This window comes from Protopterus annectens, chromosome 3.part0 (genome assembly GCF_019279795.1).
Source record: "Protopterus annectens isolate FY-2018-M chromosome 3.part0, PAN1.0, whole genome shotgun sequence".
Lineage (NCBI taxonomy): Eukaryota > Metazoa > Chordata > Ceratodontiformes > Protopteridae > Protopterus > Protopterus annectens.
The window spans coordinates 417,714,538-417,786,626 of record NC_056731.1 but is presented as its reverse complement, the minus strand read 5'-3'; positions in this window follow the sequence as shown (position 1 = coordinate 417,786,626).

The window sequence follows — 72,089 nt, the reverse complement described above, 5'->3', positions numbered from 1 at the left end:
CAGAGATTATGGGGCTGATAATTGGCCAGAGGGTTATTTCAAGGTGACTGACATCAGCATGAGTGCTAACATGGACTATGTGAAGTGCAGTGTGTGTGTGAAAAGGCCATAAACCATTCCTCTGGGAACACACACACAACACTCAGTCACACACAACTTTACATTTGACAGGACTGGGTACACAAATGCTAGATGAATACTGATTTGTACTATCATGTTACACAGTTATCACAAGCACCACAGACACTATAGGGTTGGGGGCTACCAAAAGCAAATGTCTACAGTGATTGACATCTTCACATCATGTGATATTGGCCAATTGGATGTGTGGTGGTTGGGACAGGACTCATGATGGCAATCTCTTTGTCACTGTCTGCCTCTTTTTTCCCCACATCTCTTGTGTGCGTATGTTTGACCTATTATAGTGTGTTGGCCTTGGATATGTGTGGGCATTGCTATCCAATGTGCGTGCAAAGCATGAATGGTGTGCAGTGTGTGTGTGTGTGTGTGTGTGTGTGTGTGTGTGTGTGTGTGTGTGTGTGTGTGTGTGTGTGTGCACAAACATCTGTGACTGACAGATATGTATAGTCCACTGTTGTTATCAGACATGGGCTTCATTTCTCTATTTTGTTGTCAAACATGGGCCTCATTTCTCTAAGTGTAGGAGCATGCCTAGTATAACCTTCTGTATTGAGTGTGTGAATCCATTCCAGGTAGGTTTCACTCCAGTGCAGGATTTTGTGTTCTACACCTACAGCTAGCAACCTGTTTCTTCCGGATATCTGTAGATAGGCTGACAATATGGAGTCTCAATGGGCATCAGATAGTGGGATACTGTAACTATTGCTGTCTGTGCTGCTTGTGTTAGTAGAGATATTCAGACATGTACTGTTTTACACTGTGATGTATTATGTCATCAATTACCAACAGATATACTTATTTGCTCACAGTTATTTCCAGGGAAATACAAGATGAATGAAGCTGTAGCCAGTATTGTGGTCTGCAGCCTACATATTCTTGCACACTCATGCCATTCTGGAGGGGTAGCTGCAGACACTTGCTGATGGATCTGTGTAAATGGTCCAGCACCTTGGTACTGTGGTGGCTGATGATCCCCTGCTTGTACATTTATCAACATAACAGAATGGCCATATCCTGCTGTGGCCATACCTTTCAGTTGTATAAATTCACCCAGGTTACCCAGAGGCAGGGCTCATATATCTGGTCAGTTCTCCTTCACATTGTGGTTTACAAGTGGGTTTGTTACCACCTTTTACTGGGTTTGCAGCCAAGGGTAGTATGGGCATACATCAGAGTTTCAGACTTTGCACACTCCATGACATCCATGCTTCTACACCCCCCACTCTGTTATTCTATCCTATTCCTAACATTATGCGAGTGATATCTGTAAAGTATTCCTTTAGTTGTCCCTTCATCCCAGCGTTATTTAGGGGTTGATTCACAATTCATACAGTAGGACATGGTGGGCATGCTACTGGGATTTATCGACATGGCCTTGCATTTGTGTTCTGTGGACTGTGTTATGTTATTTGGGACTCCATGAGATAACATACATTAGCAGTACAGATGAGGCACAGGCCTTTGACAGAGGACTGTATGGCATTTGGTAGTGAAGCAGGCCATCTGTAGCAGGCCAGTGCATTCTGTCACTCCTACAGTCCCAAGCTGCAAACCACTGGATTTCCCTGGGGTGACAGGGTAAGTGTGGGAGGTGTTAATGGCAATATTTCCTGTCCATATTAATCCATTGGTCTGGATGCTGGCAGGGTGTTGCTTACAGCTAGGGAGTAGGGACACACCTGCATAGGACACCTCTTCAGCATGCTGCATTCTGTGGGTATTCCCATACAGAAGTGGGGATCATGCTGTACTCATTCCCAACAGCAGGGATATGAACTGTGATAAACCTGTGGATGATGGTGGGGTGAGCTGAGTGCATGTGTGATATGGAGGCTTTTTGCAGCTGACTCTCGGATATACCTGGGACATTCCCCTTATGCTGCCTTATGCGGAGACATAGGCATTTTCTCATTACTTCATAACTATGCCTTTTGTGGTCTCCCAGTGATTGGCCAGAATACATCAGTATTTCATATTACACAGACAACTAATGTGCTGCTAACCTGTATGCACAATTCTAAAGGTATGTGCAGTTGACAGTTACATTTTATGTACTCTGTCTAGGGTACTTCCACCTGTGTACTGTGTGTATGTCTGGGCCCACATTCATGGCATGTCTTTCAGATGGTGACAGATATTGACATCAGAACAGTGAGTATGGATGACTGCTGAATTGGGTCTTGCTGAGATGCATTGTGGTTGGCACTGCAGTTGTCTGAACATGGCCCTGTCATCGACAGTACTGGCCATAGCCACGGAGACACAACCCTCCATGCCTACATGCTGACCACTTCCACACAATATACAACAAACAACAACCTAACAAACAGACCCCTGCATATTGTACACATGCAACAATCTATCACGTAAATTGGGCCAGCTCAGGTAATCTGTGCTCCACTGTTATTAAACCCACACGTACATGTTACTGCATTTCTACATAGGATTATGGGGGGGCACACCTGACAACTGTAAACATTTGCTATGACTGTACTGGTATTTCAGGCAATCTGTTGGCTTCCATTTCATTTTGTATTCTGACCTATCATGCAGACTAGAGGCATATAAGTAGAGTACAGATCTTAGGTTTTATTGACCTACATTTCAATTTTAGACTTCATACCCTGCAGAACTAACACACAACTGCCTGACCTGTTGTAGTCTGTCTGTGTAGGTCTGGAGGGGGGCTGTTACCCATTGCCATTAATTGGAGGCCTTAGCACAGCCTTTCCTTATGGTCATCTACACCTGTCCTGCTGGTTGAGGCTGTTGTTGGGTATGTGAACCTCACTAACATGCATGTGTGTGTCCTATGGGCACACATTTGGGCCACATGTACTGCAGTGGGATTTGTCACCTTGTCTAGTACTGCCTACTTTGTTGACACCAATATTTGTAATGGATTCCATGCTGCTCATATAGGTGTCCACTATCTGCTGCCATCCCATTCAGACACCCGATTCACTTGCATGCTCACTTCCATACCATAGCTATGACTAGCAGAACATACTACTCCATTCAGCAATTGATAGGAAGAGTGAGTATTTGTGGCAGTGCCAGTACTGAGGATGGTGCTGGAGGGCTGACTATGTCAGATGCAAATAGTACATACCCTATACATGGTAAAGCACAGGTAGTGTCATGTTTAACATTCCTTTTACTGTATGTGCGAGTCAGAGAGAGGTGTCATTCCCTGGGTTCCTACTGTGTCAGTGTATGTGCTATGTGTTGCCACTTTGACAAAGCCTGGGCATACTTGGCATGCCTCCTTCTTCCTACATGGGCAGGCTCAGGTTGTTCCTCCTCAGATTCACTCTGTGCCTGTGCTAGCCGTGGCAATGGTGGGGGGCTGTGTGGCCCTACCCTGTGCTGTTCCTGCTGCAGCTGTTTCCACAGGATCATATTGTGTAGCACTGCACATACAATGAAAATCTGTGTACATGTAGCTGGAGAGTACTGCAAAGCTCCACCGGACATGTCCAGGCACTGGAACCGTGAGTTGAGCATCGTAAACACATGGTCTATTATGATTCTCATTTATGCATGTGCCTCATTATGGAGTTCTTGGTCGGGAGTGTGTGCATTTCTGATGGGTGTCATCAGCCACAGCTCCAGTGCGTAACCAGCATCCCCCACTAGGTGGCCATATGGGATGCCTCCACTGGTAAATCTCTGGTACAGCTGTGTCATATGCCAGATGTGGGAGTTGTGATAGCTTACAGGGTTGCCAACACACACATTCATTATAATGCCCTGGACATCGCACTCAACCTGGCAGTTGATGGAGGGGAAGCCCTTGCGGTTTATGTAGACCCTACCCCACTCACCAGGTGGTGCTTTGATGTGTATGTGTGTGCAGTCTATAGCACCCACTACCTCAGGGTATTCTGCTATTTGGTGGAAGAGACACATATTGCTGGTCAACGCCTCATGGGTGTTGAGGAAATATATGTGCTTACTAGCATGTGCTGACATGGCATCCAAGATGCTGGATGCTGATGTCTGTAAGATCCCCATGATATCCCCAGTTGGCCTTTGGAAGGTACCTGTGGCTAGTATTCTAAAGCCTACACATACCTTGGTATCCACTGGGATGGGTTCCCCTCTGTTGGTTCATGTGTGAGGCATGGCTGGCACAGCTCAAGAATTTGCTGTAGTTTGTCCCTGTCCATCCTATAGTGCTCCACTATCTCCAGCTCATGTAGCCCCTGGTAGGTTACCCTGGGTCTGTACACTCTTCTCCTTCTCTTCACTGTGGGTTGGTTGTCAACATTCTAATCCTCACCACCCTCAGCCTCTTCCACATATTGATGTATGAGAGTGAAGCAGCCCCTATCATTTTGTTAGTTTTGTCTGGTAACATTTCTCCATCTGTGTACACCAGTGGTGTAGAGTTTGTGGGAAAAAACAGAGGGAAAGTTGTTTGCATAGTTTATAGTAGTGTGCTGAGCTGGGCTGCTGATTCTGATACATTTCACCTGCCAGCTATGCTAGTTCTCCTTGACTGCCTTCCTACTGCTGTTTTCCTTCCCATTACCTTCCTGTTTAAGTCCCAAGGTGTGCCGCGCATACCCAGTGCTCAGATGTGAACAGAGCTGCTATTTCCTGTTTTTTTTTTTAAACCCGGTGCACGGCGCGCACACCCATTTAGGCAATGTAAACACTGTTAGGCAGCCCCAGACACACACCCTTCCTTAGCTGTGCTTAGCTAAGGGCAAACACAGGCCACAGAGCTCCAATAAACTTATAGCATGCATGACACACCCCCTTATGAAGTCAGCTACCTCTTAGGCTTGCACCATGGTGTTACTGCACTTACACGGTTGGGTGCTAGCTAACACTGAGGGGAAATCTGTGATTCAGTATCAATCCCCTCATTTGCATAAAACTGACTGCTAATGCATGGTTACAAGACTGACACTCAGCCTTCCCCCTTAGCAACCACTATTCAATGGTATTGTTGTCTTCTGCATGCCATTGACTATTATGGCAGAATGCTGATTTTGGTTTAAAAGCTTATTTCCAGCTTTTTTTTTTTTTTATTTTCAGGCCGATCCCATTTGCACACCACTGCCCTACACTTAAATGGCCAAAATCAGCCAAAAAAAATTACCATGCCAATGGCCATATATTTGGTCATTGGCATGCCTACTACATTGAATATATGCTTTCTTTGGAGCTGTCATGCCTCCATTTTGTAATTTGCAAAAATGTATTTGGTTAGTAACCGAATACATTTCTGCAGGCTACACTATTCCTGCACAGACACCTGCATGCTTCCTGGATCACTAATTCACCTCATTTGCATGTTTTTCACCTGCAAATGGGTAATTAGCATACAGGAGCTATGTCCATCCAGGAATAGTGTTCGAGCACTTGTGCACATCTGGGAGCTCATTCCAGGATTGCTCCTCGGACATATTATATGCAGCAGCTCTTGCACTATTCCTGCTCATCATGCAGAGCTTGCGTCCTAGAAAAAGTGTTTCTTACACAGTTTTTTGCAGTTTTAAAAACTGGATTTGAAGATATGTATTTGAAAATAATTTTATCACACAGTATTACTATTATTACAGAACCAAACCATGTACTTTAATTTAGCCCCAGACAAAATTGGTCAGGATACCTAATATTTTCATGAAGTAGCTGTGCTGTTCCACCAAGAGACAGAACAAGCATTTTAGGATGCTGTGACAAGGCTATTATAGTTTTGTTTGTAGTGGAGGAGTGCATACATTTTGTACCTATCACAAGCTCAAAGATATAGGGGGTAATTCAATAAACCCTACATGGAGTGATTCTCCATGTAGGAGTAGTGGTTAGGCTTGAACACAGAACATTGCCACCAAGCGATCCAGGAAACAATGCTCGGGGCAGGGACAAACTTCCTTACACTGTGCAGACTGTGCAGACACAGAGGTGTACGCAGAATGCAAATCATCTCATCTGTTAGTAAAAATGATGCAAATGAGGTGATTTTGCAATTCTGGAAGCATAAGGGCACCCGTGTAGATGCCAAGTAAGCCTCCAAAATGTACACGGTTAGAAACTGTGTACCAGAGGATAAAAATTAAATAGGGGCTTTAGCAGCCCAAATAAAAGTTGTTATATTGTCTAGTAGGCATGCAAATGGTCAAAACTATGGCCAGTGAGTTAAAAAAGTAGTGCAATACATTAAAAATTAAACTTTTTTTAGTACATATGCCATGATTAAGCTGTGTACAGTGACACGCAAACATGCTATTTAGCAAAAAAAAATAAATAAAAAGTGTAAAATATGAAATTTACAGCTATGCAAAGTTATGGCATTATAGTAGCCAGCATGCAGAGTCATACATTGGCAGGTTATAGTGGTTGCTAAGGACATAGGCCCTGGTATAGTGCAGTATCCAGGGTATACACAGGTGTAAATGAGCCAAGTTTATTGAACAGCAAAATGGGCCACCATGTCCACAGGTACAAACTGTGTAAGGGCTAGAACCATGGTAGTGTAGGCAGAAGAGACAGCTGAAATGAAAAGGAGGTGTGTCACAGTATGTGTAAGCAGATTGGGGCTTAGTGGCACCTGTTTGCATTCAGCTAAGCACAGCTAAGTAGGGGTGGTGTGTCTGAGGCTGCTAAACTGTGCTTAGCCTTGTGGTGCATGTTTTAGCTAGTTAAAGAAAAGCTAAGCATGACTGTGTACAGGGGAGGGCCCTTTCTGCTCAGCAATGTTTACATTAGCTCCGTGGGTTTGTGCAGAGCACTGCGGGGCTTAGCAGTTGAAGAAATGAAAAAAAAGGGGGGAAAAGCCTGTAAAAGCCAATCAAGCATAAATGACTGATAAGCCCTGTTCCACTGACACTGGCCCATTCAAAACCCTTAATAATATAACTGGCAGGTGGAATATATCATAGTCAGCCAATCACACAGGCTGCATCTGCAGCACACCAGTATAAAATATGTAGACAGCCTTCAATCTGATTTTTTCCACATACTCTGCACCAGTGGAATACACACTTGGGAATTTTAACAGATAAAATGATAGTGGCTGCTGTTGCTCTATTACATCTGTATGCACTACAGGTTGAGGTCACTGATGATGATGATGATGATGATGATATTGACAATAGGCCCAGACTGAGGAGGAGAAGAGTGTTCAGACCCAGGGTAATCTTTCAGGGGCTACATGAGCTGGAGATAGTTGAGCACTACATGGTAGACAGGGACATACTACAGCAACTCACTGAGCTCTGTCAGCCTCACCTCAGACCAAGAGCCAACAGAGGGGAACCCATCCCAGTGGAAACAAAGGTATGTGTAGCCTTAAGATTACTAGCTACAGGTACTTTCCAAAGACCTACTGGGGACATCACGGGGATCTTACAGGCATCCGCATCCAGGGTACCCACCACTTCCTGGATATCATGCCAACACATGCCAGTGAGCACATTTATTTCCCCAACACTCCTGAGGAGAGGACAAGAAATATGCATCTCTTCCACAGTGTAACACATTACTCAGAGGTACTGGGTACCATAGACTACACTCATGTGTGCATCAAAGCATCACCCGGTGATGAGGGTAGAGTCTACATCAACCACAAGGGCTATTACTCCATCAACTGCCGGGTCATGTGCAATGCCCAGGGCATTATCATCAATGTGTCTGCTAGCAGCCCTAACAGTTATCACAACTCACACATCTGGCATGCATCACAGTTGTACCAGGCATTTGTCAGGGAGGACATCCCAAACAGCTATCTAGTGGGGGATTCTGGTTACACACTGGAACCGTGGGTGATGACATCCATCAGAAATGCACACACACCAACTGAAGAACTTCATAATGAGGCACATGCACAAACTAGGAACATCGTAGAGCATGTGTTTGGGCTGCTTAAGTCATGTTTCCGCTGACTTGACATATATGGTGGAACTCTGCAGTACTGTCCAGCCACATGTGCACACATGTTCATAGTATCTGCCATGCTACACAATATGATCCTGCAGAAACAGCTGTGGCAGGAAAATCACAGGGAAAGGACACACAGCCCCCCACCATTGCCAAGGTCCCCACAGGCATAGGGAGGCTCAGAGGAGGACCCCCAGAGCCTGTACCTGTAGGCAGATGTAGGCATGCCCAGTACACCCTGGTCTTAGCAAAGAGGCAACACATAACACATACACTGACACCCTAGGGACCCAAGGACTGACACCTTACTCTGACTCACATGCACACAGTAAAATGGATGCCAGTCACATCACATTACCTATATGTTGCCATGTATAGGTTGTGTACTGCGTGCATCTGACAGAGTCAGCCCTGAAACACTGTCCTCTCAACTGCTGCTGACACAAGGTAAGTCACTCTTCTTAACAATAAATGAACGGGGTAGTAGACTGTGGTAGCATATGTATGGTATTGCTGTATGTATGCATGGGAATGGAGTGGGTTACCAAGATAGTAGCAGACAAAGGATAGCTATGTGGGACAACAGGAACTCTCTCCCAAATACTGGCTTTCTCACAATATACAGTAGACCCCAAGGTGGCAAAACTCACTGCAGTATGTGTGAGTGGCTAACAAACAATGGGGTCACGGGTCACATGCAAGGATGTCAATGATGGAGTCCCATACATACCTCTCAAACTCTTACAGGAAGTCATCTATACAAGGCCATCGAGAAATGTGTAGCAAAGGCCCAGAAATAGGGACAGTTATGTAATATTGCTCTTACAAACTTAGAAAGTTATAACGGGTCTTGCAGTAGCATTAATTCTCTGAAGGGTAATAAGTCTGAAATTCAAATGTCTGTCATTACTTTCTAACTTTAGTCTTTAATGATTTGCCAGTGTTGTCCCAGACAACCACAATATTATGAAAAATGGACTCAAAATATGAAGCAAACATCTGAACAGTCTGTGAAAATGTGTACAGTTGAGAAGTATGCCCCCTCACCCCAACACACCTGTGTTCCCAGAGAACTGCTGTAACATTTATGTTTGTAAGGTAATAGCAGCAGACCACATATTCCCAGGGCTGTCACAATCAACTTGATAACTTGTTCCATTTACAGAATATGCAGGGGTCAATGTGCTATGTATGTGGGTGGTTAATAGTGTCAGGAAGTAAATAGCAGTTACTGGTGGCTGTTGTAAAGTACTGATCTAAGTACAGTACTGTGGTTGACAGGGTCCATGATTTGAGACTAGCCATGCCAACTATTTTGCATGTCAGCAAAACCTATGGTAGGAGTTGTACACACTGTCCAGAAGTCAATATTTGTTACTGCAGGAAAGCTGGACAATGGAGGGATGGGGGACACACATATGGGCAGTACAAAGCTCTGAGTAGCCTACAAAGTGCCTAGTAGAACAGCAGGTTGTGACAAGTCAGTCTAGTGCCAGGATAAAAAGGCTGCCATGTTACTGTGTCAGTGCTGACAACAAGTCAGTGGGCACCATCCATACCCTTGGAATGACAGGGTGTCACAGAATGTCCACACATATGCCTCATATATGTGTTCTGCTTGTCATAACATTGCAATTGCCTGGCAAACTATTTGCAAACCAATAAAGGTTGATGTGAAAACATCAATGACAGACAGTTAAGATGCAGGTGTCATACCCATAAGAAAATGCAAGCTAATACAAAACCATTCTACCAACTGTCTACATTTGGAAGAGCAATATTAAGACCTTGTCCCCATGTCTGTGACTATGTCTTTTATATATGGGCCTATCCAGATGTCTGTCTGTAAGGGTTTGAGAGCTATGGCCAATATGTAGCCTTATAATAACAGTGCAACACAAACCATCCGAGGACCACAGCAGATGCATGGGGCACAATGATTGACAACCTGCTAAACAGGTACAGTCAGAGGTGTGAAGTCTGTAACTCTGTTTGTAATGTTATGAAGTATACCCCACTCACACCATAACTACAAATACATAACAGCAGCAACTGTGGACAAAGCCTGTGACTGGACTGCAGAAGGACAAAGGGACACATATAAGGGGAAGGGGAACCACTGGCCAGACAAATGTAGAATGTGCACATTAGAACAATTTGTGCAGTGACATAGATTCCCTGCAGTGCATGGAGTCAGTAAAAAATCTCTGTCAGTGGTTCCTCACATTACTCTATACTGATCTGCCACTGACATACCAGGAAGTCACACTGCCATGTAGAATATACCACACATATTATGGAAAACTTTTCTCAGTCCAATGCACTCTTTACCCACCCCAGGATATGACTCAGTTAATAAGGATAGCACACAGCCAGGAGAGCCCTCAGCCAGTATATCACTAAGATGCTGGACCATTTACACAGGTTCATCAGCCAATCAGCTGTAGCACACAGAATCCTAGACTGGAGTACAGGTAGCTCTGGAATGGAGTCCCACTGTTATTATTGAAGGTCATACTGGGCATGTCTCTACATTTACAGAATTACAGCCCATGTCTAAACCCACATCTTACTATAGAACTGTGTTGTCCATATATGCCTTTGCATACAGACAGCTATGTTCATAGGTTCATAGGTTGGTACTAGGCTATCGGCCCTGGGGCCTATACAAGCCTAGCCAAAACAATTCCCTGGCTATTTCTTCACACACAATTTACTTCTCTGGACCCCTGTCTAGCAGGGCGACTGACATGATCCCCGGATGAATTTCCATTCTCCCATCCAATCATCAAGGTTCATTTTGAAGAGGGCCAAAGAGGTGCTCTGCTTGACATGTATGGGCAGTCTATTCCAGAGTCTGGGGAGTCTCTGGGTCAGGAATCTGTCCCTCTAGCATGTTTTATTTATTGTGATGACAAGATTTAAATCCCTGGAGCATGTGGCTTTGAGGGATTGGGATTGCTTTATGTGTAGCATGTCCAACAACTATGAGCTGGACATGGCCTTGTATGTTAAGCAGAGATCACCTCAGAGTAGACGATATGCGACAGAGTATAGCTGGAGTTTTTTAAGGAGGTCAGCATAGGGCACCTGCTTTAGACCTGTGATTCTTTTAGTGAGGTATTTCTGCGGCTTTTCCAGTTGTTGCAGATGTCTTGAGAGGTACATACTAAATGGGGCATTGTATTCTATAATGGGTCTCCTTTTTTCTGGATTAAAAGCCCTTAGTGATCAGGTGTGGCAGACTCCACATAGAAGGATTTCCTGACTGTTGTGGCAATGTGGTTATTGAAGGTGAGACCACTGTCCACCTGTGTCCCTAAGTCTCTTAACACACTTTCGGTGTTTAGTGTACTGCCACCTATGTGGTAATTCATGGGTACATGTTTTTTCCCAAAGGGGATAACTATACATTTCTTGGCATTGAGCTTGAGCCCATGGCTCTGGCACCAAGCATATGTTTCTGTAAGGCCCTTTTGTAGAGTATCCACATAATTTGGGGATTCAATAATGACTCCCAGTCTACAGTCATCTGTGAACTTTGTTAGCCAGAGTCCCTTAGTGTTGGCCTGTACTTCAGAGAAGTAGATGCCAAATAAGAGAAGTCCCAGGACTGAACCCTGAGGTACTCCACTTGTCTGGAGCTGGATTTTGAGTCAGCTACTTTTGCAGTGTGGGTTCTGTCAGTAAGAGAGTTGGCAACCCATTGAGTGGCATAGGGATTAATGCCCAGCTTAGTAAGTTTATCTATGATTCCAGAGTGGGGGAAGGTGTCAAAGGCCTTGGCAAGGTCCAGATAGGCTGTGTGGACTGCCTTACCCTCGTCCATGGCTCTGGAGACTGATTTGAAGAAGTCAGTCAGGTTCAGGAGACAAGATCGTCCCTTCACGAACCCTAACTGGGTGGGGTCCAGTATTTTAAGGTTGCCAGTGTCTTTGTTTATAAGTTCCATGATAATACATTCATGACCTTGCAGATCAGGCTCATCAGACTGATGGGGCGGTAGTTCCCGGGATCCAAGGTGGATCCCCCCTTGTGGAGTGGGATAACTGTAGCTGTGCACCATTCAGTGGGCACAAAGCCTGAGGTTAGGGTATGATTAAACATGACAATTAGGTGAGGTGCCAGTTTATTTTGTAGTTCATGTAGTACACTGCCCGGGATGTCATTTGGTCCCATGGATGCTTTATTCTTAACTTTGGAGAGTGTGTTCTTTACCTGTGTGGTCGTTATTACCGGAATTTGGCAATCTTCTGGTATTGAGGTGGGCCATTTAGGGGGTGAGATGGGGGTGAAGCTGGCACTGAATCGATCTGCCAGGATATTGGAAATATCCTTGGGATCAGTATATTTAATGCCATTCTGTTGTAGCTCAGAGCAGATCTGAGCATTGCCATTTAGATTCTTGACATAGTTATAGAATGCCTTGTGGTTGTCCTTGGAATCTTTGGCAATTTTATTCTCGTAACTAGCTTTGGAGAATTTTATGAGGGATCTTAGATTCTTACTAAGGCTGGTAAGGGAGTTTTTTGCATCCTGGGATTTTCCTCTTTTCTGCAACAGAAACTTGTTGAACAACTTATCTGTCTCTCCCCATCCCTATCAGACAGGATTGCCCTCATCTATCTGTATGTGGCACTTATAAGAAAAAAAAAAAAAAAAAATAATAAAAATGTTTTTTAAATTTTAAATTAACATTTACATACACACAATACACATGCTTTTAGAATAAATAACTATATATACAAGTGTAGGATGACTTACATTTTTTATATATATATTTTTCAGGCATGTATATTATTTTTTTTACACCACCATAGCTAGGCTTATGTAGTATGTATTAACTTTGTAAAAGTAAATCAATGAAGCAAACATAGGCAGAAGTTGGTGGTGCAGGGTTTGGTTTTCAACTCAAACTAAATTAATTAAGTGTCAATTATTGTTTAATGTGTTTTAGTATATATTAGTGGTACTATGTCACCAATCTGATGAAGCAGTTTCCCTTTTGGGACGAAACCTTGGTGATTTGGTGATTTTGGTGCTTTAACTATTTTGGAGTGTTTACTGTTGGAATAAACCTGCTTTTATCTTTTTAACATTTGGATATCGTTGGATATACGTTCATTCAGATTTAGTACTATCCAGTACAATTCTTGGTTCTCAGTTGGTTCTAAATTGAGGACGGTACACCAGCTGCTGACATCATGGGTATGCTCCAACGCATTCATGAACAGTTGGGTGAGCACACAGTTCAAATACAAAATTGATGGAAAGGGGAAATTTGAGCATTCCCGAGCATTTACCAGTTTCAGGCAGCAGTTTGGGTCTGCCTTTAACACAATGTACACCAAATTGTATTTTTAAAAAACTGTGAGGACAGGCACTAGTGAGAATGGTGATTTGGACTGTGCAGACAAGGGTAAAACTAACACCATTCGATTTAAAACACACAGTTACTGCAATTTAAGGCAAAATGGAAAGAAAATCAATATGAGTTCCAACAAGACAGTGTTCCTATGTTGAAAAGGAAAAATGTGCAAGTAAGAACTTTAACAGAATCAATGGCCATTTTGAGAAAAAATTATTCAAGTTAAAGAGAACATATATTGAAAATAGTTATCTTAAAAGGAACGAGAATTAAGGATGGTACCTAAAGGGCCTCTGTTCTGCTGTTACCCCAATGGATGTGACAACAATCGGATATGTTACATGATTTACACCAACTATTTGATGAAACTGGTATAAAAATATTGGGGTTAATGATAAAACATAACAACAAAAAGTAGACCAACTGCTAATGAACTTGATGATTTAAACACCAACATAACTCAAGACCTGTTGTTTGTGCACCATTATGATGATTATGTCCATTTAATTGCAGACATTGACAAAAGCTGTGAGGCTATTTACAACAAAAACTATCCAAAATACAACGAGACATTCAAGTGTATAAGGAAGAATATCCATCCGTTTTCCAAAACAAGGAAACAGTCAGGGTTACTGATCCAGATAATCCACTTAGGCACCAGAGGAGGAGACGCCATGATGTGCGGATAATTACCTGACAACAACTACTGTCACAATATGAGGAGGAAATGAGGAGGAGAGGAGAGGGCCTAGGGAATGCCCTGCGAACCAACCACGAGGATCAGGAAGCAGTTTGATGAAGCAGTTTGATGGGCGCCGAGTTGCCAAGCGAAAACATGCTACAAAACTGTTAACCGGAAGTAAACACGCTTTTGAGATTGACATCGTCATAAAGATTGATATCACCACAAAGGATTAGCTCGCAGGTGAAATTACATCTGTGATTACACCTAGTAGTACGCTGACAAAGGTAAACGCATCTTCCAAAACTTTTACTACCCACGCATGCGCCGCACATCTAAATGAAGTTGAATTACAAAAAAGACAATATATGTAAGTAATGCCAGTAGAACGCTTTCTGTGTTGGACATAAACAATGATGTATTTAACGCTGTAGCACATAATACAGCAAATTTGTTGATGATCGATTGTAAATGGGGAAGGTAGGGGTTACATCATAATGAAACAATGAAGTTAATATTCCTTTTCAACTATAATAACAATGATATGCGTAGACAGTATGGAAATAAATCTAATGTTACAATTGATGGAATATTACTTAGAATCTAGCTTGCATTGAATTTAAGTATACCATACATTTTCCATCCCAATTTGCACGAAAAGACACCTAACAGTGACAATACAGGCCTGACACTTATAAGCAGACCAAGAATTGGTTTAATTCTGACATTACGTAACAACAGGACTAATTAGTACACAGTACACAATTGAGGTAGATAGGTCACACAGATGCAGAGAGTATATGAATTTCTATGAGGATTATCACAGGGGGGGACATTATTTCAACTATCACAGTCATTGTGAAGGCATTTTAAGTAATCCTAAATATAACAAATACAAAGAATGATTTTAAAGTGTACAATTATTCTAATATTGAACTTACAACAAATATGCTGATTTTTGTCAAAAAAGGATTTAACTTTCTGCCAAGTAGAGTAGGGGAATATTGTTGTTGATTCATTAATAGATCTAAAACCTTTACTCGAAAATGAACCCGTTGAATGCCGAGTTGGACTTAATTGACAATAGTCATGGAATGGATGATAGAATATTAAAAAATCCAGCCTTTTTAACCCTGTTATGAATCCAGATGTGGCAATGTTTGAACATATTTGTAAGTGTGAATATAGGGAACATTACAGACATAGAGCAAGTAGGCAACTTATTAATCTCACAAATATGAGTATATTTATATTAAAGTTTATTGGTAACAAGTATACGTAATGAACAGATATGGGCAATGGGGGGTGGGTGGCTAATAAGCAAGATTAAAGTATGCATCATGATATTCATGTTGTTAGAAGAGAATAGAAGAATTATAGTGAAGTCATTATCGATATCAGAAGATAGGATCAGAAGATGATGACATATGATTCCACAGATTACTTTAAGTGAGTATGAGTCTCATGCAGAATCAATTATCCTGTTAGGCGCTATATTGAATACCAAAAATCCATCTTTTGGAATACATAAAATCCATAAAAGACCAATTCGTTGATGAAACGAGTAAAGTGAGTTTTATTAGCCAATTTTTGACCATAAATTAAAGAAGGGCCTTGAAGTTACACCACATTTAGTTAAAGACTCGTACACCACATTTAGCTAAAGACTCGTGGCATTTTTAGAAACCATTAAACATTGGACATACCAAAAGTTTTATTTTTAAACTATATAGATGCTTGTAATTTATTTTAGTGTGATTCCACATGATGTGGGGCTAGAAGTGGCTGGAAGAACAGCTTTATGTTACTGGGGTCTGCTACTTAACAAGATGAAGTTAACATAAGTGTCAGGCTAATGGAACTAGTATTAAAAAAACAATTTCCTATATTTGATGGTCTTTTACTTTAAACAACTTTACATGTAGCCATGGGGCAGCTTGTGCCCCCATCTACCACTATATCATGGCCTATTGGGAAAGCAGAGTATGTACAATAAAAGTGAATAATATAGTCCATACATTTTGGGATATACCAAAAAGTTATTTTGTATAACCATAGATGTCGTAATTTATTTTAGTGTGATTCCTGCATGATGTGGGGTTAGAAATATTAAAGAAACAGTTTTATGTTACTGGGGTCTACTTAACAAGATGAAGTTACAACAGCTAATGGCTAATGGAACTAGTATAAAAAATAAATATTTATATTTTGATGGTCTTTACTTTGAAACAATCCTCATGATGTGTGAGCCATGGGGGCAGCTCTATGCCCCATCTATGCCAAATTATATCATGGCCTATTGGGAAAGAGAGTATGTACACAAAAGTGAATATAGTCCATACATAAATGTATACATGTTGACTTTTTGGATGACATTTTATTGTTTTGACAGGAAACAAACCATTATTAGACAACTTTATAGAACACATCAACAATACCGGGTAGGAAGTGGAAGTTCACACACTCAACCAATAATTTCGAGAAGATAGATTTTTGATGTTAGCTTTAATATATGAAGAGAAAGAACATAGAGGAAATCAACTATATATAGAAAACCCACCTTCAAACCGCATTTACATTACGATAGTTGGCACCCCCAAACTCATCGTAGCTAAGCTTCATAGTTAAAGGGCAGATGGTCCTAGAATTTTAATGGTTAGTGATACTGTGGACTTTGGAGAAATCCTAATTGTGATTCTCTGTAATAGGAATGTTTCTCAATAGAGGGTACCCAAACAGGCTATGTGAAGACCCGAAAAGGAAATTGTTTTAAAAAAGGAAACAACAACAAGATATGGTTCCAATTATATATTCGATCGACCATATGGATATTCTACCCACCATAGGGATATACAATACATTTGGTACGACACCATGTTATATATTTGAAGGTACAAATGAAGAATAATTGAGTTCATAGTCAATATTGTTATGAAATATTGGGATATTTTTCACAAAACACAAGGGAGGAACAAAGGCTTTTTTACTTCTTGGTAAATTTCTATATAGAAAGGATTGGTCATTGAAAGATATTTTGAAAGGTATACGACAGCAATAACATTAGTAATAAAACCAAAGGTAACTATAACAAAAAAAGATGCACTACATGTAAAACATATTTGGACAACGGACAAAAATTTTTTTAACAACTGTGACATTGTACTAATTTGTCATTTTGATTGTTTTACTATTCTATGTGTGTATTTATTAGGGTCAACAATGCAGGGCATTCTATGTTGGAAAAACCTGTAGAAGGTTTAGGATAGGATAAAAAAGAACATATGTTAGACATACAACATAAAAAATCTGTAAATGCCCTAGCTTGGTGACACATTATAACCAATGGTAGCCACACCTTTAAGTTTTGTGTGATACAGCAGGTAAATATGACCCACAAGGTAGAATTACCCAGTTCCATTTAGACATGAGCTTAGCTTATTCATAAACTTAGGGCTGGACGAGATAATAACCTAGGCTTGAAAGAATTTCTTCAATCGCCTTGCTTAAAATTTAAGGAAACAAACTATTATTAGACAACTCTTTTATAGGATTACATCAACAAGAATCGCAGTGGTTTTGAAGTTCACACTCAACCAATACTGAGAAGATAGATTTTGATGTTAGTTTAATATATGACAAGAAAGAACATAGAGGAAATCAACTATATATAGAAAACTCACCTTTCTCAAACCTCAGATGCACATGACAGCTGGCACCCCAACCATCAGAAGAAAGCCTAAGGAGTTAAAGGGCAGATTATCCGAGTAGTACCTAATGGTTAGTGATACTGTGGACTTTGAGAACGAATTAGATTCTGCAGTAGGAATGTTTCAATAGAGGGTACCCAAACAGGTTATGAAGACCTGAAAAGGAAATTGTTTTTAAAAAGGAACAACAAGATTATATTCCAATTATAGATATCGGATCGTGAGATCAGTATGGATATTCTACCCACCATAGGGAGAGCATAATACATTTGCAATGACACCATGTTATATATTTCCAAGGTAACAGGGACACTGAGTTCATAGTCAAGAAATATTGATATTTTTCACAAACACAAGTGGAGGAACAAAGGCTTTTACTTGGGTTTAAATTTCTATGAGTACTATCATTAAGATATTTTGAAAGGGTATGTAATACAGCAATAACATTAGTAATAAACCAAAGGTAACTATAAGTGTGAAGATGCCATATTTGGACAATCGGACAAAAAATTTTGTTAACAACTGTGACATTGTAATTATGTCATTTTGATTGTTTTACTAAAAATGTGGTGTATTTGGTTATGTCAACAATGGTGGCATTCTATGTTGGAAAACCTGTAGAAGGTTTTAGGGATAGGATAAAAGAACATATGTTAGACATACAACATAAAAATCTGTAAATGCTCTTAGCTAGACACATTATAACCACTGAAGCCACTTTTAAGTTTGTGTGATACAGCAGGTGATTTATGACCTACAGAATTACCAGTTCCATTTAGACATGATGGTATTTATCTGGCAACTTAGGTTGACGATAATAACCTTAGGCTTGAAAGAATTTCTTCTAACTGCTTCCTTGGCTTTAAAATAAGAAATATTCAAAATATTTTAATTTTTAACCGTTGAATATCAGTAGTGTGTGAAGAGGTTATTATTTATATATTCTATATACATATTGAAGAAATTGTAACAACAAAAAAAAAAAAAAAAAAAAAAAAAAAAAAAAAAACATTTACATTAAATAAATACATTAACATTTAGATAAAATAACAATATATACAAGTTAGAATAAATTTACATTTATATATATATATTTTCTTTGTAAGTTTATATATATATTTTTGAAGCTACACCACAGTTTTAGGCTTATGTAGTATGTATCAACTTTGTAAAAGTAAATCAATGAAGCAAACATAGGCAGAAGCTGGTGCTTTTAGGGTTTGGTTTTCAACTCAAACTAAATTAATTGTCAATTAAGTGTAATTGTTTAATGTGTTTTAATATATATTAGTGGTACTATGTCACCAATCTGATGAAGTCATCATTTTGGGGGGAAACCTGGGTGGGTTATTGGTGATTTTGGTGCTGCTATTTTGGAGTGTTCACTGTTTTTATGCGTTTGGAATAAACCTGCTTTTAACATCTTGGGCAGTTTAGATATCGTTCATTCCGATTATCGTTGCACTTATAAGATATATCTGCATCTGCTGAGTGTGATATACATACCTATATATATAGTTAACATATACAAATATAACAATTATAGACAGAGACAGGGGGAGAGAGAGAGACAGACAGAGACAGATCAAGAGAGAGAGAGAGAGAGAGAGAGAGACACCCTGAAAGGCATAAAGTGATGTACTGCTGCAGCCATTTGCACACCATTTGTAACCAGTGGCACATACAAGTACTAAGGTGAACTCCATTGTGTAATAGTAGTGAGGTAGGGATTGTAATCTCACATCATCCACTGTGTGTGTGTGTGTGTGTGTGTGTGTGTGTGTGTGTGTGTGTGTGTGTGTGTGTGTGTGTGTGTGTGTGTGTGTGTGTGTGTGTGTGTGTGTGTGTGTGTTCTGTATCTGTTATATGTACAGCAGAATACACACACCCAACACAAACCTATGTGTGTGTAATGGTCATTTTTTGGCCCCCTGATACTAGTGTCCTCCACAGCAGTAGCCAAACTCAGCAGCAGTGACATCACCCCAACACCAGTGTCAAACACTCCTTCACATGAAACAAGAAGCAGGTGCACACAATATGTATGCATGCATGACTGGAAATGGTTAGATATAGTAGAGAGGCTAATCCCAGCAATGGCAAGAATCTGTATGTGTTTTGTGATGTCTCTCTTTGTGGCTGTCTATATTTCCTGCCTATGTATGTGCAATGCCAATACATTTTAAGGCCTGTTCCACCCTGTTAACCCACCATTGCACTACTTTACTGGGCCTGTACATTTAAGCTTTTGGTGTATGAGATAAGTACGTAGTACTATAGTACATACAACTAGATAAGTAGGGGTTCTAATTTCAACACTAGCAAGTGTGTGTGTGTGTGTGTGTGTGTGTGTGTGTGTGTGTGTGTGTGTGTGTGTGTGTGTGTGTGTGTTTGTTTTTTTGTAGGTTAAACCATTTTGAGGCCTATTCCACCTAGTAACCCCCCCATTGCCCTACTTTACAAGGTCTGCTGATGTCATTGACCTTAGAAGCACCTTTGGACATTCTATAACCATATAAGCTCTGTGACACATGCAATAAGTATGTAGTACTGTAGTACACATAGCTAGATAGCTAGGGGTTCTAACCTCAGCACTAACATCTGTGTGTGTTCATAGGTTAACCCATTCTGAGGCCTGTTCCACCCAGTAAACCCCCATCACCCTACTTTACAAGGCCTGCTGATGTTATTTACCTTAAAAGCACTTTTGGACAATTTTTTCAGTCATATAAGTTCTGTGCCACATGTGATAAGCATGTAACACTATAGTACATACAACTAGAAAGGCAGAGGTTCTAATCTCAATACTGCCAGCTGTACATGTGTGTGTTGATTATACCAGTTTTAGGCCTGTTCCACCCTGTTTGGCCCCCCCCATTACATTACATTACATTACAGGGCCTGCTCATGTCATCCACCTTAGATTCACTGTTGGACACTTTCTAGGTATATAATCTATGTGGCACATGCGATAAGTAGGTAGGACTATAATGCATACAACTAGAGAGATAGGGCTTTGAATCACAATAACACCAGCTGTAGTACTGTATGTATGTGTGTGTATGAAGCATATTCCCTGTGGCAGTCATGTGTGTTGGTTATATCATTTTGAGGCCTGTTGGCCCCCTCCCCATGGCATTACTTTAAAGGGCCTGTTGATGTCATCCACCTTAGATGCACCATTTGAAACTCTCCAGGCCATACCACTCATCTCTACAGATCTATGCAGAATGCCCAGATGTTTGTAATATATATGCAATCCATGTCTCATACCAATGGGATTTTCTGTCACATCACTGACAAATCAGTGAGAGTTGAAGTCACAAACAGTGACAGACATTTGAGTTACAGATGTCATACCTGTCTGAAAATTCATGCTGACGCAAAACCTGTTACCCTATCAGTTGTCTATGTTTGTAAGAGCAATATGATAGAAGTGTCCCTATTTTGGGGGGGTTTATCCCTCCATTCCTGAATGCTTTGTCCAGATTAATTGCTGTAACAGGTTGCGTGGTATGTCCCGGGCATATAATCTCAATGGTGCATGCTATATGTACATAGCACTATAGTACATACAACTAGATAGGTAGGGGTTCTAATCTGACTACTGCCAATGGTGTAAGTGTATGTGTTTCTGTAGGCCTATCCCCCTGTGGCTGTCTTGCTTGTGTGTGCAATGGTTATACCATTTTGTGTGCCTGTTTCACCCTGTTAACCCCCCCCATTGCCAACCTAGTCAGGGTCCCTATAGATGTCACTCACCTTAGAAGCACAGTTACACATTTTCCAACACAGAGGCACTGTTGCATGTGCAGTGTTCATGTCAGTCTGTAGTATACATAACTAGATAGGTAGGTGTTCTAATCTCAAAAGTGGCAACTCTGTGTGCATGTGTGTTTTAATGCATGTCCCCATGCAGAAGTGTGTGTGTGTGTGTGTGTGTGTGTGTGTGTGTGTGTGTGTGTGTGTGTGTGTGTGTGTGTGTGTGTGTGTGTTTGAGATGGCTCTACCATTTTAAGAGTCTATAACCCCCCCAGTGGCAATCCAAACAGCACCTGCAAATGTCACCCACCTGAATAGTAGTATCAGACACTGCCAAACTATAGAAGCTCTGTGGCACTTGCATTATGTATATAGCAGTATTGTATGTAAAACTAGGCAGGTAGAGGTTCTATCCTCAACAAAGGCAGTTCATGAGTGTGTGTGTGTGTGTGTGTGTGTGTGTGTGTGTGTGTGTGTGTGTGTGTGTGTGTGTGTGTGAGTGTGTGTGTGTGTGTGCATGTATATCCCCTTGCAGCAGTGTGACTGTGTTAGGGCCACCAACATACTTCTCAACCCCTCACAGAAAGACATCTGGATAAAGCCATACAGAAAAGTGGGACTAAGGCAAAACATTAAGCACGATCTCATATTGTTGTGACAAGCATGAAACATAGATAGCACAACAGGTTGGGCATTCACATCCATTTTCTGAAGGGTATGAGTATGACATGACAATATTCACCATTATTCTCTAATGTTACTTTTTCATGATTTTCCACCAATTTGCCCAAAAACCACAATGTTATGACAATCTGAAAAAAATATGTGGCAAACATCAGGACATTCTGCAGAAATATGTAGAGGTGAGACATATGGCCATCATCTGTACCACCCTGCATTGCAGTCCATGTTTTGCCAGGTGTTACCTGTGACAAAAATTCAAACAATACAGAGGTCCCCAGAGTGTAGGACAACAATCATTTCATAAAGTTATCTACTAGTTGCATAAAACAGTTACTGCACATCAGAAGCACTTTAATGGTATGAGAAATAGTGTAAGCTGAGGTAATGTCACACAAAGAAGGTGTCATATTAGCAAACTAAAGGAAATCCTGTGTGTTGCACTTGCCGTGGGTATGGTATGTCCTGCCAACTGTCATGTTACTACAAGATATGTCTCACAATCCACATTTGATAAGGTGGCAACCACAATCTGTATTGCCTATGTGTGTGCAATATGTAGACAAGTGAAGACCCTATGAGCAGCTCCTGCCCTCAATGACCCACAGGTATCTAGGCATAAATGCTAACTGCCACCACCCACATATGTAGGTACTGCCTAAGGCTGTGTCAACTGTAAGTAGTGTGCTGTCATTGACCCACAAACTGCTGTTAACACACTGCAATAGGGTCACACAGTGGGTATGGAATGGTGCCAAGGTCCTGGACTCAAGCTGAATGCAGACAACAGTAGCAGTATGCCATACAGCAAGGACATAGACCCACTATTTCCCACACCAACAGCAATCCCATACACACACAGACTGGGTTGACAGACCTAGGTATGCAGGATGATAATAATGTTGCATTCAGACAACAATTAGTGGCAGTGGTCAGAAAAGGCTTGTATGTGGTTCACCACATAGGTAAATGGACTGCATCTAAACAACAGGTGGACATTATCTCTTAATAGTCTTCAGTCAGTACAACAATACATTAGCAGCATGGCTGGTCTGCTTTGTACCTATGCAGACATCTACAGCAACTGTAAAGGTTATGTTAACACTCACAAAGGTTATCCACGGCCTTCAACACCTCTTCCACACAGCCTCAGATTAGCACTGCACCACCTGGTATCAGTCAGGCTGTCCACAGGTGGGCTGTGGCATACCTAGTTGGCAATGTTGTGCTCAGCTCTTCAACAGCTGCTCCATATATGAGAGTATAACTCTATGTGCATTACTGCCACAACAGGCCTGAGTCACATATGACACAGCAAAAAAACCTGCTGGAGAGACAGGTTTGTCACTCAGAGACTGCCCTGTCTCATGAATGCACTCCACAAACTTGTCAAACACAGTAGCATGCAAACCCTCATCAACTACTTGAAGGTTGAGTGGAATGGAAAACAAAAAAAAACATCTGTCCCAGGGGCCGAACCTGTATGCAGCAATGCCATGGGCGACGGATCTTGATCGATGATTCTGTTGGGGGTGAAGTAAGGGAGCCAGGACCAGTACTCTAGTAACCTGCTCTGTAACTATGAACCTGTGATCCTAAGGAAAGCCTAGGTGACATGTATCAAGACTAGCTTGCTGTGTCAAGGGGTATGCATGCAAGGTTATGCTGTCTGCCCCCATTGTCCCTCAAACACTGTTCCATTCATACCTTGGCAATGAAAAGGTCTCTGTGTTGCCACTCTGCCATCCTGAGCTTCTGTAATGGCAGCAGCTCACCATGCCTTACAAACACAGACACATGAAACAGAAACAGAATAAGGTATGTAAGACAACAGTCAGTCAGCAGTACTAACAACAATAAAGCATCATGGCAAAAAGGTACATACACTTTGATGTGTACACATGAGAATTGCCAGCAGACAGCACCTTACCGGGCATAACACTACTACATTACAAACTGCCATTACCTGTACTATATACACCTTGTGCATCAGACACATATTAGCATGTCCCTGCATTGATGGTATGGATAACAGGGATGTGGCACAGATATCATCACATGCACAGGGTGTGGTGTTGTGTTGCCAAAGGCCTAGGCTGTGCCATACAGTTGGCATCATGTGTGTGTTGTGTGTTTCTGGAGGGGTGCTGGTCAGCTGGGCCATGAAGAGGAGCTGTGTGCATCTGTCAGTGACCTGCATGTGACAGTGATGTGCGAGTGTGTGCATGCACACAGTCAAGCCATGTGCTAGCCCTACATGAGAGTGTGTTGATCAGCCATGGACCACAGATGGCAGAATGTATAGTTCACTATCTATGTCCATGAACACAGGAAATGGTTCTGCCAGGAGTGGCACTGACATCACCATGGCCAAGGCCAAATGCAGTACTACTTCCAGATGGTGACCAGTTTCTGCTGAGTCTTTGTTCCTCACAGGACCACCCAGGACCACGTGCCCATGGTCTGCCACATTGTGGTGTGGACATCACCCTCCCTTCATTAGTGCTGGTGGTACTGCCACTACGGGACTGTGACTGTGCATGGCCATGTGGGCTCTCAGCTGATGTTGCTGACCTACATCTACATGTCTGATGTCTTACTCCCACCACATGTTCAAGCACAGACATTGCACAGTTAAGGGCTGACAATGTCTCACTCCACTGTCTATCCACTACATCAGTAAAATAACATAAGTCATCACTAATGCCGTGGAGAGAGTCATGCATGCCAGGCAGTGTTGCATCCATGACCATGAGCATCTGTCTGGTGTACCATTTACAAGGTGCCTGTGCCTCCATGATGGACCAAAACATGCATCAAGTGATATGTGATGTGGCAACTCTGATAGGGGCTGGATGAGCAGCAGTCCTCCTTCCTGCACCCCATCAATCTGCCTTTGTGGGACCTCACCAGGTCTCAGGTTATGGCTAGTGTCTACAGTTACAGATGCCATAGTAGCCACACTACCCTGTTTGATGCCACCACCCTCCAATTGTCCAATATCTGTGGCTGCTGAGGTCTAGATATGTGTGGGCATACTGACCATGTGTGGTGACATTGGGGGTGGAAGTATGATTTTAACCAATGGGACAGATTCAACCCTCAACAACCCCACCTTTGCCTCACAATGGCCAGCATTATCATCAGAGTCTGATGAGACACTGACATCAGGTTGTGAGGGAGACACACTGCAATCCGCATTGTCACCAGCATGACTGCATTAATTCCTGCACTGTAATATTTGCTGATACACACACACACACACACACACACACACACACACACACACACATGTGAGATTTCACAAAGGCATTATACAGACCTCACCTTATGACTGATGCCATGCACAACACACAATCAGACCACAGCAGACACAATATGGACATGCCCTCAACAGCATGCAGTGCAGCTACATCCAGTTAATATTACTAGTGCTATACACCTGTGAGATACGTGACAAGTCAGAGTATGTGATGGACCTTCACCTAATACACAGTGTATCCGTGTACACAATAGTAATGGACCCCTGTATAGCACAGTGGCTACACCTATACAAAACTACATACTAATATGTTACAGCTCCTGCAAATATGCTACTGTGATTACCAATGTGATGCACTGCAGTGAACTCGACCACAAGTGAACATGCACATATTGCAATATGGCTACACTTAGTTGTGTGCATGGCAAACTGGCAGCCCTTAAGATGCCTAGGGTATAGGTGAGCCATAACATGACAGTTCCACATTCACCGGCAACAGGTTGATGTTCCACACCCACACCAGAGTGCTTATGGGCTGTGGAGGAGAGGTACTGTCAGCACACACACACACATATGGCAATGGTACAGGATAATATGTGCATTTATCAACATGTACAGTACAAGCTGTGATAGTACCCATATTGCTGGCATTCACAATATGTGTGCACATGTGTGCATTACAAAACCCCACCCATAAATGCAGATTGACCTGACATATGCATACAGGTATGCAGAGGTTGCCACTATGAATGCTACAGTATTAACGTGATGACCACTGGAAGCTTACCTGGATGCTCCTTGGCTGTGGAATCTGTGCCACTCACCTCCACGACATATGTACTGATGGTTTCCTGTGAGCTGGTGGCTGATGCCAGGTTTGCCAGGAGTTCCTCTGTGGCTGAGAGTGGTGGTTGTGCAGCAGGCCCTCCCCCTGTGAGAGTACGGTCCCTGGTCACAGCTGCAGGCCTTTGCCATGCATGGTGTATGAAATTAGTAGCATGGTGCCGGACCTGTTCATAGCTCCTGTCCCGGTGGCCCACATTATTCATTGTTGCTACCAGGTCTGCCCACAGGACAGCACATTGCTGCTGGTTATGGCAGTTCCTTGACAAGAGCACCTGGTGATGGAGTCTCAAGGCATTGATAATTGCAGCAGTCTCAGCTTCTGAAATGGGTGGGTTGATTCTTCTGTAAATCCCACCTGAAAGACATGAACAGGGGAACACATCACATCCACTTTTGATAGCACTATCCACTGCTAACCCCCACATCGCACATCATAACCCCGCCATCTATCAGCACAGTATGTCTGTGGGTATTGGTAACATACTTGCAGTACAGCATGTGTTGCCCCCTGATACTGATGTTTCATGCTACTTGCTGCATGTGCTATGAGGTGTTATACTGCATGCAGCTGTTACACCTATTACAGCTTGTTCATAGGCTGTCTACATGGTCTGCTGTGGTGTCAGCCTCCTACTGTATTAGTAATCACCTGGTCTGTAGGCCCACCCCGCAGGTCTCCTTGGGCTTCCTCTCTCAGATTCTGGACTACATGGCTGGACAATGTCCTACAGTTTCCCCAGCCAGTGTGGTTGATATTGTTGTCCTGGCACTGTGTAGCACCTGCCTCATGTACACAGATGGACAGCCATCTGCAAACACCACCAATGAACACACTGTGTAAGAGATGCAATGACTGTAGGAACCTGCAGTCCATGCTTTCTGCCTGTCAAGGCTACATATCTGTCCATAAACAGGTTGCCAACACAATCAGTGCACATCACACACCACCCATACATACACAACGCACACACAAACATCTGCAGTGGTCCTCAACATACACATCCACAAAAAAAGGGTATCTCTGAGGCACAGCCATACATGAATGCCACAGTCATACACAGCATATACCACACATGGTGACACACCTATGTCCCATAACAATGCAGGCATCAGCCCATGTCAAACATTTTACATACAAGGGACTCCAGTGGAGACACGCTGGTGTGCCTCTGACCTGGCTGTGTATGTGGATGGTCACAGTTACTTTTGTGTCAGTTGACAGACTCGGTCATATTGCATATGCACTTCTGTCTCTCACGAACAGGTACTATCAAGGGTCTGTCACAGTATATGTTGGTGTGCCTGACCTGACATGTATGTCCCTGGACTATATGCAGTGAGACATGAGTGAGCACACTGGTTATGAGTTCCAGGCAGGTATGTCCCTAGCCTTACACAGTATTATGCTGTCACCCAGATGGATAGCGCAATACAATCAGGCAATGATTGCCCTTAACATGAGCACATTTCTCCTGTGATATTTCAGGAGTTCCAGTATATATGAATCTGGGATGATATGGTACACTGACCACGATGGTCCATGAGAGATGACTTCCATCTGTCTTCACTGGTCTTCATGCATCTGGCAGTGGTTACCGCCAGCCCCATTGTGACTCCATTAGTACAGCACACATTGAAGGCTATGCTGCTAAATGCTAGAGGTATACACATGACTTTTCCCTCATTGCAAGCAATTCTACCCTGGGAACAGCAGACATCTGTGCAGTCGCACAGACCATGGTTCAAAGCTGCAGAAAGCATCCCAGCCTTATATGGTCAACCATCCTTTCATACATGTAGAAGCCAAAGTGTAGCTGGCAATGCCATGGGACATGGGGTTTCTGTATATATGAGACACATTCACACCTCCATGCTGTATAGGCAGTAAGATGCACAGGGGATACTGTAGGGGCAGTTCACCATTGCCAACACAAACCTATGCAAATCACAGCTAAGTACCAGCCACCACACATGACCATGAAGCCTATTCTGCCTATATGGACCCAATGATACTGTATTTGTGTTTCTTCCTACTTTATTACTAGGGGCATTGACTACAACTCTGAACTGAGATATATAACAATAAGCATCTTTTTATGCACATTTAAAGTGCTTTTTTTTATTGTATCTGCTTTATTTTCTGAAAAAAATATATATACTTGTTTCTCACCTTTCTAAGCTAGTATAGTCCAGTTTTCAGGTTAATGCTGAATATAGGGCTGTGTTACAAATCTCTGTGTTTGCCCATATCTTACTCAGATAGAAGGAAGTTTATCTGTTCACCTGTGAGAGAGGGGAGCTTTGAGAAGCCTATCTGTCCCTGAAGGAGTGGTTTTAGCCCAGAAATAGTAATTTATTGGCCATTTTGGGCTCATTTCTATCTCTTTCATTTCCCTGCTATAAAAATGCATTTGGCCGCAGCGCCAGTTAGCTAGGGTATAACTAGATCTGATGAAGGGTTTACACCTGAAAGCGCTCATCTTTTTATTGGATTTTGTATGCTGAAAACTGAGGCATTTTGATTTGGTTTTATTAAAGAGTTTGCAACATAGCAGCGTTTTGCCACGTTTTTTTCATTAAACCCTAGCACTACAGAAGGACAACACTCTTTATTCGACCTTACCAGCCATTCAGTAAAACAGTTTACTGTACCTATCCAAACATGTCCAAAGGGCAGTTTCAGGTATACTCTCCAGTCCAACTGGTGAATCTGGGCATTTTGAGGCAATGTTACAACTGCCTCATGTACAGAGACAACCCTCTCCTCCTACCAGCAAACATTAATACATGCAAGAGATGCAATTATACAGTCAAACTGGAAGCTAAGTTCTCTCAACCAAAGACTGGATCAGACAGTGAAGAGGAGAAGGAAAATACTGGCATCACACCACCAGTCTCACATAGACTCATTAAACCAGCACCGGCAAAAAACACACATAAATACACAAAAACATACTCGGAGGCTCTAAATAAAAATCTGCAAAAGCAACAGAGCCCTCCAAAGCAGACATCCAAGCAACCTTCACCTCCCCAACACAAAACATGAAACACATACTTCACAAAACTAGTGTCTCATGCAATCGCAGCCCTCAAGGCAAAATAACATACCCAACATACTAATAGGTGACTCTATAGTCAGGCACACTGACGTCTCACTCACTAGGCTGAATAAGGAGAAGGTTACTGTTAGCTGCCTGTCAGGTGCCAGGATCTGCCACATAACACAAGCACTCAGGTCACTCCAGAACAAGTACAGATACGACTCTGTCATTGTCCATGTTGGTGTGAATGACATGAGCTGTACCTCCCTGGACTACATGAAAAGAGACATGGAAGAGCCATCTGATCACGTAGCCCAGGCCGGTATGACCCTGACCCTGAGTAGCATCCTGCCCTCACCAAGAATGATAACATGGTATAAAGAAAAAATTATCAATTTCTACAATTGGCTAAGTTTCTGGTGTCATTCAAAGGGGATCCAGTGTGTCTGGGATGACATGTTCGACAAGCCACGCTGCTTCACTAGAGATGGCTTGCACCTAACAACCTTAGGCTTTCAAATACTGGCCAAGGTTCTTGCCACCCCCATAGTGCCTTTTTTAGGCAAGGCTCAAAAGACAAACCCACCGCCAAAAATAGCACAAGTAACAAAAATCCGAGAGTAATACTACTCAATGCCAGAAGTCTAAACTTCAAAATGCACGCACTCGAGGCACTCCTCAGTATGGAGAAAATCAATATATGTGCAGTAACGGAAACCTGGTTTAAGGCTCAAAAGAGCACCACAGCACTACCAGGCTACAACTCACACCATACATTTCGGCCACAAAAGCCAGACCGAAATACAAAAGGTGGGGGAGTATCCATATTCATCAAGGATACCAACACCTCCATGTTAGTGGCACAGCCCGATGCTTTAGAGATTATCCACGTGCAGCTAACAACAGGTAAAACTGTAACTCAAATTGTAGCTTGCTACAGATCACCCACCATGTCCCAGGATCTCCATTCCACATTTCTGGAAACACTGGGTAACATAAAGGTCCTACCAAACACCCTAATATTGGGTGATTTCAACTACCCAAACATTAACTGGGAGAACTACTCAAGTACTAACTCCCTTGCCCAACATTTCCTAGAATTTATAAACTCAAAAGCCGTGGAACAACTGGTCAACACTCCCACCAGACAGAGGTGACAACATACTGGACCTGGTCATCACCAATATGGGCGACCAGTCTTCCACACCAGAGGTCAACCCCTCACTGGTTAGATCTTACCATAAACAAATCACTTTAGATATCCACATTCCGCTCTACCCCCAGACAAGGAAACCACCGTGAAAAACTTTTCAAAAGCAAACTTCACGTTACTTAAGACAGAGGTGGAAAGTTTCAAAGCCCTCATGCTAAAGGATAACACTGTCCAAGCTGCAAAATCCTTTACTAATGCATTCTACAGGCACCTACAAAAATGCATGGATTGTGCTATCCCAAGCAAAACCAAGACTCACTCCTCCAAGAAAAGGAAACCAGTCTGGTGGACCCCTGCCATAAACAAGCTATACAATAGAAGGAGGAAACTAGTACAGAAAATAGTAAAATCCCAAGAAGGGAAGACATCTGTGATCAGTATCAGCAAGAAACTATGATCCCTCATAAAATCATCTAATGCGAGCTTTGAAAGAAAACTTGCCAAGGACTCCAAAGATAACCACAAGGCATTCTTTAGGTATGTCAAGAATCTAAGTAGCAATATTCAGATCTGCTCAGAGTTAGTGCAGAATGGCACAAAATACACTGAACCAACCGATATTGCCAACATCCTGGCAGATAGGTTCAGTGCAAACTTCACCCCCTCTCACCCCCAAAAGGGCCCATAACCATACCAGAAGAATGTAGAGCCCCTAAAATCACAGACACTCAGGTTAAAATAGCCCTCTCCAAAGCCAAAAACGCAGCATCAGTGGAACCATACGGTGTACCAGGCTGAGTCCTACATGAGCTCAAAGACGAACTAATGCCTCACCTAAACACACTGTTCAAACTCAGCCTCTCCACAGGCTACATATCCATAGAGTGGAACACAGCAATGGTTATTCTGCTCCACAAAGGTGGAGCCACAACAGTCCCTAGGAACTATCACCCTAAAAGCCTGACTAGCTTGGTCTGCAAGGCTATGGAACACATCATCATGAAACTCATTAACAGAGACATTGGGAACCTCCAAACACTGGACCCTACCCAGTTTGGCTTTGTTAAGGGCAGATCATGCCTCCTAAACCTGGTGGACTTCTTTGAGACAGTTACCAAGGCTATAGATGAGGGAAAGGTGGTACACACAGCCTACTTAGACCTCACAAAGGCCTTTGACACCATTCCCCATTCTGGTATTATAGACAAGCTCAACAGCCTGAACATAAACCCCTATATCACAAGATGGGTTGCCAATTGGCTCACCGACGGAACCCACATGGTGAGAGTTGCAGGAGCTAGGTCTGACTCTAAACCGGTTACAAGTGGCATTCCCCAGGGCGCAGTCCTAGGACCCTCCTGTTTGGCATATACTTCTCAGAGGTACAGAAAAGCACAGGTGGACTATGGCTGACCAAGTTCGCAGACAACTGCCAACTAGGGGCTATAATTGACCGGCTGACACAGACATCCTGCAAAAGAGTCTCACTGAGATGGATACCTGGTGTCAAAATCATGGCCTCAAGCTAAATGCCAAAAAGTACAGTTATTCCCTTTGGAAATAACAAAATACCTACAAACTACCACATAGGTGGTAGTCCCCTAAATACGGAAAATGCAATAAGGGATCTGGGGACCAAAGTTGATAGTAATCTCTCCTTTGATAATCACATTGCCAAAGTGGTTAGAAAATCCTTCTATATGGCCCACCTAATCTCAAAAGGGTTTGCATCCAGATCAAAAGAGGCCATTGTGCCCCTCTACACATCACTATTCAGACCCATCATAGAGTACAATGCCCCATTTGGGATGTACTTTACAAGACACCTGCAACAGCTGAAAAGACCACAGAAGTACCTCACCAAGAGGATCACTGGCCTCAAACAGATGCCCTATGCAGCTCGACTGAAGAAACTCCAGCTGTACTCGGTTGCATACCGCCTGCTCAGAGGTGATCTCTGCCTGACATACAAGGCCATGTCCAACCCAGAATTGATGGACATGCTCCACCTAAAGAAAACCTTATCCCCTAGAGCCACATGCTCTAGGGATCTAAACCTCACCACAACAATAAATAGGATGTGCTAGAGGGATAGATTCCTGTCCCAGAGACTTCCCATGCTTTGGAACAAGATTCCAGTCTACATTAGGCAGAGCTCCTCGCTAGCACTCTTCAAGACAAACCATGACGAGTGGATGGGAAACAGAAAGTTTACCCCAGGGATCAGTTCAGTGGTTCTGCTGGACAAAGGCACAGGGAACTAATCTAAGGGGGCAGCAAAAGCCAACACATTCTGGCTAAGCTTATAAAATTCCTTTGGGCAGATAGTCTAGTACCTACCTATGAATCTATGAATCTATGATCTGTATTAGGAGTCGGGTCTGTACACTGATCCTGGGTCATTTGAACAATCCTAACATACATTGCAAGACGTACCCATGCTAGCACACAAATGGCCAGGAAGCCATCAACAGTGGATGTACAAACACCTTGGTTACGCCAGGGGCTACCCCCACATGAGGTGAAGGTGCATTGCAGTTGACATCACACAACATGAGTTACCACTGCAGCATCCCTACAGTGTCATCCTCTATGGCAAAGCAACCATCATGCAGTCACGTTTGCATTCATCATCTCCCACAATACCCAACTAGCTAGGCTCAGCCATAAGTAGACCTCCGAGGTGGAATGCATCCTCCTGGGGGGGGGCTTACACAGACTCACAGCCCCAATCCCCTCATTAAGAACTGGTACCAATAGCCACACATGCAAACAAGCAGTATATGTGCATTTCTATAGTTGCATGTAGTTAGGTATACCTGACAGGCCTACATCAGCCTCTGCTATGATATGTACACCTGTCTGGTGGACATGTGCAATACATACTGTCAATAAAAGGGATAATATACCACTGTCTAAGACAAAGTAGGGGCAGGTGCCCAATCTGGAGCAGTCTCCTTAGCGTGTGCATGAGAATGGGATCAGTCCTGCAAACCGGCACAACAAACACAGTGCTTACATTGTCTACATCCACTACAGACAGTCATCTCCCCTACTGCACATATGTCTGCAACAGCACAGGTAGCAGCTGCTCACTTGTGGTGAGCAAGGACACCAGCTATACCAGTGCTGTTGGTATAGCATACTGGATGCCTAACAGAGTTGTGTGGGGTTCACCCCCTATGTTCCCCATCAGTATATCAGGATATCCACAGCACCTCCCCAGTCTCCTATATGTAGGGAACAGGTCACCACTGCCATGTGATAGTCATGGTATACATCTGCCTTGGGATCCTTATGGTGTTGCATAACTTTGCAACACCATAAGGAACCATATTGAAAGGAAGACTGGCTACTGCCTTTTTCCCATCCATTTGATGGACAACCACTCATTAGACCAAGGTAGGCGGTCCCCACTCAGTCACATGATAGACTCAGCCTAACTAGGCTATTCTGAAAGGCCATAGCACAGTTTTGAGTGAACCCCATTAACAAGGACATTGGTGACCTGGCCGCACTCCATTACACACACTTAGGCTTTGTCAAGGCAGGGTTCGTGTCTGTTACACTTAGTTGACCTCTATGACACAGTCACCAAAGCCATTGGAGGGGGGTGACAGTGCAAACTGCCTACCTTGACCTGGACAAACTCTGTGACAGTATACCCACATGGTCATTATAGATATCACAGTCCGAATTATGCATCACACCATATGTTGCCATAGGGGAAGCACACCGGTGCACTGACATGACCCACCTATTCCACACAGGGAAATAAATCACAGGCAGTTGACCCATAAGCAGGGGTGTAACCTGTTGTTCCATGTTTGGCCCTCTATTATGTGTGATATACACATCTGAGGTGCATGTAACAGCCATTAGCCTATGTCCGACCATGTCTGTGGATGACTGCATCCTGTGTGCTGTCACCGGATTCCATAGTGATGTGGACATCTGCCTAGGAGGGTCACACACATACATGACTGTTGCCAGACACATGTCCTCAGGCCATATATCAGGATATGCATTGTGTGAACCCCAGTAGGGACAGTGACGTCCCCACATATTATCAGAATACGAAAAACATCCTAGGTATGCAATCAGTCATGAGGGTGCTGTGGACACAGGTCTTTGGCAGCATGAAATTTCAACACAATGTTGCTTCCATTGTTAGGTAAACCTTCTACATGGCCCATGTTATACATAAGGGTATGTCATCATGGTAAATGGGGTATAAACATCCCTGCATTCCCCCCAATGAGGACCATTAGTGTGCATAATTCCCTGTTCCTCATTCACATCACACAGCACATGCAGCAGCTGAGGACATCACAGAGGTTCCCCACCAGGGAATACCAGGGCACCAAACATCTATCTCACACTGATAGACTATAAGGCCAACCCTCTACCCAGTTTCACACATAATCATCATGGGTGACCTCAGTGTGGCATGCAAAGCACTGATGGACTCCACATTGCTGGGACTGCTGCACAAGTGCAAGTCATGCTCCACTCTGTTAACAGCCCTCAACCTTGTGTGCAACGTGAACTGGGCTTGTTGGCAGCTCAGATGTGTGTCCCACACAATCAGCCTGTGGTGGAATGGGCACCCTGTCCACATCAAGCAGGGTAGCTATTTGCACCTTTGCAGGCGTAACATGGATAACTAGATGGTTAACTGCACATACACCCTTGGGATACCACCTGTGTCCCTGTTGGATGGGGGCATAAGGTACTGCTTTGCATGCACCTGAGCTAACATCTGGTCTAGGCATATGGCTGCTCTCATCTATATCATATTATCGCACTATGAAAAAAGCGAATGCTATTTCATCGAACCGATAATATTGAAATAACAAAAAAGAGAACACACAGAACAGCAAATCTTTTTCCCATGGAAAAAATTTGCTGCTCCGCAAAAAGAAAAAAAAAAGAAAACGTTTAAACACAAAATATGCCCCCCACACCCCCCTACTTAAATATTCCAACTCCGAGATCACACCATAGTGGAGGAAATAGCAAAGTCCCAAAGACAGCCCACCGATTAAAATCAATGTTCTGTGACTTTGCGTTTTTCTCCTTCTGACATTATCAGATTGATGAAAAAGTGTTCGCTCTTTTCATCATCCGATAATGTGATAGAGACCCGGCTTCTCAGGGCCCATAGCCTAGTAATCTCATATGGTACAAGGAGTACCAGATATGTCCTGAGCGCTGTGACAGACTGTGTTGTTATGTGTTCACATCCATCACTGTCATCGACTGCTGGGTGTCCCCTATAGGCAACATTACTGTACCATGTCATCCAGCCTACATCCAATAATAGGTGGGTAGTACTACAAGTGCATGTGGACATTCCAGCAACATCTGTGCTACATAATAACTGACAACAGTGCATATGTAATGTAGTGTGTCCTCCTCGTAGCTGTCTGACATCTGAAGTGCCCACATGTTTGCTGAATGTGTACATGTGCCTGACAGATTTAGAACCCCTGCCAGACAAATGTGTATTTCTGGACACCAGTTGGCAATATGTGATGGTTGTCCCCAGAGTTTTGGGAATGTGTCTATGACATGCCAGACCCCTGGGAACACAGTAATCGTACATGAATATCTGGTACTATATGCATTCCCTTACATTGTATGCTCAATATGTATGCACTGCTGCTGAGCTACAGCCTGTGTTCCCCCACTACTAGTACCTATAACCTGCTGCCCTGCTGCAGGAGGTCACCAGGTGTGCTAGCCAGAGGTGTCAGGCAATGAGATACAGGTGTGGAGTATGCAGTGACCTAGCTATAGTACATCATGAATGGTAAGGGAAACCTGGATAATCTTTGAACTAAGCCTGTATAACATTCACAGACTGAGAGGGGCTCACTGACAGTACATGATGTGATATGCCAGCTGTATCCACCAGTGAGTACTGCCAGCATTGTATAACAGACAATAAAAGTAGCAGTCATATGTGAGCTGACCATTGCTGGGGTGATTCAAGGGCCAGAGCTGTGATCTTTGTCACTGCAGACAGAGTCATAAGGGATGGCTGTAGGTGCTGGACAGTAGACTAACAGCAACATGTCACTCCAGGCAATGTTGTTGAGACCTACTATTTAAATTCTTATTACCCATGACTGCAACCCCCATCTCATTCCATTACATGCTTCATTCTATGACATACCTGGTATAGTGCTGTACTCTTTTGTGAGAAGAAATCCAGTTGCAGTATCCTAGAGAATCACAGTCTATCCTTATGAATAAAATGTCAGACCTGTTTACCATAGGCAGCAGTTTGCCTTTTGTAGGTAATGCTCATGAACAGGTGATTGCCTGTGCACCAATCTGGGACTCCCATTTGTTAATTTCATCTAGAACAGCTGGGTTGCCTTTCCATTAGCCAATGGCATGGAAACACAGTGCTATTATAATTAAGGTCTTCATGTAGGTCTTGCCCCCTTTTCCTGGCCTGTGAGGAGGACATTATCGAGGTGTGGGAGCTACAGCATTACAGAGGGTAGGTAGAAATACTGTCCACTGTTTGGATTTATGTGCTATGTGCACAGTTTTGCATGCTATGTCTGGCCATTGTTAACAGACTTTCAGATTCTGCAGCAATGTACTGTTGAACAATGTGTGTTGGGGTCAGTAAGGAGACAGGCAGATGTGAGTATCATACATCCTTTTTATCTGAATGTACATCCTGCTACAGTTGATGCTGGTCTATCAGCTGTGTATGTTTGCAGGGGGAGACTGTGACACATGTCCCTTTCACCTGAGCATCTCCCCCCAACCCTTGATGTATGGGTGTTGTGTGGATGCTCTCTGTAGCAGGCTGGAGCTGCTGCATTCTGGTCAAGAGTCAGACTAGGGATTGTGAAGACATAGGGAGACAGCAGGCTATTACTGTCAGTGAGGGAGTGGTGTCAGCTGTTGTGTCACAGCATAGCCTGGTTGAGGGTACCCATAACAGTTCAGGTGAAGCATGTGCCTCTGGTACATATGTTACATAACAGTGCCATCCAGAGAGTGGTAGGTGACATTTAGTACACATATTCATAATTGTGAAATGTGTACCATCCTGCAGGCCTTTGATGTGCTACTGTGGGTGGCAGTCACTGTGGTAGGAGCAACCAGTTTTGCTGGACATTGCATGGCTCAGTTATTCCTATGTTGCATTGACATGCATGTAGATGTTGTGCCACAGACTAGGCTCTGGGCCAGGACTGTGGGTGTCCAGATGTAACACATGCTAGGAATGTAACAGGTAGATTATATATAATATATTAATACTATATATTATATATTAATAATAATATATTATATATATCATAATATATTATCATATTATACTATAATAATATATATTAAATAATATATTATTAATAATATATTATATTATGGCAGGTGTATTTGTAAGACATATGTGCATGGCTACAGTGTGTTACACGATTGGCATGGACGTGTGTTTAGATGGGTATGACGTGTGACACTGAGCTGTTTGTCATGGTTTGTAACCCCAGTTTGTACTGGATTGCCAGTATGTCAGCACACAGCATAGGTTTTATGACAACCCTGCCATACGTAGGGGCCACAACTGTGTTCATTCAGCAACAGTCTGTGCAGTTGTCAGCTCTACCTAATGTTGTAGGCCTCCCATAGATCCAGAAGCATTTATTTGTGTACTGGTTTATTGTCTGTGTCAGAGGCCCAAGTTAGGGTTGCCCCCTTTTCAAATGCCTAAAGTGGAACATTTTTTTGTAGAAACATCAGATTTTGCAGGGCAAAACATACTCATGGCCAGTACAAAGGACAGAACTTCACTTTTTTGCCTAAATAAAAGTTTATTCTTGTAGCATTTTAGTTGCTTATTCTGTTTCTTATAAGATTGTTTCAGATACAAAACAGCTGTTTTATGCAACTATTAAAGAAAATATAGGAACGTTTTTGTCCTAAAATCTCAGGACATTTGCCATATTTTCAATTTTTTTGCAGGACACAACTGCCCGAAGAGGGACTGTCCCTCGCAAAGTGGGACAGGTGGTAACCATAGCCCAAGTATACTGTGATTTGTCCCAGTATATATAGGGCTAGTGTGTCACTCGCAATCAGGATATGTTTGTAAAACACTACTTCTTTTCCACAACTCAGCTGACCTACTGGTGTAATGCACTATGTTGTAGCTGACAGGGTCCTGTGTGCAATACTTGTCAATGGTGTCTTTTTCCCTAATGTTACATCACTGTACTGCATGATATATTTAGAAAAAAGCATTACTTTCCCAGAGCTGAGATGGCATAGTGATGTGTTGCTCTGATAGTAGTTCTGAAGGTTCTAGGTTCAATACTTGGCAGTGGTTTATTTTTTTCCCCTAATGTTACATCACTGTACTGCATGATATATTTAGAAAAAAAGCATTAGCTCCCTAAAGCCAAGTTGGCATAGTGGTGTATTGCTCTGACTGTAGTTTCAAAACTTCTGGGTTCAATACTTGGTAGTGGTGTCTTTTTTCTCTAATGTTACATGACTGTACTGCATGATATATCTACAAAAGCAGTCTCAATTCTCCAAAGGTAATTTGGCCTAGTGGTGTGATGCTCTGCCTCTAATGCACAGGGTCATTGGTTTAAGACTTGTCAGGGCTGGCTAATTTGCTGCTGGGCAGAAGGGCTGGCTAATTTATTGCTGGGCAGAACAGTGTCTGAATCAGATAGGGTGATTAAAGCAAAACAGTTTGAAGTAGGTTTGCAGATTTGCGTGATGTGATGCCAAACGGTGCTTACTCCCGCTTAAACCCACTCTATTTCCATAAAAAGAAATGAAAAAAGGGGTGATAGGAAAGTGGTGAAATGGGGGAAAGCAGGGGGAAAAACATTATGACTGGCAGCTTGGAATGTGCAGAACTTGTGTAGGAAAGGACCATAGCTCTCCATTTCTTGTGCAGCAACAGCTGTGCATGATGTGGACAATTAGGAATTTGGAGCCTCACACTCCACAAGAAAGGATATGGGTGACATAACTTTGTTGATTAATTCATGGGAGAATTGATTAATGGCAGTGCATGTGGGGGCAAAATGGAGAGCTATGTATGGGAAGAATTTTTTGAGGGAGACAGTTGCCCTTTTTTAAGGTGAGAGTGGGATGTTGAGGAAGGGTTGTAGGTACATTTGGGGAGGTACGCTGGGTAGTACAGGTTGCATTTGCAGATAGATAAAACAGTGAATGGTGCAGTGTATCACATATGAAGGGGGTAAATAGCTTGGATGGGGACCGTGGTTGGGAATCAGAGGACCAAGTGACCCCAGATGGAAACAGTGGGACTGAGGTCCCCACCCATGGGCAGTCACCACTGCCCCTTCACAGCCCTGAATGTGGCTGTGCTGGGTGCTGGGTGCCAGGGCCAGGCTGCCCCTTGAGGTGCACTAGTCAACCCTCTATCTGGTGCAGGCAGTCATCCAAATCCCACTGGATGACCCTGTGCACCAACCCTGAGAGCTAATTACAGGTGACTGGATTCTCTCGACACTCAGAGGGAGGATGGGCCCTGTCACCTGAGGAGGTTCCACCAGAGGCTGGTGCAGGACCAGAGGAGGAGGAGGAGGCAGCTCCAGGTTGGGTCCCAGACATGCTGGGACCCAGAGATATGGCCAGATGAGGTGGGACAGGCGGATCCGCTGGGATCGCCCTACCCAAAAGTGCTATGGTGTTGAGGTTTGTCAAATTGCATTGGTTAGCCATGAACAAAACATTTCAACGTTAATTATAACAGCATGCACGACTGTTCCAATTAACCCAGAACAATAGAATTGCATAGCAAATGAAACACATGCATAAATGGAATAAAGTCATTACTGTAACAGCATGCCAGTAACAGTTATGGCAACAGGCCAACAACAGTGGAATTCCAACAATGTATGCTAGTATGCAATCATTGAAATATATGAACAATAATAATACAACACAAGTCCCAGCATTAAGTTTTGAGAACAACATACCCGTAGTATATGAATAATAATTAGTGATGCAGATAAGGGGTGGGGGAGAGAAAAACATTCCGTTAACAACTGTATAGGCTATATTTTTCACAACAGTACTGCTCAATACTCTACAGATCTGCCCTTACTTTACATATACCTGTGTCCTATAGCTTCTGTAGCACATACATACCTGTTAAGCTGTCGATCTGGAAGGGTATGGGCCAAGCTGTGAGAACTATAGGCACATAACTACAGTGAACTCATACATGTCAGGGTTACATATATGAACAACAAGGTGTTCCCTGCACTGATGTTGTGTGAGTGTGCTACTGGCATACTTTGACTGGATTTATATCTCTGTCCAAGGTTATTGACAACAGTGATCACTAGCCATGACAGTGTGACACTTGAGAGACATTTATCGGGAAGAGTGCATGCTGTATATACCTATCCTGTTGTCATTTGTAGGCATGGGGTTGGACTATCGGCACACATTCAAAGACGCACCAGGCATACACTAGTACATCTGTACACAGTTTATTAGTATACACTTCATACAGCTAATACAAACATTTATATACCTGTAAGCCATGTGGAGAAAATATCTGTTAGCACTACATGACTGCTTCTACAAATAGTCAGGACTACATTTCTGTTACTATAAATACATCTTAGTACCAGTCCCTAGATTCAAACCTTGGTCTGTGTGTGCAAAAATGAACAACATATCTATTTTCATCACACTGAGCTATTGGGCCACTGCTATATGCTACTTGACTGATTTGTGCCTAAAACTCATTTGGTTACAAAGTCTGACCTGGTAATATCAGTAGAGTGTCACAGAAGACTGCAGTGATAGTTGAACATACATGTATGAGATTCATGCATGACAGCAATAGTAGGTGAACTGTATATTAATACTTGGAATGCATGTGTACACATTTAACCCCTAGTGGATGTGAATATGTGTGATCTGTGCAGACCATTTTGGGGTGCTGGGTTGCATACTCGACCCATATACATTTGCACTTGCTATATTTACAGTCTCCAGCTGTTACAGTCTTATACTTGCCTACATCAGCGTACCTACATTCAGGAATGCATATAGCTGAAATGCAAAGATTAACAGAAGACAATCCTGAGGGAATTACACTATAATACATCACACATTACTATTCAAGGTTCAGTTCTTAGAGCAGAACATATACAAATTGCATTATATCTTATAGAGCTCCACATCTACACTTTAGCATAACAATTCTTTATCAGCCAAACTACACTCACTTCATAGTGTCATAGCCATATTTGCTGTGGAGCACCTGTACAATTGTATTTCTTCAACAACAGACCAGAATAAACACAAAAGTTGGTGGAAAGAACTTTATTGAGGGTGACATGACACAGTGGTTTATTACATTCAAAATTCTAACTTCACTTGTACTGCATATCCCGTAGATGATGAATGAATGTAATTTATTACCTTCACAGTTTCAATCACAATCTACTTTATTAAAAGATCCTTAGTATTAATACAGTATATATTTCTGTCATTCCTACACTCTATAACTACAGTAGTAGCTTTCTTTCATCAATAGTAGCTTGTTTGATGCCTTCATCTGTATTGCACAGTACCTGGCATTACTCAGTTATATCAATGTGGGTCTAAGAACACATTTATTGTAGTATACTCAGAACACACTACACCTACTGACAGTAAACAATGTAATCCTTCTTATTTATTGTATATATTGCAGGATTGGTCTGTACTCACCACACTGTCAGGGCATCCTTGCTAGGTGCCCTGCATGAGTCTCTAAGTTGCAAGTCCTCTCCTCTGCAGCTGTGGAAAGGGAAACACATCATTATGTGCACCTGTCTATCACATACTCATGTTAGAATTTCATAAAGCAATGGTTCATATACTTACAAACTTCTGGGGCATTCCCATGCTGAGCATCTTGGATCCACTGGGCCAAGAGCACCCCCTTCCTCCACTTCAGGTCATCATAATGATGATGCACCTGCTCACCAGTGTGGGGGATTCCAGTGGCATTGGTGAGCTCACATGTCAGATGGGCCCAGGCCTCAGACTTGTAGTCAGAGCCCTGTACTGGCTCTACAGCAATCTGGCATCATGGTCTTTCACTAGGAATTCAACCATAACCCTGGACTCCAACATGCCCCAGTGCTGCACATGAAAGCACATTCCCTCGCCAACTCCTGCCATAGTTCCTGCATGGATCAAACTCCAACAGGTTCTAGCAATATTCCAATCTGTGCAGCTTAAATAAGACTATTTTCTGCTCTTTGCTGCCATTGGACCATTTTTAAAAATGCTAAGCAAAGCTCAGCAGTGTGCAAACCTGCTAAGCTGAGTTGAGCATTGCCTAAAGTGGCACATGCTTAGCACTGCTTAGAGGTGCGTAAATCCACTTAGCTTAGCTGAGAACTGCTTAGAATGGGACTACTTAGCAATGCTCAAACCAGCTAAGTGGAGCTGAGCATTGCTAACTATTGCTAAGACAGATCCTGTTTAAGCATTGCTTAGCTTGGCTTAGCAGTGCTTAGCAAAATTTAGCTAAGGACAAGCAAGAATTTTACATAACACAAATATATATTGATATTAATTACTCATTATTGATACATTATTATTATGTTTTTGTATTTTACTTTACATGACCTCAGGCTATGTACTTTAATTATGTTACCTTGGTGTGTGACTGAACTATATTGGACACTTGTGTTTAATTGGAGGTTTTCACCTCCTATCTACACTGACACTGGGATTCTGGACCAGCTGCACTAACCTAGTTGACAAATATCAATAACTATGACAATAAAAAAAAATAGAAATAGAAATAGGAATGCTTTCTGATGTAAAAGTTGAATGGCCTGTTGTGGTATTTAAACTGTGCACCTACTGCAAACAAAGCCATGACTCTAACCATTCAGCTAACTTGGCTGTGAAGAATTCTGCTATACATTGCTATATAGCTTTTTGTTATGTTTAAGCACTGCTGAGCAATGCATCACACCATGCAGATATGCTCAGCTGCGCGTAAACTTGACAAAAGTAAATAAATAAATAAATCAACAAAATGCCAGTGTTTGCATTTGATTCCCACTTTCCTGTAACTAGTCTAGACCAAATACAGCTTTGCTGTATCCAGGACTGTTTGTAAGCTTCTGGGTGGTGCCAAAAGGTCTGCTTTTCAATTTTCCCTTAGATCTGCTAGATCTCTCCTGCACTTTTACTAACTTATTAGTCAAGCACTTTACCAGACTTCTTGTAGCAATTATTGTAGCACACAAAAGTGCTACCAGAACTAAACGTTCTACAAGGAAACAGCTCCAGTACCTATTATTAATGCCCACCCCTCCAGGCATGTCTAAAAATCAGCTCCCTGTGCTTTCTCCTATTAACCTGGTGAACTTGGGCATCCTGAGGAAATGAAGTAACTGCCTCATGTACACTGGCAACCCTCTACTCTTACCTCCCAACTCTCAGACTTGTGAAAGATGCACTTATATATCCAGATTGGAAGCCACACACTCTCCAGCCAAGACAGGAATAGTTGGTCAAGAGAAGAAGGTCAACACTTGCACCACACAACATGGAAGACGTAACCCTCCAGAAAACACACCAGCACTACCTTCACATAAAAGCACAAACCATACACCCACCTTTGTGGAGGCTCTCAAAAACATCTACCCAAAACAGCAAAGGCCTCCAATTCAGAAACGCACTAGACCACCACAACACAACACTAATCACGAGACACATAACTCTCCTAAACAGTGTGCCACTCAACCAAAGCCCCTAAGGCAAAACAGCATGTCAGGTGTCAGGATCTGCCACATAATGCACACACTCAGGTCCCTCAACAACAGGTACAAATAAGACTCTGTCATTGTACATGTGGGTGTGAATGACCTGAGACGTACCTCCCTGGAATACATGAAAAAGAGACATGGAGGAGCTGTCAGATTATGTATCCCAGGTGGGTATGGCCCTAGCACTAAGCAGAATCCTACTATCACCCAGAATGATATCACAGTACAAGCAGAAAGTGACTGATTTCAACAACTGGCTAAGCTTCTTGTGTCATTCCAAGGAGATCCAGTATCTGTCTGCCTGGGATGACATGACTGACAGACCTTGATGCTTTGCCAGAGATGGGCTGCATCTGTCACCCCTGGGTTTCCAGATACTAGTCAAGGCTCTTGCCACCCCTATAGTGCCTTTTTTAGGCTATGTTCCAAAGACCAAATTACCACCATAACAGCTGCAAACAAATGTAATCTGAGGATCATGCTGCTCAATGCTAGAAGTCTAAATCTCAAAATGCACTCACTTGAAGCACTCCTTAAAATGGAGAACATCGACATTTGTGCTGTAACAGAAACCTGATTCAAAGCAGCAGTTTGCACTGCCAGGCTATAACTCATTCCACACCTTTCGGCCCCGGAACTTGGACTGAAGCTCCAAAGGTGGTGGTGTTTCCATATTCATAAAGGATGCACACACCTCCAGACTGGTAGCCCAACATAACGCATCAGATATACTTCAGGCGCAGCTAACATTGGGTAAGACAGCAATTCGGATTGTAGCCTGCTAGAGGTCCCCAACTATGTCCCAAGACTCACACTCCACATTCATAAGCACCCAGGAGACTATTAGGGTCCAACCTAACACTCTCATATTGGGTGACTTTAACTACCCCTCCTTTAACTGGGAAAACTACTCATGTACCAATACACCTGCCCAATGTTTCCTGGAATTCATTAATTCCAATGCCATGGACCAGCTCATTCTTGCCCCTACTAGAGGTAGCAACATCCCTGACCATTGCTCTACACCAGTAGTCAACTCCTCCCTGGTTAGATCCGACCACAAACTAATCACCTTGGAAATCCACATCCCTCCCACTGCCCCACCCCCACAAAGGTAGCCACCATGAAAAACTTCTCTAAAGTTAACTTTGGGCTTCGAAAAACAGAGGTGGCTAGGTTCATGGCACCCATGCAAATGGAGAATAGTTGCCTGACAGCTGAATCATGCACCAATGCACTGTACAAACATGTACATGAATGCATGGATCTCACCATACCCAATAGAACCAAGATGCTCTCCTCCAAAATAGGAAGCCAATCTGTTGGTCTTCTGCTATAAACAATCTCTATAACAGAAGGAAGAAACTGATGTGGAATAAGGTGAAGTCCCAAGACTGGAAAAACTCTCTTATCAGACTCAACAAAAAGTTGAGATCCCTCATCAAATCCTCTAAAGCTAGCTATGAAAACTGAATTGCAGCAGATAATAAAGACAACCACAAGGCCTTATATAGTTATGTAAAGAATCTCCATGACAATGCCCAACTTTGCTCTGAGCTACTAAACAATGGTACCTCCTATACCAAGCCAACAGATATTGCCAATATACTGGCCAAAAGATTCAGTGTCAATTTTACTCCTCTCTCCCCCAAAGGACCAATCACAATACCAGTAGATTGCCAGGCACCCAGTATTACTGCTGCACAGGTTAAAACAGCAGCACTGTCCAAGGCCAGGAATACAGCTTCTGTGGGACCTGACAATATCCCTGGCTGTGTTTTTCATGAACTACAGACTGAACTGACACCACACCTGTGTGCCTTGTTCAAACACAGCCTCACCTCAGGATTTGTCCTTCTTGAATGGCACACTGCTGCAGTCAACTGTCTCCACAAAGGATGAGCGACTACAGACCCTAGGAACTATTGCCCCATTAGCCTGATGAGTCTGATATGCAAAGCAGGTCTATATCACATAATCAAAGCTCCATAACTCAGCAACACCTAATGGTCAATCCATTATGTTTGAAGTTACAGAACTTCAACTAAAGAAAAAAAAATAACAATAAACAATGGACAACAATATATTACAACAATAAATTGTTGTAAGCAGGGGGCAAGCCCCCCTGCACTCCCAACATGGGTGGTTGTGCACCCCACACCCCCCACTACTTAAATATACCAACTGCAAGATCGCACCACAGTGAACTGAATGAAAACCTCCGTTTATGGAGATTTCCATTCAAACGCTCAAACTTTTATAAATTCAAACTTATAGTCTTGACCATATGTGGTTCAAACTTGTAAATGTTCAACTACATGAAAGGAACCCTATGCAAAGCTATGGAATGCATCATCATGGACCTAATAAACAAAGATATAGGGAATCTCCAAACTCTGGATCCCACACAGTTTGTTTTTTTTGAAGGGTAGATCATGCCTCCTCAACCTGGTTGACTTCTTTGAGTCAGTTGCCAGAGCTTTGGATGAAGGCAAGGTGGTTCACACAGCCTACCTTGATCTTACCAAGGCTTTTGATACCATTCCCCACTGAGGAATCATAGAAAAACTCACTAAGCTAGGCATCAACCCCTATATCACTAGGTGGGTTGCAAACTGGCTCACAGATAGAACCCACAGTGTGAAAGCAGCTGACTCCAAGTCAGACTGCTGACCAGTCACAAGTGGAGTCCCACAGAGTTCAGCCCTGGGTCCTCTCCTGTTTGGTATCTATTCTCTGAAGTCCAGGCCAACATGAAGGGACTCTGGCTGACAAAGCTCGCAGACGATTGCAAGTTGGGAGTTATTATTAACTCCCCAAGTGATATTGACATCCTGCAGAAAGGTCTCACTGATACAAACGACTGGTGTCAGAACCATGGCCTTAAGCTCAATACTAAAAAATGTGTCATCATCCCCTTTGGGAAAAACTCAGTTCCAATGAATTGCCTCATTGATGATAGTTCACTGAACACAGAAGGCGTTATAAGACATTTGGGAATACAGGTTTACAGCAACCTCTCTTTTGACCACAACATTGCCACTGTGGTAAGAAAATCCTTCTATGTGGCACATCTCATTACTAAGGGTTTTGCATCTAGAAAGAAAGAGGTCATTGTCTCCCTCTACTCTTCCCTCATTAGGCCAGTCATCAAGTACAATGCCCCATTTGGCATGTACCTCACTAGACTCCTGCAACAATTGGAGACGCTGCAAAAGTACCTCACAAAGATGATCCTAGACCTTAAACAATTGTCCTATATGGACAGATTAAAAAAACTCCAACTATTCCCTGTCTCATATCGCCTACTTAAAGGTGATCTCTGCTTGACTTACAAAGCCATGTCTGACAGAAATGCCACATCTAAAGAAATCCCAATCCCTCCACACAACACACTCCAGAGACCTCAACCTCATTACCACAATTAACAGAACATGCTGGAGGGACAGATTAATAATCTAGAGACTGCCCATGCTATGGAATAGTCTTCCCATGCATGTCAAACAGAGCACATCACTGACCCTCTTCAAGAGGAATCTTGATGAGTGGATGGGAAATAGAAAATTCACCCTGGGGATCACTCCAGTGGTTTACTAGACAGAGGCACTGGGAACTAATGTCGGGTGTCATGATGCCAGGTTAATCCTATGGGCTTGGTTTGTAAAGGCTCCAGGGTCTTTAGCCTAGTGCACACCTATGAACCTATGGACCTATAGACCTATAAACATAAAAGGGAAAGTCACATTTGCACATTTGATTTCTGTGCCATATGGCACTCTGACAGCACAGGGAGTGTGTTACTGACACTGTAACACCCCCCGTATATAATATATCTACCAATTATTAATGTGTCCAAGGACACATTCTTTAATGTTTTAGGGCAGTACAGCACTTTGGCAATGCAGTGGGTGTGTTACAGACACTGTAACACACTCCCTGTGTGACATAACTATAAATAAAATTATGAATAAGTGTCTGAGGATATTTTCTTTAATGTTTTAGTTCTGTACGGCACTTTGACAGTGCAGGAGGTGTGTTACAGACAGTGTAACACATCCCCTTTGTGAAAATATATAAATAAGTGTCCGGGGACACTTTCTGTAATCTTTTAGTGCCATGCAGCACTTTGACAGTGCAGGGGGTGTGTAACGGACACTGTAACACATCCCCTGTGTGAAATACATAAATTACTATATAAATCAGTGTCTGAGGACATTTTCTGTTATGTTGTAGTGCCGTACAGCACCTTCACAGTGCAGAGAGTGTGTTACACATCTGCAAGCACTGTATCACACTCCTAGCACTGATTCAGTAATCATGTACATGGCTCTCCCTCAGTAGCGCACCTTCATTAATATGCAAAGTGTGCTGCCAAGGGGAAGCTGCAAACATGGCCAGGATTCACTCCATGTAGGAATTACACTATTCCTACATGGAGTTTATTAAATTCAGGAGTTATTGTTTCTCTGCAGTCTGTTTGCCATGCAATAATGTGCAACAAAACTGCACTGAATCATACAATGATTGCACTGTATACAGCAATGCTAATAACATATCCTACATGCACCAGTATTCTAAATTCTATCTCCTCCCCTTTTTTTCTGTGGGTCATTTTTTGTTGCATGCATCCAGTAAAAGAAGTGTAATAATGGAAGGAATGTTGCCCTGGTTTATTTGAGCCAGTTAGTGTGGTAATGTTCCAGCGCATAACCTGAATGTGTTGACACTGATCAGCTAAACAACTGGTGTGCTAATTTAACCTGTTTTTAATTACCAAGCCATTTACTGACACTTGCTTTTGTCTTTTCATGTCTGCAGGTATGAATGAAACTAATTGATCCTTATTATTGTCTACACTATCACATTGTTGACCAAAGTCTGTGAACAACAGTGTGATTCCTCACCTCTGGCCCAGTAATCAAGGAACCTCAATCCTTACCACTAGCACCAGTAAGGGACGTATATTGGGAGGATGCTAGGTATACACACACACACACACACACACACACACACACACACACACACACACACACACACACACACACACACACACACACACGCACACACACACACACACTATTTCCAGATGCAGCTCTCTCCATCAAGTGCAGTTTCACTTAAGAGACCATAGTCATTCTGGGTCTGGTTTCTCCCTCTTTCTACAGATCCCCACTACCAACTGGCACAGCTATAGAGGTGAGATCTCAAGTGATTGGCCAAGCCAAGACTTCCAACACTCTCTCTGTCCAACCAGTGCTTCATGTCCCTGCCCAAGTAGCTGATACACACTCTCCTGAGAGTTGTTTTACACACACACACACACACACACACACACACACACACACACACACACACACACACACACACACACACACACACACCTGGGAAAGGCTGGCACAGGCTTACTACCTATTCCCATTTCTGCCCAGACTGTAAGGTAGTTATTACTGCCAACACTAACCTCTTTGTCAGCTACTTTAAGGCCCTTAACAAAGGGTATCCAATCTTACTGTGTAATGTTACTATCAATACAACTGGTAGTTTGGCCAAGCGCAAGGCGATTAGGAGTGGCCCATACAGTGTCACCAAATACATATGCAAGTACTCTCAGAACATAAATATGTCTACACAGATCAGCCACAATGAATGGTTTCAATATATTTAATAATGAATAATTAAAGAAACAAGAAAATACTAAGCATATACTTGCAGTAACATTAGAGTTCAAAATCACAGGAAATATTTAAAATCAACATTGCAGGACGGTTTCAAATAAATAAAGAAAAACATCTAAATTAAGCTTTGCTATCTTCCTGACTGTATCTAAGAGAATTACTGTACCATAATACTTACTTCAGAGCAAGCAAGGCAGATGTAGTAAGTGGATCTTGATGTTGTCAGGCCAGAGACAAAATACAAAATACAGTCTCTCACTAAGAGATTTCCCAAATTAATATCTCAAATATTACTGCTGTGATAACTTACAGAATGACATTATTTCTTATCATCTTATTGTCCCGGGTGAAAACCCCTACTGATGCAGCTGGTAGCATTTAGCATCTACCCATGAAAATGCATAGACAGAACTTTTCTCAGATCAAAGGCAGATCATGGAAGTCATAAAACAATGAAACACTTCCAAGACAATGCAGAAAACTTCTAGTTGTAGACATTGTGTCTGTTACTGCACTGAAACTGAAAGATAATATCCTTTTGTTACGTGGCCATAAAGTAATTTCATTTCAGCTATTTTTCTGAAGTTAACCTCTTGTGTTTTAGTTTCCATCGTTAAAATATATACATCTAAATAGCTACAATAGTGCAGGTACATTTCTGTTCTAATCCAGTAGGGCATGCTGTGGTTACATCTTTAAACAGCACTTGGTAAAATACCTCTTCAGTACACGTCTGTACAAACCATCTTATATGACGTACAGTTCTAATACGTTTGGAACACAAACATACGAATCATGTCGATATTCACAAATGACATATAATTATTTACAAAATTTCAGATAGCTGGTCTGGCAGTATCTCCTTTTGTAACACTTCTCCTCCCCCTTGAAGATTTAAGCTAGTTTTTCAAGTGACTCTTGATAAACGCTGTTTGAGAGGGATGAACCTATTTGGGACTACATTACCTCATTCCCTGTCTTGAGATCCCAGCTGCCTTGGCATTGCTACCCCCAGTACAGTGTTGCACTGTCTTATCATTTGTCTAAAACCCTAGGCTCCACCATAGAAATGTGGGATTTTGCTGGCTGCCTCACTGTAGCCATAGATCTGCCTCAGACTCCTCCTGATTTGTACTCCAAATAGTTAGTGCCAGCACCTCCCTATCATGGTAACTTTTCATGGTGTTAACATGGTTCAATTTGTGCCCCTGCCTCCCGCCTAGTAGTTCTACCATGTAGCTAACATCAATGACCTTCCTTACCACTTTGAAGGGTCCCTCCCTAGCTGCCTGCAGCTTGTTGTGTCTAGAAATGAGAACCATAATCTGCTGCCCCACAGCATACTCCCTAGCTTGAGCATTCATGTCATACCAGACCTTTTTCTGCTATTGGCCTTCTGCCAGGTTTTCCTAGACCAAGCCCATGAGTTCCCTGAGTTTTGTCCTGAGGTTTAAGATATATGCCACAACAGACTCCTTGTGGGATTTATACTCTCCTCCCTCTCATCATAAATTCAAATCTAGAGGTCTCCTCACCCTACGCCCATACAGTAACTCAGAGGATGAAAAAAACTGTGGATTCCTGAGCCACCTCCCTGTAAGAAAACAACAGATGTGGCAAATGTTTCTCCCACTTCCTCTTAAACTGGTCTGCAAATACCCATAGCATGGGCATTAGTGTAGAGTTTAACCTCTGAACCAGACCATATCTGGGGGTGGTAGAGAGTGGTCTTTAGGTGCTTCAGCCACAGTGCTTCCACAGACAAGCCAGCAGGTCTGACATGAAATTGTCACCTCTGTCAGTCAGTACTTCTTTGTGAAACCTACAAAGCTGAAAATCTCTAACAAAACACTTGCCACCCTTTCTGCCTTAATGGAGAACAAAACCACTGCCTCAGGGTATCTGATAGCATAATCTACTACCACCAGGGCATACTTCTTCCCTGAAGAACTTGGAGTACTCTGAGGCCCCACAATACCCATAGCTACCCTCTGAAATGACTCCTCAATCACAGGTAAAGGAATCAAAGGAGACTTAATCTTGCCTCATGCCTTGCCTACTTTTGGCACTGCTCACAGGTCCTGCAGGATCCTGTTACATCCCTGGAAATTCCAGGCCAATAAAAGTTATGCATAATACAGTATTTTTCTTTGTATGTTTTATGCCCATGTGACCTGCAAAGGTAATGTCATGGGCTATGGCTAGAAGTGCCAGAAGGTAGATTCTGGGGACTACCAACTGCTGTATTCTCTCACCCTCTAGCCCTCCCTCAGGGCTCCAGTCTCTACACAGTAACCCTTAGTCCCAGTATACAGATTTCTCTTTTCCTTGACAATCAGGTGCCTCACTGGCTACCTCTATGAGGCCTTGAAATATAGGGTCTGAGAGCTGAGCCTGTCTCAAATTTCTCTTTGTAACCCTTCCCAGCTCCCCTTCCACAGTAAGCCTGGTATTACCTGGCAGCTGTGCCTCACTGACAGTCTGTGTACTACTACTCACCTCTGGTCTTGCAGTCACTCTGTCCAAGGGAACATCAGTACCCATAGGCAGCTGTGGCGCACCTTCAGTCTCACTACTACAGGGTAGCTCCCTCCCTGAAGTAACCACCACACTAGTCCTGGCTTCAAGTCTATGGTCTGTCTGGGTCCCTCCCAGGCTACCAGACCCAAATGCTTTTCTCCAAGCCCGACTGCATGTCACTGCATGCACACAAGGTACGGCATTATCAAAATCATTCCCTATCAGGACATCTGCAGGGATATCCTCAAACACATCTACTTGCTTGCTTCCTTTTCCACCCTAGAAATCCAAATGAGTGACAGAACAAGACAATTTCTCCAGAAAATATATTAACTTTAATACACGATAAGCACTTTTGTTTTACATACATTGTAAAACTTCATCAGATAACATTCCAACAATAAACATTTAAATACCCAACATTTAAAAATCAATAGCCAATCAAATTAAAGCATATAATCATACCTTCAACAAGGTCAACAGGAAATACTTTCATTAAAAAAATCCTGACCCCCCCCATTCATTCAGAAAAAACATACCTTACACATAAAAATTTAAATACTTCATTCAATAATACAAATACTACAACAAGTGAACTACAAAAATATATATACATTTCACCTCCTTTCCAATTTGTATTTTAAAATCAGTAAGACAGTGGCCTGATCATTCAGCCCTGGCCAGACATATGCATTATGGAATATCTGCCAGTATACTTCTCTAATTTCCAATAAAATTGGAAATGATCACCCTCTTGGGTCTTTACAGAGTTTCTCTATAGTTACAAATTGAAAATAATGATCCAAATATTCTTTACTACAATAATTACATCACTCACACCTCCAGATACCCAGGTTATTGTATTTAAGTTTATTTTTGCCCTCAAACATATTTTTGAAAGACCAACCTTTCCTATAGACAATAATAAGGTGTTGGCATTGTATTCATGGATCTGATACATTATGCAAGTAAATATAGTGGGCTACATGGACATAAATAGCATCTACATGGGACTACAGATACCCATTCCACTATCATGTTTCCACTACTATTCACTAGGCCTCATGTATGGAGTATTCATGCAGTCCTACTGCAACAGATTACTGGTACATCAGTCAAGGGAGATGTTAGACAGTGGGGTCACATGATAGTCAGACTATTATGTATCCCAGCAGAGCATGTGGTTCTACCACCCCCACCACAGCAGTGTTCCCTTGTAACTGCTGTAAGAGAAACTCATCCATGGTATATCACCATTCCAGGCAGTCTCAGGACAGTAACAAAACATTAACCATACATTGTATATCTTACATAACACAGGAATAGCAATGTATATATTTATGTAGTTGATTGTGTGATGAATGACCCCTGTCTCTCAAGCAGCTTGTGTTGCTCAACGGACTAGGTCAATTAGCTTGTTTGATGGCGATCATGTTTAATATAGAAATTTTATAGACTTGTCAATCCATGTGTGGTGTAATATTACTAACCTCTGTCACATATTAATTACATCAGACAACTTTAGAAAGTCATAGCCAAATTCAGTGGCATGCAGCAGTGCAGAAACAGGGACAGATGTCATTTTGTGTAACACACAAATCCTGGACTGGAGTATAGGTAGGTTTGAGCTGGAGTCAGTTTATAACTAGCAAAAATCACACTGGGCATGCTCATACACTTAGTTAAGCAGAGCGCAATTCTGTTGCTTCCACTCAAAATTACTTTTTATACATAGCTATGTCTACAATACATACATATATGTATTAAAAAAAGAAAAAAATGGCTCGAAAATAAACACTAAACTGACACTTTATTATAAAAACAAATATAACTGGTAAGCGCTTTCATTCAAAATGAACTTCTTCAGACCAAGTTACAATACCACATTATACAACGACCCCTCATTAATATTCAAAAACGTGCACGCTGATTGGTCAGCATGCACGTTGTAAATCAGAGTTATAGCAATGGAAGTAGGTCCGGTCGCCCGGACTTTTTCCATTACTATAATGTTTTTTTACAGCAACGGAGAATGCAAGATCTCCATTGCTTCACACTGTCTCGCTATGTTAAACGAGTTTAACATAGCGAGACAGTGTGTAAAAAGCAACGGAGATCTTTCTTTCTCCGTTGCTTTTTTCAAAACTGTCTCGCTATGTTAAATGGGTTTAACATAGCGAGACAGCTTTAGAAAAAGCAACGGAGGTTCTCCGTTGCTTTTTTTAAAGCTGTCTCGCTATGTTAAACCCATTTAACATAGCGAAACAGTTTGTAAAAAGCAACGGAGATCTTGCTTTCTCCATTGCTTTTGCCCACAGCTCTGGTGTACTGTGTAGGCATACGCATGCACAGTACATCAGAACTGCCACAGAATACCAGACAGCTGCGGAAGGGCAGCTAGGAGGCATTATACAATTCCATTATTTAAGAAAAGTAATTTTTTTTTCTTAAATAATGTCATTGTATAATAGCAATAACCCACTTCTGGGTGTGGGTAATGCTTTATTTACCCACGGTTGTCTTTGTTTGGCCACTCGGGCTTCATCCTCGTGACCAAACCACACCAACCTTGGGTAAATCCTGCATTACCCACACCTAGGCATGGGTTATTGCTATATTAACCCACATTAAATAACATAATTAAAATCACATGATCAATTGACACAGTGCCTTAACACTTTCCTTTTCAGTATAATTTTGAAATTCTCTCTGTCATTAATGCCTGAAAAAACACATGCATTCAATCTGACCTGTCAACAATATTCCTTCCAGTCAAGATCATCCTCAGCATCCCACCTATACTCATAATTTTCAACATGATCTTTGACTGTAAAAGAAAACTTGCTATTATTATCATACACATGGCAAGAAAGAACATCCTTGGCCAAAGCATTAGTAACATAATTTCTACTTATTGCTCTCAGGTGCTCATAAATCCTAATATAAAAACACCTCATAGTCCTTCCTATATAGAAGGTAGGACATGAACCACACAGTGCTAAATACACTACATATGTAGACTTATAATTAAAGCATCCTCTCAAGTCAAATTCATAATTCCTAGCTGGTATCCTAATCTTAAAGCCGTCTATAACATGCATGCAATAATTACAACTGCCACATATAAAAAATCCCCTTCAAAACACAACCATTCAAACCATCAGTTTTCTTATAAAAATACTCTTTAATATTTTTACCCCTTTTGGTTACAAAAACAGGCATTTCACCTATAACTTTCCAAATGTCCTGAAAATTGGACAAAAACTTCCAGTTATTATTGACTATCTTTTTGATGCCACTCTCAACAGAATTATTTAACAAACAAGCTAATGAATAACCGATCTCATTCTTTCTAACATTCAAACCATTGTACTCCCCATTCCCTCTTAATGTTATATATGGTCACATCGACAAAACCATTAAAACAGTCAATAAAAAGCTAGGATCTCTATATAGAATTAAGGCAATTCTAACCCCAGCTGCTAGGACAGTTATTGCCTGAACACATTTACTTTCATCCCTTCTTTTTGCCTCCCCAATCTATACAAACCTGAGTAAATCTGACCTCAATAAACTCAATAGCTGCTACAACACCGTAGCCAGATTTGCCACAGGCTCAGCATATAGAACCCACCACTGTATTAACCTACGATCTCTAGGCTGGATAGAGTTTCCCTCTCAAATCCAATATAATCAGTTAATAATAGCCCACAAAGTCCTCCATCAGCCTGAAAGCACACCCATACTCAAAAATATAATTACCCCTTACAGTAACCTAAAAACTCCCCGGTCTTCTGATAAATTACTGGCACAAGCTGTTAAATCTAAAAACTCAGCAGGTGACTCATTGTTTTGCAACTCTGTTGGAACAATCTGGAATTGGCTCCCTGCTGAACTTACAGCAAACCAGACTATTAACCAATTTAAAACATCTCTCAAAAAATTCCTAAAAAGTCACTGGCTGTGCCCCTGTACCAACCCTGACTAACCAGCTAACCACTCTCTTCCCTACCGGGCTATCTGTAAAATAGTCAGTGTTTCAGACTTAGTCTCATTATTATATGTATTGTACTACTGAATGACATGCTACATTTTTCAGCCTTGTACCACTAAAAATGTCTAAGTTCGAATAAGAAAACTACAATGTTAAGATTAAGTATGTATGTATTCCAAGTATGCATATAATCCTATAATTCTGTACTGGTTTCTATATGTGACTGTATAACACTGCTACTGTTTAACTCTTATGTAACTATCCACATGTGGAGCTTTTCACCCCGGGCCTCCGCTGAAAATGGACCTGTGTCCAGTCGGTCTATCCCGGTTAACAAATGAAAAATAAATAAATAAATAAATAAAAATATGTATACATATCTGTCTGCCACTATCTCTTTTTCCCTATAGATATCTCGCTCTCTATATGCATATATATATATATATATATATATATATATATATATATATATATATATATACACACACACACACACACACACAAGCACACACATACACACACACACACACACACACACACACACACACACACACACACACACACACACACACACACACACACACACACACACACACACACACACACACACACATATATATTTTCTGAGATTTAAAAAAAGTTCAGTTACAGGCTTGCTGTTCTTGAACTGTTTGTAAGTTTCTGTGAGGCCATTTTTTGCTTGGGCTAAAGGGAAATCTATCTGTTGATCAGTGGCAGTGAAAAACATTGAAAAACTGCCCCTGTGGGAGTGGTTACTGACTTGAAACTGTAGTTTTATTGGCCATTTTGGGTCAATTCCAAAACTCCTTCATCTTCCTCTCTTAAAACCTGGTTGCCTCATGGTTTTGGCATCTTTTCAGGCTTGTTGGCTGTTGGTGAAGCACCCACCAAGAGGAGAAAATGCTGAGAGAAGAAAGGAGCCACTTTTGAGATTTTAAGTATTTTTCCTCTGTTTATTTGCTAAGTTTTTTTGCATAGTCGCCTATTTTGAGCATCTTCTGGCTTGTTAAACTTGATTTCTGCATTAGTAACTGTATTTAGAGCACAACCTAGAGCTGTTTACTGAATTTTCTGTAAGCACTTATTTTTAAAATAGTTTTTTTCTCAAAACTTGCATTTTATCTGTCTTTGGCCTAGCACTCTTGTGTGGGGTCATTTACTGCACTGTTATAACTTGTTGATACTTGTGAACCTCTGCTATCTCTGAAAAAAACACAAAAAATCTTGCTTTTTTCCCACTTTTCTGAGATTTAAGAAAGTTCAGTTACAGGCTTGCTGTTCTTGAACTGTTTGTAAGTTTCTGTGAGGCCATTTTTTGCTTGGGCTAAAGGGAAGTCGATCTGTTGATCAGTGGCAGTGAAAAACATTGAGCAGCCTGCCTGTCCCTGTGGGAGTGGTTACTGACTTGAAACTGTAGTTTTATTGGCCATTTTGGGTCAATTCCAAAACTCCTTCATCTTCCTCTCTTAAAACATGGTTGCCTCATGGTTTTGGCATCTTTTCAGGCTTGTTGGCTGTTGGTGAAGCACCCACCAAGAGGAGAAAATGCTGAGAGAAGAAAGGAGCCACTTTTGAGGTTTTAAGTATTTTTCCTCTGTTTATTTGCTAATTTTTTTGCATAGTCGCCTATTTTGAGCATCTTCTGGCTTGTTAAACTTGATTTCTGCATTAGTAACTGTATTTAGAGCACAACCTAGAGCTGTTTACTGAATTTTCTGTTTGCACTTATTTTTAAAATAGTTTTTTTCTCAAAACTTGCATTTTATCTGTCTTTGGCCTAGCACTCTTGTGTGGGGTCATTTACTGCACTGTTATAACTTGTTGATACTTGTGAACCTCTGCTATCTCTGAAAAAAACAAAAAATCTTGCTTTTTTCCCACTTTTCTGAGATTTAAAAAAGTTCAGTTACAGGCTTGCTGTTCTTGAACTGTTTGTAAGTTTCTGTGAGGCCATTTTTTGCTTGGGCTAAAGGGAAGTCTCTCTGTTGATCAGTGGCAGTGAAAGACATTGAGCAGCCTGCCTGCCCCTGTGGGAGTGGTCACTGACTTGAAACTGTAGTTTCATTGGCCATTTTGGGTCAATTCCAAAACTCCTTCATCTTCCTCTCTTAAAACCCTGTTTTGCGCGGTTTTGCGCATTTTTGAGCATAGCGCAACAGCGGGCAGCGCCGCCTATTTGGGTTTAAACTATTCCTGGCTCCACAAAGTCTGCTCTTCATTTTTTCCCTTAGAACTGCTCTATCTCTCAATTTAAACACCATATTCTCATTCTAAGGCCCTTCACTGATCCAATTAAGTAATCCTACAAGTTAGCACTATTAAACCATAAGCACTACTTATTCTTATACTCTCTATGATTACCCTATCCACTATTGGTCCGTCTTAAATTCAGTTTCCCTATATTACTCTAGCATGTCCAAAGGTCAATGGTTTCCTCTCCAGTCCAGCTGGTGAATCTGGGAATTTTGAGGCAATGTTACAATTGTCTTATGTACACGGACAACCCTCTCCTCCTCCAAACAGGTTCAAATATATGTGAGAGATGCAACTATTTAGCCAAACTGGAGGCTGAGCTCTCTCATCTCAAAACTGGTGTAACCAGTCAGGAGGAGAAGGTAACCTCACACAACACAATTCAGTGTGTTAGAAACCTGGGATGCAACTCACAGACTTGTTCTGAGTTGATTCTAAATGACAAAAAATACACTGAACCCACAGACATCACCAATATCCTGGCAGACAGGTTCAGTGCAAACTTCTCCACCCCCTCCACCCCAAAAGAGCAAGTGTCTATCCCGGCAGAGGGCTGCCTCCCAAACATCTCTGATGCTCAGGTGAAGGCTGCCCTCTCCAAAGCAAAAAACACTGCTTCCATGGGACCAGATGGTGTCCCAGGTTGCGTCCTACATGAACTCCAAGAGGAACTAATCCCTCAAATAAAACAGCTATACAATCTCAGCCTCACTACAGGATATGTGCCCACAGAATGGCATACAGCAACAGGGGTCCCACTCCAGAAAGGTGGAGCCTTTACGGACCCTGGAAACTTTCACCCCATAAGCCTGATGAGCTTAGTCTGCAAGGCTATGGAGAGGATCATCATGGAGCTCATAAACAAAGACATTGGGGACCTACAGACACTAGATCCTACCCAGTTCGGCATGTCAAGGGCAGATCCTGCCTTTTGAACCTGGTTGACTTCTTCAAAACAGTCACCAAAGCCATAGATGAAGGAAAGGTAGTCCACACAGCCTATCTTGACCTTGCAAAGGCATTTGACACATTACCCCACTCGGGCATCAAAGATAAGCTATCCAGCTTAAATATAAACCCCTATGTCACAGGATGGGTTGCAAACTGGCTCAAAGACAGAACCCACAGAGTGAGAGTTGCTGGAGCCATGTCAGACACGAAACCGGTCACAAGTGGCATCCCACAGGGTCTGTCCTGGGACCACTCTTGTTCGGTATATACTTTTCCGAGGTACAGGCAAACGTGAGAGGACTATGGCTCACCAAGTTCGCAGACAACTGCAAATTGGGTGCCATAATCAACTCTCCAGCTGACACAAACATCCTTCAAAAAGGTCTCACGGAGACAGATAACTGGTGCCAGCTCCATGGTTTAAAGCAAAATGCCAAAAAATGTATAGTCATACCATTTGGCAAAAACAATGTGCCCACAAATTACCACATAGGCAGAAACCCATTAAGTACAAAGAAAGTTATTAGGGACCTGGGGACCCAAGTTGATAGCAATCTCTCCTTTGAAAACCACATTGCCAAAGTGGTTAGAAAGACCTTCTACATAGCCCACCTCATCACGAAGGGTTTCACATCTAGATCAAGAGAGGTAATCGTGCCCCTTTATTCATCCCTCATCAGGCCCATCATAGAATTCAATGCCCCTTTTGGGATGTACCTTACCCGACACCTGCAGCAATTAGAAAGACCCCAAAAGTATCTCACCAAGAGGATCAAGGGTCTCAAACAGATGCCATATGCTGCTCTTTTAAAAAAACCTCCAGCTCTACTCAGTTGCATACTGCCTACTTCGAGGCGATCTATGCCTGACATACAAAGCTATATCAAATCCAGAATTAATGGACATGCTCCACCTCAGTAAATCTAAATCCCTTAGAGCCACACGCTTGAGGGACTTGAACCTCAGCACAGAAATAAATAGAACTTGCTGGAGGGACAGGTTCATAACCCAGAGGCTCCCTTCGCTCTGGAATAGAATTCCAGTTCATGTGAGGCAGAGCACCTCACTGAATCTCTTCAAGAAGAATCTCGATAGGTGGATGGGGGATCGTAGGTTTGTCCCAGGGATTACTCCCGTGTCACTATTAGACAGAGGCACAGTAAACTAAACCTTAAAAACGGCACAGTATACTCAAATCAAGGGGTGGCGTAAGTCATACAGAATTGGGCTAGGTTTATAATTGCCCCAGGGCAGATAGCCTAGTATGAACCTATGAACCTATGAACACATATATATATATATATATATATATATATATATATATATATATATAGATAGATAGATATCACACACACACACACACACACACACACACACACACACACACACACACACATCCATTTATATATACGTCCCTGTTATAGACATAAATATAAATGTTTATATTTGTGTGTATGCCTGTATTGTCCCACATACCCTGGTAATGGTGATTAAAGCTGCACTATGACACATATATAATGTTACTCAAAGGACCAAAAGTAAAAGCTCAGCAGTAGATAATGCACTTACTTCCCTCTGTGCCTCCTGGATGTCACCACACATACACCAATAGGTGAACAGATGGTGTTATGTATCATGTTGTGTACACATGCATTGAGAGGGCACATTGATTTTGCTCACAGTCTTGCCCATCCAAATGCAAACAGCCACATATGGCCAAAATGGCTACTGTAGCCACATAGCTAGGATAAAAAAACAGTTATCTGACTGCTAGGCTACTAGATAGAGAGAACAGTAAAAAGCAATGTGACTCTGCAGGCCACACATTCTGTTCAACACAAGCCTAGTTTAAATACTCCACAAGTAGTCACCTGCAGTTATGCAGAACAGAGAGGTAGAGATTCTCATCTCACTATAGTCTACTTGTTGTGTTTCTCTGTGTGTTTGTACATTTCCCTGCAAAACAAATGGGAGTTCCACATTGACTACCCAGCTGCAATGGCTTTGAACTTTTGGTGTTTGCAGGTGATGCCAACCTCCAAACTTCTGTCTTCCACAAGGCCTGCTGATGTCATGTACCTTAAGAATACCAACTGCCATTGTGATGTCAGACTTTAGCTGTGGTGCAAACAATAAGTGCTGTGATCTGTAGTGTGCAACACTAGAACGATAGGGGTTCTAATCTCACCCCAGCCCCCTTGGTGTATTTGTGGGGGGTGCACATATCCCTGCCAATAAAAATCCATATTTACTATCAAACTGTAATGGTTCTGCACTTTTTGGCCCTTGCAGGTGATACCAGCTTCCAAACTCCTGCCTTCCACATGGCCTGCTGATGTCATGTACCGTAAGACTACCAACTGCCATTTTAATGCCCGATTTCAGTTGTGGCATGTGTGATAAATACTCTGATGTGTAGTGTACAACATCAGATAGGCAAGGGTTCTAATTTCACTCCACCCCACTTGGTGTGTACATGTGCATCTCCCTACAAAATAAATATTAATACTACTCTGACTTAGAAAGACGTAGGAGTTTGCAGTATTCAGTTGTAGCAGGAGACATGGGCTTCCAAATTCCTAACCACAACAAGGCCTGCTGATGTCATCTAGTATAACATTACCTAAAGAGATGTCAATCACAGATGTGAGCTGTGGCAAGTGTGTTAAGCAATGTGATCTGTAGTGTGTACCATTAGATAGGTAGGGTTTCTAATCTAATTGTAGCCAACTTGAAATGTGTGTGTGTGGTATGCAGTGTTCTGTAAATATTAATTAGTAGTGCTACTGTTATCACTGTAGCCAGGTTTGTGTGTGTGGATGTTAGAGCATTTTGCATCAGTGTATGGGATCATGGGATCATTGGACTTTAGTGGCCTAATGGCCATAGGTCCCTTAAAATCCTAGTCAAGTTCTTACTCTTATTTCCATGATCAGCACATATTGCCCCTGTCCAAGAGGGACACAGGCAGAAGCCCTGTGGAGAAATGACAGTCATCCAGGCAATCATACAGATTGCATCTAAAGAGGGCCAATGAGGTGCCATTAGGTGAGAGTCTGTTTCAAAGGTGTGTTAAAATCTGGTAAGCATACCCCCCCAGTATGTATTAGTAATGTCACATACCAGGTTAATGTCCTTACAGTGAGTAATACATGCACCATTCCACCGACAGCTATGCAGCATTTCCAATACAGCAGGGTCAGACATTGCCCTGTATGCAAGGCAGAGATCAATTTTGAGTAGTCTATATGACACAAGCTATAATTACAGTTATTTCAGACGATCCCCATAAGACAGATACTGGGGACTTGAAGTTCCCTTGTGAGGAACCATTGTGTTGTGTACAGTTGCCACTAGAGCTTGTAAAGGTACATGACAAAGTAGCCATTGCACTCAAATATTGGCATGCTGAGGGAAGAGTACACAGAGTTAATAACTGTGTCATTATTGGGTGACAGTGCCCTCAGTAATGACATGATAATGATATACTCCCCTTATTACCACTGGAGAGACATGGTGATCTATGGTAAAGTAGGTGTAAACCTGTGTGTCCAGGCCTGCGTGCCCAGGTTTATCACCCCTGAGTATGTACATCAGGTGTTGCTACTGATGTGCTACTTACCAGGAACCATACCTCTCAACTGTACAGATTTTTGCAGAATGTCCAGATTTTTGCTTCATATTTTTGGTCTGTTCCTCATAACATTTGTGATTTTCTGTCAAATGACTGGGATGATTTGAGGATTGAAGTCACTAAATAAAGACATACATTTATGTTTCAGACTTCATGTCCTTCAGGAAAATGCATGCTAAGACAAATCCTGTTATTCTAGCAACTTTCTAAGTTTCTAAGAACAATATTTAAAATATGTCCCTATTTTTGGGCCATTGTCCTCCCCCCATTCTGTCAGGCTTTGCCCAGATTTTTTATGCTAAGAGGTTGAGAGGTATTCCAGGAACATTGGTGTTACTGATAGAAATGCTACTACATACACATTTGCATGGGGTTTATGGCCATGCATATGTCAACAAGCATTTGTTCATGAAGACCCTCATAGGAGATTGACATAACTGTGAGACTGTACGACTGCTCCCAATTTGCTGTACCATGAGGAACTTGTTTTCCTCCTGTCAGGTACAGCCAAGTCTATGCAGTTGTACAGGTGCTTGCATAAAGCATTGCTGCAGAGCTCTGCATAGTTGCCTGTCCCATCTGAGGAGGGGGCGGTGCAGTCAAGCTATTTATACCATTCTATAGGAGGTTAAAATTTGCCTTGTTGAAGTTTATTACTGTGTTTGCTGTGAGAATGGGGGGTTCATTTGTGAGTCTTACTTTTAAGGAGAGGGATTTGTGGTCAGATCTCACCAAATAAGACCTCACAGTGGAAATGTTACAGTGGTCACCCATATTGGTAAGCACCTGATGCAGTACATCAGCTCCCCTTGTGGGGATGTCACACCACTGGTTCGCGGGATTGTAGTTAAGGACGTGGACTAACCTTTGGGCAAGTGAATTTGAGCACAAGTAACTAACACAGTTGGTGGTTAGTGAAAGTCACCCCACACCTTGGTGTCGTGCTGTATCTTGATAGACACAAGTAGATTCAATAAGCACAACAGGTGTCCTGATTCATGACATTGCTCCTGTAGCTGGAAATGGCTTGATTAGGTAGCCTATCAGCATTAAATAGCATCTGCAGTGTCTCCAGGGAATCACACTGTTTAACCAGTCTGGATGTGTGTCTATCTTTAATGAATATGGGTGCACCACCTGCATTACCTGGCACACTTTCAGTTTGAGGTCAGAACATGTGGAAGGACATGTAGCCTCATATGACTGTGGTGCTGTTCACAGCTTTGAACTAGGTGTGTGTGACTGTGCAAATGTGTGTATCTTCCAAGGTGGGGACATGTTCCAGTGAGTGGAGTTTAGTGTTGGCATCCCTAGTGTGTAGCAGCATAACTGTGATGTTGTTTGAAGATGGCATTTCCTCATTGGAAAGTTTTTCCTTGAGACAACACCTATGAGATGTACCATGGGGATGGATGTCAGCAACCTTGGCCAGTACACAAACTCCCAGGGGTGACAGATTGATACCATCTCTGGCAAGGCATCGAGATCTGTTGAGCATGTCATCCCAGGCTGACATGTACTGGATCCCCTACAATGACACTACACGATAAGTCAATTATTGACTTCACTCATTTTCTATATGTATTGAGTCATCATCCTAGATGAAGGTGAAATGTAGCTGAAGGCTATGAACATACCTGATGAAAACACAGACTCTGTAAGCTCAGTCATGTGTCTGCATAAAGTCCATTGAGGAATGTCTGAAGCTGTACACACCAACAAGAACTATGAAGTCATCATAACATTACCTGATGTTGACAGACCTGCGTGCATCTGTGGTATGGCATATCCTGGCACCTCACAGACAGCTAACTCTGCACATGTAGCCTGGTGAGAGGGACATCAATGTGTCTCATGATGTTATCACCTATGAATAATAAGTCTGAGTTTGTGTTTTGCCTCAGGTGTTTGTGTTTAACTGGTGAGACAGTGGTGCATGATTATTATGTGTACTGTGTTCTGCAGATGTTTGATTATGTGTAGTGAGTGAGCAATTGGGTTTCTGAGGTGCCTATTGTTTGCATATGTGTCTGATAAGGAAGTCCACACATACAGGTGTGTGGGATGTGGGCGTGGGTGGAGTACATGGTGAGGGTGCATGTTGGCAAACTGCTTATTGTCATATGTACTGCCTGGTGTGTGAGACAGCATAGAATCAAGGTTTGTAATATAGTCACATCTCTCACACGTTGCGTTTGTGTGGCATAGGACTATAGGGGTGGGGAAACTTTCCACATATCGACAGCAGTCATTGATAATGCCATTAGCTATAGAGTCTTGCTTGTGTGTATGTCACAGCAGAAAAACACAAAACAGCCCGCACACTAAGTCAACTCTCCATTTTTTAATGAAGCCTAAAAAATAGGCAAAAAGCAACAATCACAGCTGTAATTGTTGCTGTTTGCCTTTTTTGCCTATTTTGTGGGCTTCATTAAAAAATGGAAAGTTGACTTAAGTGTGCGGGCTGTTTTGTGTTTTTTGGCTTCATATTTTGGGCCCTGCACCTTTCTGTACTTGTGTGGGTCTGTATTACCTTCTTACATCACAGCAGGCCATCGTTAGGCAGTGGTGTGACACATGCTGAAATGTAGCATGTTGTCACATTTATGTAGTTCTCCTAAGGTAACACAGCACCTGGCAGTGTGCCATAACATGGCAGAGTGAGTACAATGCTTTAACTGGCATGTGGCCCTTGGATTAACCATAATCCTTTTTTTAGGCATGGTCGCAATTGCATACCTACAAATGTGACAATGTACAACTCCAGCAAAGTTAGGGTCATGTTGCTACAACCTTGGGGTTGACAGCCTCAAACACACTGTCTGTAGGCACTCCTTGCAGTGAAGATGTGGATGTCATTGCAGGCACAGAGAACTTGTTCAACTTTGCAGTCATTACTTTGGCATTGCTAGCCTACACTGCCTATCAAGCAACCAGACAGCAAACTGTATTGTTGTGTGATATGATGTGGGAACACAGACATGTGTTCTGGTTACATAAATGTACAGAATGACATACTTAGGACATGCGTGAGGTACACACACTTTGGCCAAAAGTGTCCACTTCTCTGGAGTAGGCCTCAAATCCATGTCACGCAGATGTGCACCATGAAGCTGTTGAAGGTCAAGCATGAATTGCTGTGAAATTGTCACCTAACAGGGATCACTGCTGTTGTGGTGCTTGTTCAAGCAACCTTGTATTTCTATGTCACAGGACATTGAACATTATATTGTGATGCTGCAGCTGTGCTCCGACTCACTATCTGGTCAGTACCCTAGTGAAATTCTAACAACCCTGGAACAGAAGGCATAATACATGCAAAAGTCAAATGATTGCTCTGGCTGCTAATCAAGACATCTACCTAGAAAAGGGGATGTTAATCCTACAGAGCATTGCATGACATGAAACAACTATGTGGATGAACAAACAGGCTGTGGCCTGCTCCTCATAGTGAGCTTGGTACTAACGTTTTGCTTCTGGTGAGAGACAAAGTATGGGAGCATGGTATCCCAGGAGAGAGTGGTTGTGGTGAGAGCAGCAGTAGTAGTAGCTGGGCACCCACAATTCAGGGGACACCCCTTTTGTCAGCTTTCTTCATAAGTTAATTGTGTCATGTCAGTAGACACTGCTTGAGTAGTGTCCAACTGCAGAATAACTGTGTGAACACACCCTCCTTACCTTCACAGAGTGTATGCATGACTTTCACTTTCTTTATTTGCCTGTGCTTTGTACAAACATAGACATTTTGGATGACTAGCTTCCTGGAAACAATGATGGAATTAACTGCAATACTTAGTTACACACAGGACAACTAGCATGAAGTCGCAAGCACTGTCCACAGATGTCTCGGTCGTCTTACATTTAAACCATGAAAATACTTATCATGAAAATGATCATTAACAATGTAGTACACCTGCAGGCACTGGCCCAAACCCAATTTGTTTTGTTCAAGGTCAGATCATGCCTACCCTAATCACTGGACCTCATTGAGTGTTAAACTATGCAATGTATGAGGGGAAAATGGCTCACTACACCTACCATGGCCTGAGAAGGCATTTGACAAGATTAGGACATCAGAAATTGTTGAAACACTGTAGAGGTATTTACAAACTAGTATGTCAGCCAGTGGATAGCCAAGTGTCTGACAGTCATTATCCGGGAAGATAGCATTGGGTAGTCCACCGCTGCAATGAGACCAGTCACCACTGGACTTTCCTCACAAATCATTGCCTGGGACTGCCCCTCCTAGCCATTCCCTTCTCTGCAGTCACAGCCACTGTCAGTGACCTCAGACTGAGTGTATTTGCAGATGATTGCAAATTAGGTGCTGCCACCGAATCCCACACAGAACCAACAGTTATCCAGGATTGGCTGACACACACATTCAGTTGTTGTCAGAGCCATTGACAAATACTAAATGCCAAGGATTGCACAATATTATACTTTTGGAAGTCATCCACCCCTAGAAAATATTGTATTGTCTGCACACCTCCAACAGTTGACCCATTAGTCATAGCCGTACTGATACAGGGAGTGATCTAGCCTTTGACTTTCACTGGTCGGTAAGATGTGGGGATTCATTCAATGTTACATAGTCTATAGAGAAAGGTATGACATGTAAATTCCAGAATGTCATTATTACACTGCATTTGGCACTCATCACACCTATCATTGAGTGCAGTGTCACCTTTGGTATGTAACTACACAGGCATATCTGACATCAGTAACAGCCACAGAGGTTCTACAGTAAACCAATACACAGTGTACATTGTATGTCCTATGCAGACCATGTCAAGGCCGTAATTGTGTATTCTGTCTCTTATATGCTTCCAAGGGGAGGTGTATGGCTGCCATACAAGGAGGTATCAGATCCCACTGTGTACCTCCAGCATATCCAAGAAAGGACTAGCATGAGAATTACCTGTTCTACACAGCTACATCTTGAGTGTGGTATAAATAGTACATGCTGGAGAGACAGGTGTATAACCCAGACACTACACCCTATATGTAACAGGCTCCCCATCCATATGAAGCAAACTTCTACTGTAACGCACATATCATGCGCAAGTTACACAATGGGATGTGGAACAAGACAATCATAACTGGTTAAGGGCAAATGTCTGTAATGGACACAGGGAAATTGTAGATAGTTCATCTCCTATACCACAGCTTGTAGATTGTGTCAGCTCCCAAAATCCTGCCTACACTTATCATGGGTACCAGACCTTGTCAGAGATTAGGGATGCATGACTAGGCTGAAAGAAGCCATTGTTCTTGTTAGCCTGTTATACACATATGAACCTATGGAGCCATGCACCTATACTGCTTTATTTTATTGATGACATTTTCCTTCTGTGCTAACATTCCATCTTGTGCTCTGACATTTATGGGTTTATTGTAGCTGTGTACCCATAGCTGCATCCTACACAATCCTGAAACTGAAGCATGAACAGTTCCATGAGACAATTTTCATTGTGTAAGCATATAGCCATTACAACATCATCCAATGTAATGTACACAAAATAATGTGGTTTACTCATTGCAAATGGCAGCATACAATATCTGGCAGTGACCAGCACAAGTGGTATGTCAAACGCAACAATGGATGAAACAAATACATAGTAATTTAAATAGTCACCCTGTGCATCAGACACCTAGCTTCATTTCCCTGCACTAATGACAAGGATGACAGGGAAGTGGCACAGGTATCACCACTTGCACAGAGTGTTATGTGGGGGTGCAGGAGGCCTATTCTGACCCTATAGGTTGGCAAGCATGTGTGTGAGTTAGGAAGGGAAGCAGGCAAGATGGACCATGGAAATGTGCTGTGTGTGTCTGTAGGTGACCTGGTTGTGACAGTGATGTGTGAGTATCTGCGTGAACACAGTCAAGCTCAGTGCTAGCCCTACATGTCTGCATGTTGGACAGCTTTGAACTGTGCATGGTAGAGCTGACAGTTCACTGTTTCTGCCCCCAAACATGGGAAATGGTTCTGCCAGGAGTTGCACTGGCACCTCCATGCCCAAGGTCAGAAGTGGGGCTACTACCTGAGTCTGACTGCTGAATGCTGGGACTGTGTCCTCCATGGGAATGCACAGGACCATGACCCCATGGCCTGCCACCTCTTGGCATGAACAGCACACTCCCCTCTGGAGTGCTGGAGGTACTGCCACTACAGAAGCATGATTGTACATGGCCACATCAGCAGATGTAGTTGCTGACCTACATCCACGAGTCCAATGCTCAACTCCAACCAGATGTTCCATCACAGACAATGTGCATTCCAAGACAGATATTCTGCGATCTGTCTCAGACCGACGTCTTTCCACTGCATCAGTGAATCAATTCAGGGTATCAGCAATGTGGTGGAGGCAGTCACAGATCTCAGACTGTGTTGCATCCATAACCCTGAGCATTGATCTGAAGTTCCTTTCAGAATGTGCCTCTGCCTCCATGATGACCCTACACATACGTTGAATAACATGTGACGTGACACCTGCAACAGCTGGTAGAAGGACAGCAGGCATCCTATGAGCACCCCTATCAATCTGCCTATGTGGAACCTCTCCATCTCTTTTGCTGTGGCCATTATCAACACTCACTGTAGCCATAGTAGCCAGACTTTCTTGTTCACTGTCCCCACCCTCTGACTGTACAATATCTGTAACCTTATGGGACTGGGTATGAGTAGGCATGCTAACTGTATATGGTGATAATGAAGGCAGAAGAGGGATGTATACCTCTGTGACAGATTCAGCCCCATAATCAGAGTGTGAAGAAACATTGACATCAGGTTGTGAAGGGAACAGAGATCAACCGACTTGGTCACCTGTGATTAAACAGGAAAAGCAGTGCATTAATACCTGCACTACTATGTTCTGCAGTACTATCTTGCAATATATGTTAAGCTGTATACAATGCTGTCAGTATTGCAGACTTGTTTAACCCCCAGCCTCATATATTAGGACATGAGGACATCATTTTCTAACAAACATCTGTAGTTACTTGTAAATAAAAAGCTCTTTAATCAAGAATCTCATGAACAAAAATGATGTACATTGTTGACATTTGGCAAAACTTTGCACAGTTAACACATGTGTCTATCTGTAATGTCCTGAAAACACTGTCAAATCTATCAGTGTGGTCACACCTACAAGGCATAGGTATGACTCTAAACTGTGCTGATTTGGAAAATATCTGTGCAGCTGGCAATCATGCAGGCAGTACCTCAATCCAGCTGGCAGGCCTGGGATGACACTTTAGTGAATATATTGCACTAAATATACATATCTAAGAAAACAGTGTTTTGCTTACCAGAAGCAGGAGCACTGCTATGTCTGATTCCTGATGGTCCTGTGAAAATTTGAGGGAGAGGTAATATAAACAGCATCACATGTTGCATTATAGCAGGCTGATACGTCCAAATATCTCACATTTACAGTAGCTACTATGTTAATTGGTGTGTTGGTCACAATCTGAGTATGAGAATCAAACTGCAACTAATCTCCACCCCCCCAAAAAAAATACCTGACACTCACATAAAACTATGTAGATCCTGACACACTGAATGCTACAGTACTCCAACGCTGATCCAACTAAGCCTACCTGGATGCTCCTCTTGCATGGAAATGGTGGCACCCACATCCACTGCATGCCATGTGATGGATGCCTGGGAGCTGTTCTGTGTTCCTAGGTTCACCAGGAATTCATCAGTGGCTGACAGTGGTTGTTCCACCTCAGGCCCTCCACCAGTGACAGCACAGTCCCCTGCCACATCTGCTGCTCTTCTGTGTGCGGCGTTGATCATATCAGTGCCACAATGTCACACTTGTTCATATGTCATGCTCTGGTGATCGATAGCATTCACATCATGAACCAGGTCAGCCTACAATGCTGCTCACTCTTCCCTGTTTGGCCTCCCCCTGGACAGTAGTAGTTGATGGTGTTGATGCAAGGCCTCCAGGATGATGTCATTTTCAGCATCTGTAAACCGACCCCAGTGTTGTGGATACATATTTCCTGAAAGACAATAAAATGGGAACACATGTCAGGATCACACACATGGGAGCACAGTTTGTAGAGATACAGCAATAACAGATGGCTACCAATATTCACTGCTTTATTGCACATTTCATATTCAAAACTATGCAAACATAGTAAGGGTGTGGATGCATCTAGGACAGTACCAATAGACAGCTATTTCTGTTTGTGCCATGACAGATACTGATGTATGATCACACACCCAATGCAGAAATCCATTAAAGTGTGGCCCTAGGTGTAAACTCCCCTTATAATATATAAAAACAACAGTACCAAACAAATAGCAGTGTAGTATTATAGCTGCTATCAAGGGAAATTTCCAGGAGACCAGTGTACCTAACTAAAAAAAGCATTCTACTCTTACTGTAGTCTAGTTTATCTGTAGGTGTAACACATCTGGAGATCAATATGTCATCAGAACAGTTCTAAGAAAGGCTTAATGATCTAATCCCCATTTCCACTAAGTATATTGAAACATATGCATCATGTTGGAAACAAAATGGTTACATACCTGATGGAGTAGAATGCTCCTCTGCTGAAAGGTACAGATATATAAATGTGCCAAGTTCACCCTGCAAAGTAACTCTCATACACAATTGTTCCCCTGGTTAGCTGCTTGCCTTTTAACATGGTTCTCATTAGCAAGTGATCACTTCT